The following is a 72,089-nucleotide window of genomic DNA, read 5'->3' on the forward strand; positions in this document are numbered from 1 at the left end:
GCCAGTAGGCTATTTACAATTTTCTGTAAAGTAAAGTTTGTAACGTTATCAAAATCAACTTAATGCAGAACTATGCACGCGCGCACCTTTTGATTGAGCAGAAGAGATACACAGGCATGCTACAGAAGTTGTAGGCTAGCTTGTTGTTTTCTATTACTATCTATGCTGGTTATCAGCACACAATGGTATAAGCTAATTCATTAACTCAAAACTCATCATGGATATAACACGTTTTTTAAACAACGAAAACAGAAAGGATGGAGACAGCAAAGCGAGAGGAGTTATTTCAAATGGGCAAGCCGCAAGCACAAGATAGGCAAGATTATTGCTTGTCAAAACGTTAGGCTAGCATTACCACTGTTTAAAGCCATATGTGAACGTAGCCTTCGCTAGAACAAAACTAGGTAACTTTAGCCTTTATAGTGCTATACAAAGTTGTCCAAATAAATAGGTCGTTGTTAGGCGTTGTTATAAAGATATTGCATGTGGATGTTATTAGCGTACTACCTAACTGACCAATGCAGGAACCTAACCGGGACAAATATTATCAAAGCGTTGAAAGTTAGGTGGGTGTGTGCGTACCATTGCATTCATTCCTGCAGGCGCCCTGTCCACTTTTTTCAAAACGAGAAACAAAATAGTGATAAGTCCACGTCTAGGCATACTACCCCTGTCCCTGACAACGTTACCGTTATCGGCTGCGACACCCCCCTTGTTTGTATTTGATGTGGTTGGGCTGTGTGTGTGCGCTAGACTGCGCGTTTCAATGTATTTGACGTCGTGGCTGGCTAGGGCTGCGTGTTACAGTGTGTTACAGACAGCGTGTTACAATGCATCATGATGTGGCTGTGTGCGTGCGCGCCAAACTCTAGGCTACAATGTTTCATGAGTTCGGGAGTTGCACATTTTAGTCTGACCTGGGTACCACTGGCAGTTTTCAAGCCTTAGTTGAAGTAATTGATGGTAATAATGTAATATTTCATGGTTGATTTTTATTTGTGTGCATTGCCCCATGTTTGTAGGCTACTTGTTTTTTGTATGTTGGTACAATTGTATGTTGGTCATACGGTTCCACAAATTAAATTTTTACATTATGTCTGTCATAATTGAATTGCCTCTCTCTCTCTCTGTCTTATGTATATTGATAATAATAATAATAGTAATATATATTAAAAAATGGGGGGGGGGGGGGGGGGGGGGGCTCGGGGAGGCCTCTGCCCCGGGCCCCATATGACCTTAACCTGCCCCTGGATGCAGCCTATACTTCTCTGCGTTCACCTGCGCACCCATCACTCTCGTTTAAATCACTCGCGAACCCGTGATCGCATAGATATGGCAAGCATATCAGATGAAAGAGGAGACACAGGGCTATTCATTGGTATCATGTATATCGATCCTTCTGGCTTATAAAAACAGACGAAATGACTGCAAAATAATAACGTCATGTACACAAACCAACGCTGCACTCCCATTACTCTCGTTTGAATTACTCGCGGACCCATGATTGGATAGATATGCCACACATGTCAGATGAAAGAGGAGACACAGAGCTATCATTTGATACCAAGTACATCCTTCTGGGTTATAAAACAGACGAAGTGACAGCAAAATAATAACTTCATATAGCTGGACTTACCCCACATTTTTGTGGCAAAGCATGTTTATAATCCAACCCTATCGTGTGTTTCTCAATGGCAAAGCATGTTCATAATCCGGTTTTGAGATCCTAGCAAATTCCTGCATGGCATCCAATTCAAGGCTCACATTGCATTCCAATTTGTTCAACAAAGAAACACCTTTTTTGCCTTTACTTTGTTTATGGCAATGCAGTATAAAGTTGAGAATCATTATGAGTGCATATACACACAGGCTAACACGCAAACTCGGGTCAAGTCAGGTCAGATCAGTTCGTGTCACAGATATGGAGCGCAGAAAGGTCATTTTTCATCACTAAATAAAAAATGGCATTTATTTACATAAATCACACACCACATATTTCTGTAAATTACTCAGCCCCAGAGTATCCCTCCAACATGATTCAGGACAGTCTGCCCTACACACAAATGAAATGCATGTAGAGCTATGAGCTTGCTGTGGTGAGATACATGACAAAATATAAGAATTTTTAAAATACGCTTTTTTGTATTTTAATTCTTTAAAAATCTAAATAAAATCAATGCCAGTACTAATACATCAACTGATGATCTGGATAGCCTAGACTCTGCTGAAAAAAGCAATATATAATATGTGTGTGTGGCACTTACAATGACCAGAATAAATCCTTATGAATGAAGGTAGTGAAAATGCCCTTAGGGTTCTTCACAGACATCTTTAACACAAATAATTCAGTGGTTTCTTTCAGTAGCAGCAACTGGAATCCATGCATTTCCACTGAATTATTTTTGGAATCTGATCCCTTATCATACCTGTTCATTCTTACTCGTTGCTCGACTTATCGTGACTAAATTCAAGATGGCTGCAAACGCTAAACTTCGTGAAGATACTGACTGTATAAATCGTCTTGTAAGTAAACTACCAGTGTGGAGATACATTGAGCCTCGTAAATGGGTGTAAAACAGTGATTTATTTGCATGGCTAGCCCGATGCCGAACACCACTATTGAAAAAGCTGTTGGTAGCATCGGCTAACTAGCGCCAGATTTTGGAGTGCAGGGGACAAGCCGAGATGGGCTATGAGACATACGTTCACACTCGGTATCATGTTTCAATACACTTTAGGTCAATATCACACCGAAATTCTCCTTTAAGTGCACTTTTTGTGTGAAACCGAAAGATCTCTATACCTCGCGAAATAGCACAATTATTTTAATGACACATCTAGAGCAGTGCCATGCTAATCTTTTTGATTCTTGATAAAGCATAAATGCTCTTCATGTCAGCTTCGTGCTGTGAACTTGAATTAAAGAGAATGAAGGGATAGAAATGTAAAAAAGATGGGGACTTGGACTTAGGTCGCAAAAACAGTGACTTCAGACTTGACTTGCGACTCCACTCAAAAGACTTAAGACTTGACTCGGACTCGAGCTTCGAGGCTCCTGAACAAGCTGTATTTCATGCAATTATTGCTTTTTTAATCTAAATTTATTCATGTATTTCTATTTTATTTTACTGCTACATATACGAGCAACATGGCCCCTTTGCCATAATGTGCAATGTAACGCATGCGCTATGTGCGCACACTCACAGATATAAATGCATTGACCATGGCGACAAGAAGTCCTCCCGGAGTTGTGCCTTTTATCATTACTTTCGGTTACAAAAACTGCACAGAGGAAATAAGCGAACAGCTACATGCAAGGTGTGTGGCACCAGGATAAATTATGCCTATTCAACAACGTCTGATTTCATCAGGCATCTCAAAACGCACCCAGATAGGTCAGTCACTTAGGCCTAGCATATCGTCACAGATGTATTTCAAAATAAAATACCTAATACTCTCATTTTTAATGTATCAAAATAAACTACAAAATACAGTAACCATATTATGTATCAAAATAAAATACTGTATTTTTGTATTTAGAAAATACTCAAAATACTTTTTTCAAGGAAGTATGGAAGCACTGCAAAAAAAGCTTTTTAATATCCCAAACATTTAGCCTATTAAAACTATATAGTAAAAACAATACAATTTGGCCCGTCATACCAAATAGTATACCATATGCAAGTTCATGTAGTGTGATCAGAAGAATAATTCAAGAATTTACATTTACATTTAGTCATCTAGCTGATGCTTATCCAAAACGACTGACAGAGCTTTCAATTAACCACATTATAATCAATAGGCCATAATTGTGTATCTGTGCCGAATTTCGTAATTCAAGTCCAGTGCAGAACTGAATAAGAAAATCATAAGGCTATGTATCTTGAAGTTCCAGTATGTGAGAAACTTGATATGCCTTAATATCTCCAACCTCAAGTATACAGCTAATAAGGACATAGAATTGTTATTTAATTAAAGGTGAACTTGTCCCCACTGTAGAATGCAGAAATGGATGCTACAAGGAAGGGAATTTAAACACACTCACAACACCATCTATTGATCAGCAAACACGGCGCTTTTCACGTCAGTTTGGGTGACTTGTGTGAATCGTGCAGATCCAAAGAGTTCTTTTTTAATGCGGGGGGGGGGGTCTGATCATCAATGATGCTTTCCGGCGACTCTAGCTTTTTTCACGTCATCTACAGCAGGCTACAAGAGGAACCAGAGCGTTTCTCATATGGGCCTGCTGGTAAATGTGCTTCTGATAACCTCCACTCATCTTTGATCATGTAGCAAAGGAGCTGTAGTCTATCGTTCTGATAGCAGCTAAGAAAGTATGCTCCGTTAGGAGGCAACTCTCTCAGTTCGCGCTCTTACCTCCGCAGTATAGCTAGGCCACTTCAGGTGGAAGTTTCAACACGCAACACGCTGCCATCTGACTGATCATCCGGAACCGTGCAATAATACAATTATTCCTGTCAGTGACCTAGGCCTAGTATTCAATGTTATGTGGGAATTGCAAGAATACGGGTAAAAACAATCCCTTACTTCAACCACGGGATTGCGTGTGTCATTAATTAAAACGGTAGTAAAACTGAATGAAAGACGGCGCCGTTCATCAACAAAAACAGCACAGAGTCAAAACGTAGGCCTAATTTAAAGGGACAGCGATCACTCAAGACATAAGCCTACACCACGAGTGATGAACGTGAAATGCTTTGAATAGCCTACTACAAAACACTGCATTTATATGAGAACTGCGTATAGAACCATTTTAATCTAGCTAATGGTAAATTAAGTATATAGCATTCACATATAAAGCATTCAATAGCCTGATGAAAACTTGTTCAGTCAGTTAAATTGCTCTCATAAAAGGAACAGCAGGCCTATAGAATATTCCAAATAGGCTAGTGTCCTTTCACTTGGACTGCAACATATGAGTGAAACCATGTTCAATTCTAAAGCATCTGGCAAGTGAAGTGACAGGAGGTTTTTGGGGAGGAAAAGAGAACAAAGTGTGTTAGCTGATTCCACAGTCAGTGTTCAGTATTTGGCCTGTAATTAATAATTAATAATTAAGCCATAATCATATTAATCAGATTTGCCATTTTTGAATCCATGAAAATTAATCAAAATCTATCATTTCCTATGAACAACAGACCCCAGTAACACATGGAATTGCTAAACATTTTGAAGGATCGAAAATAATCAAATCATTGGCTTAAAGAATCAATATTGTATTGAATTGTGATTAAACTTGTGATTTACACCCCTATATGGCATCCTTATAATTAGGGAAGGTTTTTGGGAAGTATTTCTCATGCAAGCACTGTGCAACCATGCTGAGTAATCCAATGAAATCATTGTAATAGTTTGCAATTTTGCATTAGTAAAGCAGTCCACCGATGTGCATGTTTTCACTTACTGCTTTAGTTTCAATTGTGCAACAAGACCATAACAATGATAATGGTTTTATATATCCATAAAGATACATTTCTGGAACTATCTTAAACTGTTTTTTTTTTTTTTTTTTTTTTTTAACGGGGGGGGTTGGTTGGTCATGTTTCTCTCTTTTTTCACCTCACATGTGTTTGCATCACTGCCAAGGAACTGGGACAGTGTATTTTCATATAAAGAACATTTTTGTGTGAATAGGGTGAGCCCTGGATGGCAGAGGTGGTGGCAAAATGTAATTATATGATATTTCCTGCGGGGGCGTGGGCTTCGATAATCTCACTCCTTTTTGACCATACCTCTGTTTGCATCCCTGATTGATGTCACTGTGGTTCATTGAGATATCTGACATTTTTTCTGTTAAAGTTTGGCATGGAGACAATAGGACATGGTTGCCTTTGTCAGTGTCCTTATGTGAACTTGCACAGGTGAACTTGCACAGGTGCCATTTCCTTCAACTCAATAAAATACAAATGACAAAATACTATTTTGTATTTGAAATACAAATACATATTACATGTTTCAGAAATACAGTACTACCCATCCCTGGGAACAGGCAGATTACATTTTTATAGTTGGCATATGATGACATACTTAGGTTAATACTGTATTTCACCAGTTAGGGCACCAAAATGGCCAGCAGCGGCACTGTGTAGCCTATCTTGACAAGTTTTGGGTTACAATATACAGGTAGTGGGCTCTCTGTTGATTTTAATGAGTAGGCCTAAGCTTAAAGTTACAGCATTTCTATCACAATTGACCAGACTTCGACCTTTTGTCTGCTTTTAACAAAATTCTGGCTATGATTGTTCCTTGTATTGCATCATGAGCCATCACTGCGCCTATTGCATTCTACTGTTGTTAGCCTTAAGCCTAGCTCAGTCATTATGTTATACCACATCGCCCTCCATTAGAAGTGCAATGAGCTGCATTGAGCATAATAAACTGCATTTAGAATTCCAAATCCATATTTCTAGATATTTTGGTAAAAGTAACTTAAAAGTAATACAATAGTAGTGTAATGCCTTACAATTCAGAGACAGTAATATTATAATGTAACAAATTACTTTGAAATTACATTAAAGCAACACCAAATAACTTTTCCTCTGTCGCATGCATATTTGTTTATCCAGCACCGGCTTTGCAAATAACAATGTCCACAGACAAGGTAGAATATGTTGCATGATTTTATGATAGTACGATGTATTGCGACATCAGATGCAAGTCAAATTTGTAGTTTCTCATGTCTCATTTCATCGAACTACAGATCCGCTACCCGATCTAGCAAACTTGCATAGTGCGGTTACAGCCGATAGAGGGCCGCGAAGCGAATGCAGAAAGTGCCGTTCACCCTGTTACGAGTTGATGAACCACTGAAACGATTTTGGAAACATTATTTTAAGGTACAAAAAACTATTTGGTGTTGCTTTAATAAGTAAAGTAATACATAATACATTACGATTTTGAAGTAACTTGCCCAACACTGTGACTGTCTATGCACAATTGCACAATTTCAACCAAATTTTGCTGCTCTTATTTCTTCGTTGTATGTCCCTTCTTATTTACTTTTTATTGTTTACTTGAATGTTATGTTTGTCTGTGGACTTAATTGGTAAAATATGTCTTGTCTTCACCGTGGGATAATGAGAAACGTAATTTCGATCTCTTTGTAAGTCTTGGCATGTGAAGAAATTGACAATAAAGCAGACTTTGACTTTGTAAGAGAGAGGGAGAGACAGACAGATATAATGGCTGGTACTGTATTTACCTGTGGTAATGTCTGACTGTTGTTGTATTTAATTGTGTGTGTGTGTGTGTGTGGGATCAAGTGTGATGACCAGCAGTTAAGATCTGATGAAACACAGAAACCTGCCAAGCAGGCAAAACAACTGAAGCATAAACAAACACACACATACACACACTCATATACAAGGTCACACACACACAGACCAGACAGATCTCAGACAGCAGCACCATGAGTGTGTGGAACATTGTGTGTGTAGCCGTGGTCTTACTCCTCAAGAGTCAAGGTATGTGTGTGTGAGTGTGTGTGTGTGTGTGTGTGTGTAGCCGTGGTCTTGCACCTCAAGAGTCAAGGTATGTGTGTGTGTGAGTGTGTGTGTGTGTGTGTGTAGCCGTGGTCTTGCTCCTCAAGAGTCAAGGTATGTGAGCGAGTGTGTGTGTGTAGCCGTGGTCTTGCTCCTCAAGAGTCAAGGTATGTGAGTGTGTGTGTGTGTGTAGCCATGGTCTTACTCCTCAAGAGTCAAGGTATGTGTGTGTGTCTGTCTGTATGTGTGTATATGTGTTTTTGTACGTGTCAGCAAGACGGCATCATTCAGTCATATTTTGTCTAATCAGTCAGGTGTATGAAGGTACCTGCTTGTGTGTGTGTGTGTGTATCTGTCTGTATGTGTGTATATGTGTTTTTGTACGTGTCAGCAAGACGCCATCATTTAGTCATGTTTTGTCTAATCAGTCAGGTGTATGAAGGTACCTGGTTGTGTGTGTGTGTTCTCAAGAGTTGGTCAGTTTTAGAGCCCGACCGATTTATCGGCGGGCCGATATTAGGCATTTTCCAAATTATCGGTATCGGCATTTATAATATTTTAAAAATAAAATAAAAACGGACAAAACACCCTTCAACCATGTCATGAGTGTTGGCGTTGTATAGTTTTTCCACCAGAGGGCTCTACACCGTCCCTGCTGGCAACACTCATGTATAACGCGCCACACATCCTGCAACCTGCCACACATCCTGCAACCTGCTGATCCAGCCAGAGTCCGGTAGAGAGAACCAGTTATCCACGAGTGAGATCATCAGTGAAGTGTGTTCATGGTGATTTGGTCACGAGACATACATTGCTTGAAATAACAATTAAAAGAACATCCCCATCAGTTCTCTTAACTCAAATAAGCATGACAAAATTTGTGAAAACAATGTCCAGTTTTGCTGCTGTTAAATAAGCCGAGAGTGAAGCGGAATTAGCTAGTAAATATAGCTGCAAGCAGCAATGAGGGGGCCAAGCAGAGAGATCAGCAGGCCAGATTTGCCATGTAAGTCAATGCTGTTGCATCAGACATATAGCCTTAAGCAGTCACAGCAAGTTCCATGCCATACAACCCAAGATTGGCTGAGTTACAAGGTCAAGTTTCACATCAAAACATAACTGATTTTGTGGGGCTGAACCAGGGCTGAGTGTCGCCGCCCCCTCCCCCAGCCAGCCCACCGCCGCAACCGCCCCTGCCCATCCCACCCCGTCCCACCCTTGCACGCACACATATGAACTAGATGGAACTTGCTGTCATCAGTTTCACATCAAAAATAAAAGATTGACTGAGATATGATCACAATTGCTGTGATTTAAACATAGAGGTCAAGAATTGACGTCATAGGGTGTGTTGAACTCGGCTTGGCCCAAGGATTCCAATGATACCTCATTTTGCCATTCGGGTCAACAGGTCAAAAGTTACGTCCGTGAACACAAGTCCAACTTTGGCCTGTTGGTGGCGCTAGAGCGCTTGAGGTGCCGGTATGAAACTTGGTGAAATGAATTATTGGACTGTCCCCAATTAGTGTGCAAAATTTTATAACCTTTTACCAGACGGTTCTATGGGCTGCCATTGACTTCCATTGCAAAATAATGCGCATCAGCAACTACTGGCCAAAATGCATTTTTGTCAATTACGGTGCCCCCTAGAGGTCAAATGTCACCAAATTTCTTGAGCGTCCTCCCGATGGGGTCTGAGGTACATGTACTAAATTTGGTTTTGATACATGAAAGCGTTGCTGAGATATGAAATCACTTCCTGTTTGGCGGCTTCGCCACCAATTTCGATTGGCTGTTACGGGCGAACGCTTTTGTCAATCGTTCCAGAAAATTAAACACTGATAAGGCATGGTCTGAAGATGGTCTGAGCCAATTTTGGTTAAAGTCAGATGAAGTTTGTGACCAGTGAAAACTTTTTAGTGTTTTTGATTAAATTCAATATGGCGGCCGAATCAATTATGTTGACATCACAAGTTGTCCTGGGTCAGCCTAAGGATATCCAAAAGTACTACCAGACACCACTAGTATGTTTTAATTCCAAACACATCAACAGCTACAGGCCAAAATCCATTTTCGCTAATTACAGCGCCCCCTAGAGGTCAAAGGTCACCAGATTTTTTGAGTGCTCTACAGATGGGGATATAAGTCCAAGTACTAAGTTTGGTTATGACAGATGAAAGGGTTGCTGAGATATGAGCTCACTTCCTGTTTGGCGGCTTCGCCGCATATTTTGATTGGTTGTTACGGGCGAACGGTTTTAGTTCCGAAGACAAAAATCGATAACTTTTGTGCGGATTGGTCTGAAGATCATATGTATTAAGTTTCGTTAAAATCGGACAAACTATGTGAGGCGTGAAACTTTAGTTTCACTTTCGATAAAATCCAAAATGGCGGAAAATCCATCATGGCGGAAAATGACGTCATAGGGTGCGTTGAACTCGGCTTGGTCCAAGGATTCCAACGGTACCTCATTTTTCAAAATCGGATCAACAGGTCAAAAGTTACGTGCATGAACGCACGTCCAACTTTGGCCTGTTGGTGGCGCTAGAGCGCTGGAGGTGCCGGCATGAAACTTGGTGCAATTAATTATTGGCCTGTCCCCAATCAATGTGCCAAATTTCACAACTTTTTACCAGACGGTTCTATGGGCTGCCATTGACTCCCATGGCGGAAGAAAGTATAAATATAACCGCAAGCGGTGATTTACGGGGTCCGAGCAAAACGAACATGAGGTAGCATAGCTTTTTAGTTTTACATGTGCTTTGATTGTTTGGGCCCAATTGTTCAAAAGAAACGTGATCGGATTTCGGCTATCGGATTGGATCAAATCTTGAAAATGGCTTGTTCAAAGGGAAACAAGGATCCTGAAATTGGATTAGATCACATAATCTATTCTTGGTTTTGATCTGGATAAAACCTTCACTTTGTGTTGTTCAAAACTTTTGAGTTGGATTGGAATAAATTTGATGCATAAAATTAGGATTACCCTGTGCTGTAACGTTATAGTGTGCTAACCTCCACAACCTAATAGTATTCTAACAATACCCTATTCTAGTGTGCTAACCTCCACAACCCAACAGTATTCTAACAGTAGTATTCTAGTGCGCTAATCTCCACAACTCAATAGTATTCTAACAATACTCTATTCTACAGGACTATGCATTTGTCATGGATAAGATGAAGCGTCTGTTAATGGAAGGCAGTGTTTCCCACAGAATTGAATTGTATTTGTGGTGGTAGGTGAAGGGGGGTGGGGGTGGGTTCTGTGTTGGAGTCAATAAGATGAACAACCTATAATTATGCAGTTATACTTGCCTTGCACGACAAGTCCTGTCAAGTAGCTGTAACGTTATAGTGTGCTAACCTCCACAACCCAACAGTATTCTTAACAGTATTCTATTCTAGTATGCTAACCTCCACAACCCAGCTGAAGGAACTGTAGGGGGCGATGTGGGTCGAGGTAGAGTGAGTGTGTGGCGAGCAGGCAGAGCCTCGGTCAGAAGGCTCAATGGTATGAAGTGATGACACGGAGATGGCAGGTTTCGGTGCAACACAAGTGAACTTTATTTGAGTTTCAATTCATCTGTTCTTTTGTTCTTTACTTATGTGTGCTGCATCAAAGAGGAAACAAACAGAAAATGGAGTAATCAGTGAAATGGGGTAAATCAGTACAGATCCCAACTCACAAACAAACCAATTGACATTTGAACAATAAACTGAAATCATATGGCTATATAAGGTACAACTAAACAATACTTCACATCCCAAGTCAACCAACATCACCTAATCATCTCTCACATGGGACTCCAACACACCAAACCAACAAACAAAGACCTTAACTATACACATGATGGCAGAGCTACTCTACAAACTGATAAACATCACAAAAGTCATAGTGAGGGTCATTAAAGTGATGACTTACGTTAACTCAAAGACGCACACAAAGCAGGACACACTGGAGTGCTGGGTTGAGATGAACAAAAGAGTGAACTGAGGGCGAGCAAACAATTTATCCTGGTCTGAGCCCCTGCTCCGGAGCTACAGGGTTTCCCAGCAGGTAAACTGGGTGTGGTTTGGTGACAGAGCCAAACAATCCAGCAATTTCTCCACAGCACCTCCTTACACTGACAGACTTTGGAAAGATTTGCAAAGATTTGGAAAAGATTTTTGAAAGACTACAGTCTCAGACCCTCTCACATCTAAAGACAAGTAGTAGAGTTTTAAGTCACAGACTATGATTTTGCAATGACTAGGGATCTTGCAGGGTCACTATTTACAAGACTGCAACACGATTCCTTTAAATTATTACCCATCGTGCAATAGATAAACAGGAACTGAAAATGATAGCCTACTAAACTCAAAGTCGTATTTTCGTGTTTCTGCAGCATTGTTTCATGCGTGACATCCTTAACCGATACAGAGTTGTTCTGTCAAGTGGAAGAGCCGACTAAATATGTATAAGAAATGACAAATATTATAAGAATAACAAATAATTATAGGCTACAGCTGTGTCGGAGTCAATAAGAAAAACAGCCTATAATTATACAGTTACACTACAAGTCCATATTGACAAGTAGCTGTAATGTAATAGTGTGTTAACCTCCACAACCCAACAGCATTCTATTGTAGTATGTTAACATCCACAACCCAACAGTATTCTAACACTAATGCTTCAAGTGGGATTTGAACTCTCAACCTAAGGATCACCAGTACAAGGCATTATCTCACTGAGCCACTGTCAAGCCTACATGTTGGCCAGTCACATTCACATGGTGAAAATGTGTGTTGGTAAACACACAAGAAAAACTCCAAGCATACATTTGACAATAAAATGAAGGGCTTTCCTAAAAGAGTACACCTGAAATCTTTTTGAAATTCTGGGGCAATTAGACATTTGTAGAGAAGAACACTAATGGATGAAATATAAATATGATAGACTTAATGATGAAGGAAAAATAATGAACAAAGAAGTTGCCCTAAATGTCAGAGTGTCTCGGCGTTCTGACTCTTGGCAACTAATGACTGTGTATGTTGATTGCCTGATGTCATTCAGGTGCTGTTCAATGGTGTGAATCTTCAGTAACCAATAGCATGTGCAGCTTGATCCTGAAGTTCTAATGGGGATTCGAACACTCAACCTAAGAAACACCAGTACAAGGCATTATCTCACTGAGCCACTGTCAAGCCTACATGTTGGCCAGTCACATTCACATGGTGAAAATGTGTGTTGGTAAACACACAAGAAAAACTCCAAGCATACATTTGACAATAAAATGAAGGGCTTTCCTAAAAGAGTACACCTGAAATCTTTTTGAAATTCTGGGGCAATTAGACATTTGTAGAGAAGAACACTAATGGATGAAATATAAATATGATAGACTTAATGATGAAGGAAAAATAATGAACAAAGAAGTTGCCCTAAATGTCAGAGTGTCTCGGCGTTCTGACTCTTGGCAACTAATGACTGTGTATGTTGATTGCCTGATGTCATTCAGGTGCTGTTCAATGGTGTGAATCTTCAGTAACCAATAGCATGTGCAGCTTGATCCTGAAGTTCTAATGGGGATTTGAACACTCAACCTAAGAAACACCAGTACAAGGCATTATCCCACTGAGCCACTAACAATCATACACATTGGGCAGTCACATTCAAATGGTGAAAATGTGTGTTGGTAAACACACAAGAAAAACTCCAAGCATACATTTGACAATAAAATGAAGGGCTTTCCTAAAAGAGTACACCTGAAATCTTTTTGAAATTCTGGGGCAATTAGACATTTGTAGAGAAGAACACTAATGGATGAAATATAAATATGATAGACTTAACGATGAAGGAAAAATAATGAACAAAGAAGTTCCCCTAAATGTCAGAGTGTCTCGGCGTTCTGATTCTTGGCAACTAATGACTGTGTATGTTGATTGCCTGATGTCATTCAGGTGCTGTTCAATGGTGTGAATCTTCAGTAACCAATAGCATGTGCAGCTTGATCCTGAAGTTCTAATGGGGATTCGAACACTCAACCTAAGAAACACCAGTACAAGGCATTATCCCACTGAGCCACTAACAATCATACACATTGGGCAGTCACATTCACATGTGAAAATGTGTGTTGGTAAACACACAAGAAAAACTCCAAGCATACATTTGACAATAAAATGAAGGGCTTTCCTAAAAGAGTACACCTGAAATCTTTTTGAAATTCTGGGGCAATTAGACATTTGTAGAGAAGAACACTAATGGATGAAATATAAATATGATAGACTTAATGATGAAGGAAAAATAATGAACAAAGAAGTTCCCCTAAATGTCAAAATGTCTCTGCGTTCTGATTCTTGGCAACTAATGACTGTGTATGTTGATTGCCTGATGTCATTCAGGTGCTGTTCAATCTTCAGTAACCAATAGCATGTGCAGCTTGATCCTGAAGTTCTAATGGGGATTCGAACACTCAACCTAAGAAACACCAGTACAAGGCATTATCCCACTGAGCCACTAACAATCACACACATTGGGCAGTCACATTCACATGTGAAAATGTGTGTTGGTAAACACAAGAAAAACTCCAAGCATACATTTGACAATAAAATGAAGGGCTTTCCTAAAACAGTACACCTGAAATCTTTTTGAAATTCTGGGCCAATTAGACATTTGTAGAGAAGAACACTAATGGATGAAATATAAATATGATAGACTTAATGATGAAGGAAAAATAGTGAACAAAGAAGTTCCCCTAAATGTCAGAGTGTCTCGGCATTCTGATTCTTGGCAACTAATGACTGTGTATGTTGATTGCCTGATTTCATTCAGGTGCTGTTCAATGGTGTGAATCTTCAATAACCAATAGTATTCGAGCTAGAGCCTAAAGCACTACCAGGGATTCGAACTCTCAACCTAACAAACATCAGCACTAGGCATTATCCCACTGAGCCACTGACAATCCTACATATTTGGCAGTCACATTCACATGGTGAAAAGGTGTGTTGGCAAACACACAACATCAAGAAAATTCCTAGCATACATTTGACAATAGAATTAAGGGCTTTATAAAAAAGAGTACAGATCTGAAAATGTGCACTGTTAATGGTATCCACATAATGATGGTTGTATGGTTGTTCACCAAGGAAAAAAAATTACTCATATAGGAATATAGGTGATATAGGAGAAATGGGCTGAGTGGTCGAACTTTATTGGTCTATATCTCTGAAATGGAAAAACATATCCAAATTATTTTGATAACTTTTGTGAGGCTTTGTCTAAACATTGTCTGTGAGAATTTTGGTGAAGATTTGATAATTTTTGAAGTATGTGAAACTTTTTATGATGTTTGGCTTTTCTCTGAAATTGTGGCAAAAGTAAACATTTTTAGAGCATAAGACCAGGGTGAAAAAGATGCATCTGAATGTAGAGATTAATATCATGAAAGAATTTTGAGTCTAGGTCAATCTGGTAAGGAGAAATAAGCATTTTTGACAAGAGCGCCACCTTTGGGTGCAGTACCCCAAATTTTGGGTTATGGGTAGTGGGGGGTACTGGTAACAATACTTGAAAATGTTTAGTTTCTAGGACTTACGGTTTATAGGAATATAGGTGATCTAGGAAAAATGGCCTAAGTGGTCTAACTTTATTAGCCTATATCTCTGAAATGGAACAAAATATCAAAATTCTGATCCATAACTTTTGTGAGGCTTGGTCTAAACATAGTCTGTGAGAATTTTGGTGAAGATTTGATTATTTTTGAAGAGTGTGAAACTTTTTATAATGTTTGGCTTTTCCATGAAATTGTGTCAAAAATAAACATTTTTAGACCATAAGACCAGGGCCAAAAAGATGCATCTGAGTTTAGAGATTAATATTCTGAAAGAATTTTGAGTCTAGGTCAATCTGGTAAGGAGAAATTAGCATAATTAACTTTTTTTTCCAACAGCGCCACCTTTGGGTGCAGTACCCCACATTTTGGGTTATGGGCAGAGGGGGGTACTGGTAACCATACCTGAAAATTTGAAGAGTTTTGGAGTTACGGCTTAGGCAGCAGTATGACTTTTACAGAATTTTGGCCAAAAATGAACGGTACAGAAACAATAGGGGTCCTGCAGCTACGCTGCTCGGACCCCTAATAATAAGAAATCATAGAATCACAATGGGTGCCTTCGCAGCTTCGCTGCTTGGCCCCCAATTACGTTACGTTGTTACAGTGTAGTTGACTGTCGAAGACCGGTAGAAGACCGCTAACGTTAACATTAATGAGCTTGGAAACCACAACAAACTTATTCTGCCTAAATAAAGTAATGATTTATAACTAGTATATCTGTAGTTACAGTCCCTGCATTGTAAAATGTAAGTTAGACGTGCGAGGAGTGAACATTTAGACATAGAGAAAAAGTATCAAACGTAGCTTGTGCAAAACGTAGCATGTGCATAAAAGTTAGCTTTTCTTTTACACGTGTGTGAAATCCAATGACGCCAAGTGTGCGTTTCAGACTGTCGTTCAGCCGCAGCATTAACGAGTTACATGGATTTAGATCATTAAATAGTAGGTTTTAGAAGGCAGGCAGCAACTGATGATTGAAAATGGTTTAATGTAGCTTGACGGAAATAATTTTAAAAGTGCAGGTAAAGGAATAAGCAAGCTGACATTAATTATAAGGTAGCTTATAAGGCAATAGGGACTAATTATTACACACGCACACTCAAACATTTAAGAGTGACCTTTATCTTGTTTAATGATAATACAAATGATGATGATAGTAATAATGTCATCATTATTTTTTGTAATTATTAAGTCTTAGTTCAAAGTTATATTTATGAAGCAGTCTTTTAATACTGGTAACTTTGATTTGGTTGTTGTTGTTATTATTATGTTTTTGTTCAAAAGACTAAGTTTCATATCTTTATACATTTTATTTATCAGAACTTTAATATATTTCGATGTTCCCTGTGTTCCACTGTGACAATATTATTTAAAAATAAACAAGTTTGTTTTTGAAATGCATTATCATATTATTTTAGTCAATACTCATAAATAACTACAAATAACGGTAACACTTTATAATAACTACACACAATTCATCAATTATTAAGCCTTTGTTACTTATTAGTTAATGGTTTGTTCATCATTAGTAATTTCTTGTTCATACATAATTTATCATCAGTAAAGCATTTGTTCATGCAGTTATAAATAGTTTGTTCATAGGAAATAAGCCTATCCAAAAAATATGTTTGTAAGTACATGAATTATACTTAATAAATAATGAAACAACCATTTATAAATTAAATAACTTCCCCATGATAATCAAGTTGCAAACTATTACTAAATGCTTTGTTCATCATTCGTAAAGCATTGCTCTTATGTTAGTAAATGGTTTGCCCATATAAGTAAGCCCATGTAAAACGTTTATGAGTAATTTTTTAATAATTAATAAAGGATACAATAACCGTTTGTAAATTAAGTCATTTTACCATTACCAACTAGGTACTTAGGAATGTATAAGGTTGGTTAAAACCTGGAAGACTATCTAGGCCTGTATTTGTTCATGCCTTAAATAAAATGTTATAATATAGATATAGGACTAAACTAATAACTGGGGTGTTATTTCATAGGTTACAAATACTTTACAATAATGTAATCCCTGATTAATTAAGTAGTTACTGCTGGTTAGTTATGTATATTGTGTGAGCCCATCTAAAGTGAGCACTTTCTATGCTTTACAAAGGATTTATAAATGAGTTGCAAATGCTAACAGAACCTGGACATACACATGTATTGTTCTATTTGGACATGCCTTCAGAAATATACCTACGGATAGTTAGTGTGTTAATGCACCTTTAATAAGCACTTACCAATTCTTTAATTCATGATTAACTCATGAGTTACTACTGATTAGTTGACTACATGGCGTGAGCCCATCTAAAGTGAGGGCTTGCTATGCCTTACAAAGCATTTATAAATGAGTTGCAAAAGCTAGTAGATACAAAAGAGACACAAATAAAATAAGTATTATTTTAAGAAAAGGGAAAGAAATGTCAAAGTGCTAGAAACATACAAATATTTATTTAAAGCTAAATTAATTATTCTTCTTGTCAACACAAAATGTGCTTTTAAACAGTGACAAAGAACACCCCCCCCCCCCCCACTGGGGTGTCTTTTTGTTCAAAATCTATGAACAATGGGGTATTGAACAAATAATAAAATAAATGCTTCACAGGAAAATAGAAAATGCACATACAATTACCATAATAATTAACGCACCCGTATGCTGTCATAAATGAAACAATATATACATGAAACAACAACAATATATATATATATATATATACGTATATAATAATATTATTTATATGTACAATGTACAAATATTTATTTAAAGCTATATAAATTCTTCTTTTCAACAAAAAACACACAACCCAGGAATAAAATAAAATAAACTATGAACAAAGGTATTGAACAAAAAGTTAAAAAATTACTTTACAGGAAAACATAACATTAAATAAAAAAGAAATATACATAATACAAAATTCAAACATGTGGCTTATCACTTCTTCTTTAATGGGAGCAGCTTTCCATTTGCTTTTAACATGTTTACTGCAGCAGCGATCTCCTCATCTCCTTCAATTGCAGAAGCACACTGTGCAGCAAATTCACTTAACTTCATAGGGTGGGTATACATTTTTGAAACCTCTTTGTACTGCTCTGGTGCAGCAATGTACAGCTCTGCAATTGGGGCATTGACCACCACTGTGTTTCTGTCAACGCCGACTTGTCTAAAAGCACCAGACATGGTTCCAAGCCTCTTGAAGTATTTTAATAATTTTTTGTACCGGGCCAAAACCTGCTCTGGCTTCCGGGCTGGAATTTAGAGAACATACAATTAGTGCTATCTACAGTAGAATTTTCTCATTTATATTACTGTACTCCCATACACTTTTTGACACACACACACACACACACACACACACACGCTACACTACACTATACTATATGTAGTACGGAGCGACCATACACCCCCCCCCCATGTTGTTCGAGTACTATGGTGTTGCCTACCGTATGCATTTACATCACCTACACTTAATAAAATTCAAGAGGCTATGCAAGGGTGGCACTAGAACATTTTGAAAAATAACCCCTTAAATGATGACATCTAATGACTTTTATGGGAAGTTTTGATATAACTAAACAATTTAGTAGGCCTAAAGGTAGGTAGACAGGCTTTGAGGTTAAAACTATGTAAACCAGTAACGTTAGGCTAGCCTGTTACAGCTAACTTCAAGCACAGAAGCTTACAAGCGCAGGAATTGAAATTCAATATCAGCATCACGAGATTGCTATCATTATCGGGAAATCCTGACAGGTCAAACTGGACGTGAACCCGATGCAAATCCAAAACGAGAAAAAAATAACTTCATAAATGATGTCATTTTAAATCAATTTGTTGACCTTTACCGTTTCATGGCTTCTGCTGAGAAACTAGTTCGCCACACACACTGAACTTGAATCAAGCATTCTTCAGAACGCAGCTGATCAACGTGTCTACTTTCACTTTCAATGAAATCCACTAGTGAGCGGACTAGGCTACTTGCGGCTTAATATTCTGAAAGATGTGAAGCACAAAAACAGCAATAGTCTGTTATACAGAAATATAAACTACCTCACAGTAGTACAGTGTTTTTCTCCAACTTCATAATAAACATTGTTTTATGACAATGAGTGTTAAATCACTGGACACAGGCATTCAGTAAAATATGTTTCTTCTATTCAATCACTGTCTCATAAGTAGCGTAACATTAACTATTAGTCTATTAAAGTAACCTTATCTGACAGAAAGAAAAGAAACTAATGGAATTCATTCAATTTACTTTTCGTACGTCAGACTAGCTTATTGTTCAGGTATAATGCAGTGTGAATTACTATAGTTAATTTCAGACTGCATTCAGAGGGTTTAATTCGATTCTGTCTTATACTATCTTTGTAGTTCATTCACGACATTAAATTGGTTTGGACACATGCTGAATTAATTTGTTGATGTCCCATGGTAGTTAGGCTACAGTTAACTTTCGAGTCTTGATTGAACTGGTTAAGCAGTTCAGTACCCCCCTATGTGAGTAGCACAAAAACAGCAATAGTATGTTATACAGAAATATAAACTACCTCTGACCGACAGAACCCCCTGCTGAGGGGATCTGTACGAATTGCGTAGGTCTTATTTTTAGGTCGGAAAAAAAAAACGGAATTCCTGGATTAAATTGGAGGAATCACATTCCTGGAGTCTAGTGGCTTGTCAGCTACACACTCAAATTCAATTTCAATCTACAATATCAGATGCATAGGATAACCACAAGCTATTCATCTAGAATTCACTTTGTGAGTGCTAAAAACAATCACACATGCAATGTCGCATCATATGGAAAGAGCCAGCCTGGAGTACGCAGCTGAGCGAAGCAGGAGTGATCTAGCAACCAGGTCAGTGGAAAGTGGTGAAATTAGAATATCTAACCTCTTTGCAGTGTGTTTGATTCCATTTTAGACTTCTTCTCTCTCCCCCTCTCCTTCTGTCCAGCTCATTTGCTGTAAGTGTAAGAGTAGTAGTGGTGAGGTCAGTGGTCACTCCACAGGGAGCTGCTTTTAAGTAACAAAGGCTTAACAAATGATGAATTGTGTGTAGTTATTATAAAGTGTTACCCAAATAATTAATGTTAAGGAAATCTGTTAATGTTTTGTTGCGTGTTTCTGATAAAATATATATATATCGGCCGATATATCGGATTTTTAAATCAACAAATATTTGTATCGGTATCGGCCTTCAAAATCCTTTATCGGTCGAGCTCTAGTCAGTTTGTGGGGCAGCCGTAGCCTACTGGTTAGCACTTCGGACTTGTAACCGGAGGGAACCCCGACCAGTAGGCACGGCTGAAGTGCCCTTGAGCAAGGCACCTAACCCCTCACTGCTCACCGAGCGTCGCTCTTGATGCAGGCAGCTCACTGCGCCGGGATTAGTGTGTGCTTCACCTCACTGTGTCTACACTGTGTGCTGTGTGTGTTTCACTAATTCACAGATTGGGATAAATGCAGAGACCAAATTTCCCTCACAGGCTCAAAAGAGTATATATACTGAACAGTTGCCTATTTAATGCATTCTAATCCATTGTCAATCACTTCCGGGAACTATTTGAAGTTTACATGAACCATGTGACCTTAACGAATTGTCCTTAACCCATTGTCACAACTCTACCTTTATACCCTATACTTCCTGTTGAGTCAGAACAGAATTTTCAGGTCATGCCAGGTGTGTTATTGATGATGTCATAAAGGCGTTCTTGCGATAGGAAACTAGGAAGCTGTCAATTAACGTTTTTCATGTGACGTATTCTAGGTTCTATAGCTTTGTTTACATCCACCTGGTAGCCAAGGGACAAGTTGAACCCATTGAACATCGTTGTCTGTAGCTGCCTCTCAGTAGGCTACATCTCTGAATTTCAGCAATGTCTACATTTCAGGCATCAATAAAGGTGATGATGAAACGTTATCCCATTGTTCAATATTTGATAGCCTGTCACAGGAACGTTATTTCGCTAAAATCGCCCTGATTTGGTGCATCGATAACGTTATGGTAGAACCTGCATGTAGCCTAATGGTAGCCTAACTTTTTTTCTCTGTTTAAAACTCGGTTTACATGAAGATGATAGACTTTCTTAGAAGCTGTGAAAGAATGTCTTCCCTCTGAAAGTTGACACAAAATCAAACAATATTTGATAATTTAACTTCAACTGAACAGCGACAGGTTTTGGTAGGCCGTAGACTCAGCAGACGTTAAAACGGTAGCCTACAGTTATAGCCAGCGTCAGTCATCATGTAACATTAATGGCATTAAAGTCATGAATCCTGTAACATATTATAACATATAACAGCTATGGCTTATTCAAAGACGATCTGCATGGATATATAACCACCCAGAAAAACTCAGAATGTGAGTGATAAAGTTCATTAATTGTATGAAACTTTTAATTAGTTATCCATTGCAGCATCGGCTATATTAGGCTGTTATGCTAGCTCAGCCTTTAAATGAGACAAATTAGAACAAACTGTTCCGGTAAAAATATTCTTGCCATGTTTAAAATGCTGCACTTTTTCCCCTTCATAGCCTATCTCTGGCAATTCATTTTTGGATGACTGTAGATAGTTTTTATTTTAGCCTACGTCTTAGTAGACAGTAGCCCAGGCTACACCATTAGGCCATCTTGAGAATAAAAGACTTTACAGCTGCTACGATCATCCTCCACAACCATGAGGATAGGTAGGCTAAATGGTCGTTCGTCGCCTTTTTGCTTCTTATTGTAAAACCAACTGTTAGGGCCTACACAAGTGGTCGGCATCCCGGTCAATATGTAAGGGATAATGGACGACACGGTGGTCTGTTCACAGAAGTTAATGCACGGTCAAGGTTGTAAAACGGCCCCACCGTCGAGTCCATTATCCCGCTTATTCCACTGTTGCCACGTTGTGTTCATTTCCTGTTACAATTTAAACATTTTAATCGCTAAAACTGTCTTGTTTGTAGAACTACTTTCTTCCAACACACATCAACTAATTTCTCAACTTGCAGGACAAACTGCCGTTACTAGTTCTAAATGGATGGTTGCTACGGCCAAAGGCCAGTCGTTAGTTCTATCTCTCCCGTTGTCAAGCGGGCGTATCCCAAGATTCTGATGAACTTTAGCTTTGAAACATCGCTATTTTACTGCTGTCATCAATCTAGCTAAAAGCCACCTCCGTCATATGCTACAATGTTGCTATGTTCTGAACGTCTGCATTTTATAGCTCGGATGCAACGTGACAGTTCATTTAAACTTCACAACGAGTTCGACGAATTAATATACAAGTGTGATACGGCCAACAAAAATGGATCTACTTCATAGGTGTGCAAATAAAACATACGGTTAATGGTCGTTCTAAATTACGCAGGACAAAGGGAAATTCAACCAAGCAGTGGAATAATTGATATTAAAATTTCAATTTTGAAGCTATTTGTAACTATGTGTAGCCTATGCAACCTGACTGTTGTAGGCTTGCCTACCACTCTGCAAGTGCCTTGCCTACCATTCTTGCCTACCACTCTAGTTGTAAACAAACGGTGACATAACATTAGAACGGAGGTGCAAAACCTTAATTAATCTGCTCCGATGCAATCTGCTCACACATCTTTTAACACACGCACACAGGCACACACACCCTACACACACACACACAGGCACACACACCCTACACACACACACACACCCTACACACACACGCATATACACACACACACACACACCCTACACACACACGCATACACACACACACACACACACAATTCATAATTCATGTGTTAATCCAATCTGCTCACACAACTTCTCAACACACACACATGTCACACAGGTACACACACAAACACCCTACACACACACACACACCATACATACGCACACAGGTACACACACGCTCACAGGTACAGACATGCACACACCCCACACACGCACATTTGAAATCTCTAATCTCTAACTGTTGTGTAATGCTCTGTTCTCTGTTTCAGATGTGTCGGCCCAATTAGATGGTAAGCTTCACACACACGCACACACACACACACATAAACCCACACAGTTAGACGGTAAGCGTGATTATGAGGACTCGGTTTAGTGTGATTATGAGGACTGGGTTTAGTGTGATTATGAGGACTGACTTTAGTGTGATTATGAGGACTGAGTTTAGTGTGCTTATGAGGACTGGGTTTAGTGTGATTATGAGTTTAGTGTGATTATGAGGCTTGAGTTTAGTGTGCCTATGAGGACTGGGTTTAGTGTGATTATGAGGACTGAGTTTAGTGTGATTATGAGGACTGAGTTTAGTGTGATTATGAGGACTGAGTTAAGTGTGATTATGAGGACTGAGTGTGATTAGGAGGACTGAGTTTAGTGTGATTATGAGGACTAAGTATGACTATGAGGACTGGGTTTAGTGCAGGGGTCTACAACTCCCGGCCCGCGACCTACAGTGGGCATCGCTTTCAAATGACTACTTCATTCGCGCATTACGCGGCGTGAAGCTGCGTGAAGCTTTAGTACCACTTTCAGCCACTGTGCGTCGCTCTACCACTGTACATCGCTCTGCCTGCGGTCCCTTCTGAAAAAGCAGGATCAGGATATAATTGTTGCCGAGAGTAATCCCAGCCTACGAATTCAATAACAAAATAAATCATGCATAATTAAACATTACCTCGATTTAGGCTACTTGGGTATGGCTTAAGGCTTGACTACACGGTGGTAACGAATATCGAAATCGAAATTTGCTGTCTACATTATTGTCAGTGTTGGGGTTAACGCAACTACGCAAATCAGAAATAGTGGTGTGATAATTGAGCCAGTAGAGAAATAACTGTTCAGAATTAATCTGTAGCCTTGGGTAGGCTTCTGCAGAAAACAATGTTGTTGCCGATTTAATACTATCTGGCGACTTTTTTAACAGGCTACGCAATAGAGGCTTAGACAACTATGACCCACGTTTTGGTTTCGTAAATTAATTTGTCCTACTTCTTGACTGCAATGTAGTCAATTGACTGCTTGACATGTCATTTTTATTTTTCTGTACAATAAACAAATACATCTGCTTTATGCCGCAGAATTACATTCATATTTGGAACTTACATAGTCCAATGCATCGTTCCACTACGTTAGTGTTTCCCAAAACCATAGTAGCAACGAACGTTCGCAACCACTATCGTAAAGTTGTGTAGTTACAACTACACCTCTCGACCTGTGGTAGAATGCTAGAAGCATAGTTCCAGGGATCTTCATGTCAAAGACGTCACTGACGCCAGTTATTTGTTTGCAAATTAATAATTATGAATATATTTAGGTTTCTAATTGATATTTACACTTCTAACCACCATACATCCATATTTTAAAATGCCCAAGGCAGAAAATACATAAATTAAAAGTCAATTTGCAGCCATGTGCACGTAAGTAAAAGTCACACACTTGCAGATAATAATAAGGTGGTGCGCACTTTTTGACGAGTCAGCTGAGAATATGTAGCCTTTGATTTTCAAGGAGGGGGGGGGTCCTTGTTAGTTTACGCAAACCAAGCCAAGAAGGCTGATTCTGATTTTGATAATATGATCTGCACAAAAGATAAACTTAGGTAAACAACGATGTCAATATTGTTGTCAACGTCTTAACCCAGATTCGAACTCTTGGACAGGGGACTGGTAACTGCTGTGCAACGGCGGCTGTCATCTGCCGGCCTTAACGCAATGCGCCACAGAAGTATGTGCAGGTGCCCGTTCACGTGCTACTAAACGTCATTAACCACCTTAGTCCAGACTACTGAAGTTTGGAAACTATCATGGTCCAAACTTACAGTACTATGTAAGTACGACAGTTTTGGGAAACAGTCGTAACTTACATGTTGGTTAGTTGAACGATGCATCCTGTTAGTAAAAAGCTAACCTCCGTAGTTGTACGGGAAACGCCCCCCAGATCAGCTTGTAGGCCATTAGCAATCTGTTTATTTTATTTTATGAAGCCTACACAGTATATCACATGCCACATTCTCACTTTCAATAGACAGATGCAATAGGCATTGGTCAAGTATTGAGTATAAAGCAATTAAGATAGTACCCTATACAAAAAGTACTTCATACTATCATAAAAATTCGTTAAAACGAATAGCATTTTGCAACTTGACAAAACACTGGATTAAATATCGTAGGCACAGGAGAAAACTTGTACATCCATTGGCCCGTGGGGAGATCACATGCCAGTTGCCTCTCCCTTCAGTATGACTTGTTCGGCTGTGAGCTTGTTTCGCCAAAAAAAAAAACTATTGCATATATCAATGCGTCTTTGTTCATGGGTTTGGCCTCACAGCAGAGGCTTAGACAACTATGACCCACGTCTTGGTTTCATAATTTGCACTTCTTATTGACTGCAATGTAGTCAATTGACTGCTTGACAGGTTATTTTTATTTTTCGGTACAATACACAAATACATCTGCTTTATGCCGCAGAATTATGCACTTGGATAGCCTATAGAACGGGCACATTTTGGAGAGAACGCACGCAAGAATCTGTAGGCTATTTGTGGCTGGTTACCAGCAAACAATGTTTAATGCATTAACTCAAGACGTCAAACATTTTCTAAACAATACAAACAGAAAGGATGCAGCAGGCAGCAAATGTAGAAGAGTCATTTCCAGTGGAAGAACAAAATGCTGAATGAAGCCCAAATTTATGAAGGCATATCTGGCAAGTTGTTATTTTTTGAAGATGTAAATGGTTGGGCTATAGGCCTAGTTTGCAAGAAGGAGACATAAAGCGTGAGCATGCCACACTATCCACAGCTGTGGTAGCGGGGGTAGGAGGATTACTGTTAGCGCAGGATTTATATAAAATTCTTCAACAGAAGGCCTGCCTCGAATGCAGGCTTGTGGTTTGCGCAGCCTACAGTAAGTAGGTCTAGTGAGTTAGGAGTCCTCTAGACTTCTTTTCAGCTATCTCAGAGGTGGAAAGTTGCGTTCGTTGGGGGCAGGGCCGGGTTAACAATTCATAGACCCTTGGGAACAAATGTCTGATGGCCCCCCCTGCCCCCCAGCCAACGTGAATCGGGCGGTCAGTTAATAGGCCTATCGTGAAGATTTGTATTGCCATTTAAGGCACGAGCGCATCTGTGAGGCCAAGCCTCACCAAGTAGCCCGTTTGTTTACAACTAACATTACATTTAATTAAACTGCTTATAGGCTATGCCGAAATAGTTTCAACATTTTGAATATCAGTGTCAGGTGAATTAGGAAATGCCTTATGGCTGAAAGCTGCTTGGGATCCCCCCTGTCAAGCAATAACCATACAAAAAGTTAAAAACAGATGACATGATGCGCATCACTGACATAATGCGCAAATAATATAGCCTAGATATTCCAATATATTCGAATACATGTGTTTATTTTAGAGGGGATATTCAAACGTCATTTTTGAGCAATTTTGACAGCCCTAGTCCACTGTAGGCTACGCCAATCGTCTATTAACACCTTCCACTAACCCCAGTGAGTGGGGGTCGCTATAATGCGTGTGAAATAGCACCATTGAGTAGCCTATGCGAAATAGCCTTAAAATCGTTCCGGTGTTGTGTGCCTTCTGGTTTCTCCACCTACTGGTTTCCTTGTGCGTGCATGCGCTGCAGCAGTTGTCAGACATTCACAAACAAGTTGTTTTAGGCGGTTTGAAGTCGCTTTTCATACGCCATGAGTGCTCGGCTACATTACAACCACTCGGACAAAAATATATGTTTTGAAAACTAGCATTAAACTGGATTCGATCCCGCAAAAGCAACACACGCGTGACTCTCTCCATCCTGATTCCCTACTCTTTGAGCCAACTAATATGTTACGCGAATCAATTAACTATTGTAGGCTACCATTAATTAATAATGTAGGCAACACCCAGGTAACATGTTGTCCAGGCTATCTGAAACAAGGGGTTGCCTCTCATCTACAACAACTGGTTACGTTGGGCTGCTACAGTCGTCAGTGCACTGTGCACAGTAGGCCTATGCTACTCTTTGTGGTTGATCAACTAAAAATAAAAGATGTATTTGGTGATGACGTTATTGTAGGCCTAGTAGACCTAAATTCTGAGAAATTAAATGGTACGAGAAACGATCTACATAGCGCACCAGACCGCGATGTCTTCAAGGGTTGAATGAAGGGAGTTTGCAAAAATTTGTGTATTTTTCAAGTCAATAAACATTCTTAATTTTCGAATGTCTTTGTCAGGGAACATCTGACTTTTAAAAACCATAGGCCTGGTAGTCGCTCAGACAAGGAGTTATAAGATAAAGGCAATACTATTTGTGTCACCTAATGCAGTTCAGTGAATTAGCAAGATACCATCAGAAGGCAACAATCATAAAGCACAGTGCGCGCGCGCGCGCTCTCTCCCCTGCGCATAAAGCTGTCTGTTATAGACGTTCTATGAGGTACCAGTGTTTAGCTGTGTCACAAAACAATAAGCTTTGTCAGACTACTTTTAAAATGATATTCAGGGCTATATACATTTTAAACATTCGGGGCTGAAGACCCGACAAAGCCTTGCGTTAATTCTTCAGGTGGGAAGTGTCAGGAATTTTCATACGAGAGACGCTCTCATTGGTGGTTAGTATATGAAGTAGGGAATTGACAGCAACATATCCAATCACATTATGAGAGATGCTGAATTTAACATAAACTGCGATGTTTGATTTTAAATGAATGTAAATTTAGCCGGGACTGTAAGCTGTCACACGTGGGTGCTCGATGTTTTCAGTGGGTGCCCGAGAGACGGAGCATCCACGGTATCGGCGCCTATGACAAGCGTATCTCGCGGTTGCATCCATTACAAACAAACATGCAATGTGAACGTCTGGGATTGGGAAGAGCACTAAATGCTCTACTGAATAAGCACAAAGTCAAACCTTTAAATGAAAAACACTCTTTAATAATCAAAAAAATAAACCACTAATGAAGTAAACTTGTGACCATCAAAAATTGTTCATCGCCTGTAACTCCGTGATAACAGGACGTAACAGGAAGGCATTTGGCTGAGCAACGGAGGTTAATATGCTCTATATTTTGTCCAAATGATGTCTGTCTATCATCGTTGCACTCGGAGAAAACCAGAATGTTTAATTTGTCCTGCGTTTCTTCTACGGCTGCAAACGGGATTCACTCGCAGTTAACCAAATATTTCTTTATTAGGGCAGGGCAGGCATATTTCTGGCTATTAAATTATTTCTAAACCAGTCTCCTAAAGTCTGTAGTGAAGTCTGTGTAGGGTTTTCCAGGCTCCATTTCTTTTTACAAGACACCCTGCTCACTTGAGCCATCTACCGGTTGTTTGGGTTGTTGCAGCGTCACACTGGGAAAATTAAAGTCACGTGATACCGCGTGATCCCACGCGCGGACCGCGAGTGAAGCTGGCCAAGTCGAAGCACTGCCCACTGTATGTCAAAATAATAATGTAATTCGGCCCTTGAGGGTATTTTTAATTGCGACAATGTGATTATGAGGACTGAGTTTAGTGTGATTATGAGGACTGAGTTTAGTGTGATTAGTGTGATTATGAGGACTGAGGGTATTTTTAATTGCGACAAACAACGATACTGATTAAAATACTGATTAAAATAGACGATAGATCCAAGTCTTATTTGTACTCTCCTCCACTATTTGCTAGACATCCAGAGCTTGATTCAAACCCAAAATCGCTGCACAAAGTTTTCAGTAAATACTTGTATTACATGCGAGAAACACAAAGACGTGCGTTTGTAATGACGCGGAAGCGATGCAGCCCATAGTTTTGCACAAATTGAAGCAGAAATAGGCACCAAATTGTGAAAAACATTTACGTGTGATGAAGTCTTGGGTAGGCTGGGTTAGTCACCTATTCTGATTCCGAAGGAGAATATCCTTTTGGAGATTATTATCGATCGTCTATTGGCGATAGTCACGGTGATAGTCACGGTGCGTCTGTGAATGGAGGTGCGTCTTTGCATGTATATGACAGTGTCCACTAAGCATACCATGCTTATTTTGACCCTCTGCCCAACATAGCTTTATATGCATAACCCCTCCCTCCATGCCACAGCCAAACTGTGGCCACACTTATACCTTTTCTTAAAATAGTTATATATATAGATATATATACTTTATTCTTGCACTGTTGCACTGTTGGACTGACTCATTTGCACTATCACCATGACACACACTCACACAGAGCACCTTACCTTACTATGCACAGAGAATCACAGGCTCAGTCCCTGCCTCAGTCATTGCAAGCGCCTCTTGATTGATTAATCACCACTATGTGGATACTGTTTTTAGAATTGATTTAGATTAAGTGTTAGTATAATTTGTATTTTAGTATATTTAGTATATTCTTTATCTTCTACTGTCCTTATTGCTTAGTTGTGTTTTTATATTATATACTTTTAATTACTTTTTTCTGCTGTAAGTGAATGTGTGTGTGTTATCTGTATGCTACAGAGTCACCCGTGATAGGAACTGATTTGACCAGAATACTTTATTGTAGGCCTTGTGGTTATAGGCTAGTAATAGGTTACTATTGTTGGTATACATCTTAGGTGTTTTCCTGTTAATTTGTTATGTGGGTAATATGACAAAAAAGAAAGTCAACCTGCTCAAATGTTCATCCAGGATTTACTGAAAGGTGCATAATTTGAGGTGGTTGCCATTCAATGGCAAATTAGATGGGTAAATTTACCCCCTTCATAAACTTTTGTTTATACTCAAAGATTTTTACATTTACAGTAGGACTTTATCTCTGACCACTTTCAAGCCATGGCCTTTTAAAAATTTGATATAAAAATCCAATGGTGTTGCTTTCTTAACCCTGACGCCTAGTTTGCCAGGTTTAAAAAAGGTATGAGAGGAAAATATTTTTATTTGGTGTGCAACACACACATAGCCTACCTGTTTTTATGCTTTTTTGTTTGTTTTTATAATTTGTATTAATATTTATTTCATCATTATTTTATGTATAAGCTAAGGTTTGTGTTTGAAAATACAGTATTTGAAAAAAACATTGCATTTTAGAAAATAGCCGCTCTTTTTTGTATTATTCTTTAACACTGACGTGGCCCTCCAATCAGATGACATTGGCAGAAGTGGCCTCCAGCTCATTTGAGTTTGAGACCCCTGGTTTAGTGTGATTATGAGTACTGGGTTTAGTGTGATTATGAGGACTGGGTTTAGTGTGATTAGATAGATAGATAGATAGATACTTTATTGATCCCCAGGGGAAGTTTAGTGTGATTATGAGGACTGGGTTTGGGTTTAGTGTGATTATGAGGACTGTGATTATGATGACTGGGTTTAGTGTGATTATGAGGACTGGGTTTAGTGTGATTATGAGGACTGTGATTAGTGTGATTATGAGGACTGAGTGATTATGAGGACTGGGTTTAGTGTGATTATGAGGACTGTGTGTGATTATGAGGACTGGGTTTAGTGTGATTATGAGGACTGGGTTTAGTGTGCCCACTGACGCTCCTCCCTCCTTGTGTCCAGTGTGTGGGCAGGCGACTCTCAACACGCGCATCGTGGGCGGGCAAGACGCGCCGGAGGGGGCGTGGCCATGGCAGGCCAGTCTGCACAGCGGATTCCACTTCTGCGGAGGGTCCCTCATCAACAAGGACTGGGTTCTGACCGCCGCCCACTGCTTTCCCAGGTGAGAGTGTGTGTGTGTGTGTGTGTGTGAGAGAGAGAGGGTGTGGGGGTCCCTCATCAACAGGGACTGGGTTCTGACCGCCGCCCACTGCTTTCCCAGGTGAGAGTGTGTGTGTTTATGTCTGTGTGTGTGTGTGTGTATGTGAGTGTGTGTGTACGTCTGTGTGTGAGTGTGTGTGCGTGTGCGTGCGTGTGTGCATGTGTAGTGATTCTACTGTATATGACGCAAACAAGTTATTTACCGGTGGACATATATGATTCTATATGATGCGAGTTGTTTATGTTTATGATGTGAGTTGTTTATGATGTGAGTTGTTTATGATGCGAGTTGTTTATGTTTATGATGTGAGTTGTTGCATTGCATGTAAATGCAGTGGACTATTATCACTGTTCTTATTGCATTGCATGTAAACGCAGTGGACTATTATCACTGTTCTTATTGCATTGCATGTAAACGCAGTGGACTATTATCACTGTTCTTATTGCATTGCATGTAAATGCAGTGGACTATTATCACTGTTCTTATTGCATTGCATGTAAACGCAGTGGACTATTATCACTGTTCTTATTGCATTGCATGTAAACGCAGTGGACTATTATCACTGTTCTTATTGCATTGCATGTAAACGCAGTGGACTATTATCACTGTTCTTATTGCATTGCATGTAAACGCAGTGGACTATTATCACTGTTCTTATTGCATTGCATGTAAATGCAGTGGACTATTATCACTGTTCTTATTGCATTGCATGTAAATGCAGTGGACTATTATCACTGTTCTTCTTATTATCGTCTTTTATTATTCTTCTTCCGACCAAGTTTGACGTTTAATGACACTAAAACCACTGAACCGTTTGACGTCATTCAAACACTCCTACAAAGGTCTTGTAACGGACAATTGTACAATGTATTTTTTACATTTGTGAACTTTATACTTTTTGAGATATTTACGATAAAAGAGCAACAAATTCCCATTGAGTTAACATAGACCGCTGTGGCGGCAACTTTTAGCATTATGACGTGACCTGCAGCTGAACGCAATCAACCTCTACCACTGGAGCTGTGAGTCTTCTGAACGTTCGTCTTATCGCCTGCCGTGATCCCACTTTAGGCTACTTGCTCGTAACTGACTGTCCTTCTCTACTTACAGACAAGGTAAGTGGTCCGATTTTTGGCATTTGACTCATTTATGCCGTCAAACATTATGTTGTATGAAATGATAGGTCACAAATAGCCAAACTAACGTTATAACGTTAGGGGAATAGTTAACGTTAGCACCCACCTTATCAGCGTTAATAGGCCTAGCAGCTACTGTATGTCGTCAACTTTAAAGTGACCGGTTAGCCGTAGGTTTCAAAAACGTTAGCTAATGACAATCAAACCTAACATTGCTCCCAGCTAATCACTGACGTTAACGTTACATTTGCTCACTAACCAGCATTAACGTTAACGTTAACCAGATACAGTAGTCTAGCCTAATCATATTGTACATATACTATCTGGCTCTTGATTAAATACACCTGTGGAAAGGGACCTGATAAAAGCCATAACGTTACTGTTTGGAAACGGACCATGTGACCAAAGTATTGTTAAAACACACTACAGAAGTTGAGGTATAACGTTTGTGTTGTCAACATAGGCTACAGAGTATGTTTACTTGGCCTAGGCTAACGTTACTGATTTCTGCATTATTCTGGCCTAAAATTTAAAGCTTCAAGCTTTATTTAATCAAGCTTCCCAGTTGTAGTACATCCTAGAGTAGGCCTACATCGTAATCTGTAGAAAAAATGTGGATGACAGACCTAGCAAGCTGTATAAACTATTGTAGTTGGTTATCAAGATACATAATATCAGAATGGTCCATCCTTAAGACTCAGTTTATGATTATCAACAGCAACAACACACCCTTTGCCTACAAAGTGTTCTAAGCTGTTTACTGGAAACTGTTTGGCTATCAACTATCCTTAAACTGAAATGAATAAAACACAAAATGTTGCTTTGTTTGCGATACTATAGGCTAGTATATTTAACTACCATTACAAATTTATGGTGCAACAATATCACTTAAATATCTAAGTTGTATTGAACAATTGTACACATTCCTTGTTTTTGGTATAACTCTAACTTGTTTGCTTTTGTCTTTTAGGTTCCAGACCAGGCCAGACCAGTGTGGTGGTGACCGTGTATTACATTTCGTGTGTGCCTGTCTGTGTGCACATCCTGCCAACCATACATCGCTGACATTAACACTTACATTCATTCCTAAAAAGATGTGACCATATCTCAACATATCTGCAGTATACCCTTGAACTATACTGAGACGTAGGTCTGAGATCTACACTGAGACATTGAGTATTATATTGTAACAGGAGGACTATGCCGACAACTATATGAAGCATGCATACATTTGAATCATACAATTTGCTGTGACATCTGTGAAACTTAGCTGTCAAAGTCAAAGTCAAAGTCAAAGTCAGCTTTATTGTCAATTTCTTCACATGTTCCAGACATACAAAGACATCGAAATTACGTTTCTCACTATCCCACGGTGAAGACAAGACATATTTTTCCAATTTAAGTCCACAGACAAAACATAACATTCAAGTAATGAATGTTTTCTGTTTATGAATTTTTATGAAAGCTGTGCTGTTAGACCTCTGTTGTTAGACCTGAGCTGTGCTGTGTGAAAATGAAGATTCTAACCTAAGTTCTGTCTAAAACTGATCATCTGAAGAGCTGCATCTTATTCTTCAGTCTATATCACCATCAAATGTGACCTATTACTATTAACTGAGACCTCTAGCTCTTGCTGCCAGTTCAGAATTACCACTGATAAATAGATCTGTCTTAGGATAATATGATTGGCATTATCAAGTTCTGTAAGAATGCAAATTTAGTAGACATCTGGTTTCTCTCATCATTATTGGGTAACTTTAAAATTGGTTTCAACAACTGATTTTTTTTTACTTCAAGCTTACATTGGTTGATAAGTGTTCATACTGCTGTATTCTGCTGTATTAAAACAAAGAATGTTGACCAATATTGAATTAACAATTTATTTTTACTGTCATATACAGTACTCTAAGCTAACATCTAACCAAGTAAGTGGTTTTCAAGAGTACTTTAAGTCTGTAATCTGAATAATTATACTGTAAGTAATATAATGTTATAAACAGCAGCTTTTTTGCATTTACATGCAATGGTAATTCCCTGGAATTACATTTTCTAGTTTATGTTTATGATGTGAGTTGTTTATGTTTATGATCTGAGTTGTTTACTGGTGGACGCCTCCTCCTCTCCCTCTGCAGCACCAGCACCTCTGGCCTGGTCATCTTCCTCGGACGGCAGACTCAGCAGGGCAGCAACGCCAACGAGGTCTCCAGGACCGTCACTAGGGTCATCAGACATCCCAATTACGACGACTCAACCAACAATAACGACATCGCCCTTCTCAAACTGTCCTCCTCCGTCACCTTCACCAACTACATCCGCCCCGTCTGCCTGGCAGCGGCCAGCAGCACTTTCAACAGGGGCACGGACAGCTGGGTAACCGGCTGGGGCACGATTAGATCAGGAGGTGAGCACACACACACACACACACATACACACACGCGCACACACACACACACACACAGTATAAACACATACACACACTGCAAAAACTGCTTATCTAATAACATGTAACCAAGTCTTATTATGACCGCCGCGCAGTGAAGCGGCGGTCATATAGGTTTAGTCAGATTTTTTTTTTTTTTTCTTTTTCGCATGTCCAAATTTCCGTCAAGGATTCCCGGGACACTGAAAGACCGGGGTACACGAAACTTGGTGGGCATGTAACCCCACATGGATAGCATGGAACCATCATTTTTCGTTTTGATCTGTGGCCCCTCCGCTGGACTGGACCCCCCAAAAGGAGGGTAGGGCAGACACAGTTTTCTGTGAATATCTCGAGAACCATAGGATGCATGCATGCATATGCACAATACGCAGACAAACACACAAGCACGTGTCGCGACCGAACAAGGCCGGTTTGATTTTGGGGGGGGGGGGGATTCTCAGTCTGAACACAACCCAATTTTCTGTTCCCCTAACAGGGACTTCTTAGGACCTCCTGACCACAAGCAACATGGACACACAAGTGCAGATTATCAATATTTATTACAGATAACCTCCCCACAGTCTCTTCCCACCACACGTTCTGCAGCAGTACGCAATTACAACACCAGGAACAATACACAGCATTCAAGTGAGCTACGAAGTATAACAGTTGCATAAATCACACCACAAGGTTAGGCTAAACTACAGTACAAGACAAGCCACTCAAGATAGAGAACACCACAAGGCTAGCTACATCAGCACAGCAAATCCCCATACGGCTTACTGCTGCAGCCCTCAGACCACCTCCTGCGGGGAGGCTAAATCTCACATAAAAAATAGACAGACAGAACAGAAAATTAAATCTTCACATGGGGGAATCCATTGGCCCTGCCACAGCCAACCCATGGAATCCCCCAAAATCAAATAACAGTAAATACCAAACACAACCAAAATCAACTAACAACCCACCACCACAATTATACAGTCATGTCCATATTAAATGTCCATTGCACATCCCTGCACTTAGCTGGCGGCCAGTAGTCCCCCCTATGCGCCGAGTGAACCGCTCACTGGCAGACTCAGTCCGAACGTTTCCACGTCCTCTTCTGCTCGATGATAGGCCGGGGCGTACTCTCGCACGCACCAGGAGGCTCCTCCCACTCGCTGCAGCCTAGAGGAAGAGGAATACACAGGCTCAGCACCGGAGGCCAACAATGCTGCTAAACCCACTCATACAGTCACTGCTAGGCATAATTACGTTCCTTTGGAATCAGATTGAGTACGTTGTCTCCATTTTAAAGTGTGATCTCCTCCGACGCCGCTGATCTCCCTCAACGAACCACCGCCTGAGGAGGATGTAAACAGATCGCTAAGCCAATCGCCAGCTCAGTAGCCGGCCTCAGTCACTCACTCAAAACTCTTACGTCCCTCCTCTATGGATCGTCTTGGCACATCAGCTCCTCAGCTCTCAGCTCCCAGCTCCAGCACAGTCCAGTCCCGTCGGCACCGGCAGCATAAAACAAAGAGGGACAGGGGAAAGAACACAGACAGGACCAAACACCACAGCAATGGGCTACGACTATACGCTAATAGTCCATAAACAAAACTTCTCCCGCAGTGGCGCGTCCCGTAGCCCTGCCCGACCCCCGCACTAGAGTCATACCTGGGATTTTATACCACAGTCAGCCAATGCACACATCCCTCGCCGATCAGCTGGTCGTTCAGTCCTGATTACTTGCGTCTGGCCGCCAGTTAACTCATCGGCAGTATTACGAAGCACAAAACATACAATTGTAGCACTGCCACATAATTTTAGGATTCACTTTTCTTAAGCCTGTGTTATGAAATAATAACCAACATAAAAGTGTTCTCCGTTATATTTTTCCATGTTATGTAAGTCTGTAGCCCTATCGTGAACACCATTTGAATTCTGTTGTACGTCTTAGCTCTGATCAGCTGATGGTAACTGTCAGATGACGCAAGCGACCTGTCAAACGTCAGCTGATATGATTCAAGTTTAAAATGCGGAGGTGCGCGAGGGCCAGGGTTTTTTTTTCTTTCTTTGGACAGTAGGCCTACCCAGGGAGTCTACGTGAGACCTGGACAAACTTTGTGTGGATTTGATATATCCCAACGAAAGGTGGTTCTAGGTCGGAACCACAGACATACCGGAGAGACAGGACTGAGCTTGGAGATCGCCGTTGTCGAGTCGCTGGGATCCGGTAAGAAGGATCCTATTTTTTGTTTAGCATCTATCCGAAAGCCTCGTCGGATTCAACGTTTTCTTTGGGGATTACATGGGTTGCACTGGACGTGGATTATTCAGACTGTTTTCTTCTTTGCGGTGGATTTATGTCGGAGTCTCTTGGAGTCTCTTTGTTAATTTTCGTTTGGATGGACTGTGAGAGCGCATGAAGTGCGTAGGCTGCATGGACACTTTGGTTGCGTTGTTTGCGATATGAACTGTGTGGATTTAAGTGTTTGTTTGTTTTCAAGCGTATTTCTGCTCACATAAAGTCTACCTGTTAACTGTATGTGTGGTGTCTATTCCGATGTCAGTGAAAAGCATTATTATTTATCTAGAGCCAATTCAATTTGTACCCGTGTTTAATGGTAATAGTTAGAATTTAAAAATCTGATCGTTACACAATCACAAAACATACAATCACAAACACAGGTGAGACAGATCAAAACAAACCCGTGTAACATTAACCCGTAGGGACGTGACACACGCACACACACACACACAATTCAAGAATTTCTCCGAATTATGAACAGGCAAGATGTGGATGGGGTTGTATAAAATGAATTTTACATGTGAAATCTATGAACTAATCATGTTTTGGTACTTGTTGTCTAGCAGATACCAGTGAGAATTGAGTGTGGGTAATGCAATTTAGTGAGACAGTTAGAATCATATAGGCCTTTCAGCGTGATTTATTTTTGTGGAAAAAATGTGATGGACTGGGCGGCGGTCATATTTTGTATTGTTTTCAGTATAAAGAGACTTACCTAGCGCTTTCTCGTCAAATCATTTGACTTAATTTTGTTTTCTTTGAAGATGTCTCATCCTGAAAACAAGCAAATTTGTCTGCCAGTTGTTAAGCAAATGTGGGTAACACTTTATAATAACTACACACAATTCATCATTTATTAAGCCGTTGTAACTTATTAGTTAATGGTTTGTCCATTATTAGTAATTTCTTGTTCATACATACAGTGGGCAGTGCTTTGATTTGGCCAGCTTCCCTCGCGGTCCACGCGGTATCACGCGACTTTAATTTGTATTTTTCCAGTGACGCTGCAACAACCCAAACAACCGGCAGATGTCTCAAGTGAGCAGGGTGTCTCGTAAAAAGAAATGGAGCCTGGAAAACCCTACACAGACTTCACTACAGACTTTAGCAGAATGGTTTAGAAATAATTTAATAGCCAGAAATATGCCTGCCCTGCCCTAATAAAGAAATATTTGGTTAACTGCGAGTGAATCCCGTTTGCAGCCGTAGAAGAAACGCAGGACAAATTAAACATTCCGGTTTTCTCAGAGTGCAATGATAGACAGACATCATTTGGACAAAATATAGAGCATATTAACCTCCGTTGCTCAGCCAAATGCCTACCAAGACATATAGCCCAGCAGCAATCTAGGGACTGTTCGTTATTTATTGAAGGGGCCACCGGAGGGATTTTGAGTGCTTCATTTGCAAGTTGCATGACCCTCTTGCCTGCTAGAAATTGTTCAATGACACTCCGACAGAATTGTCAAAAAAGACATGACCCTCCCCTGCCAATTGTCGCTGTCTTCAGCCCGCGCTACTTTGTGCCACAAAGACACACTGTGATAACGTTCTTAAATCAATCTTTCCCGGGAGCTTGCATGCTACCAGTCCTTCCTTTTCAAATGTGTTGCACCTGTTTGCACAATTTCATAAATAATCATATGTGATTAATAATGTGACAAATAATCCCTGTGCATGGGGACCGAAACATTGCATGCCAACTTTTTCCCGTGTTTATCACGTATTTTAACTTTCCCCCCGCTGTCTTGCCGTTTTAATATTTTCCCGTAGAATATCCCATATTTTAATACTCTCATAACATTAGCCCTACCATCGGGCCTGTCTCTGTGTTGCCCTGTTGCTACCCCTTTGCCCTTCCAACGAAACAGATGTCTTCAAATCATCGTTTTCCTTGCTTGAAGGCGAACTTAGAGTGATGTTAACCTATTTAAGTTTAAGGGCCCTATCATGACATTCTTAAGTGCATCGTCACTCGTCAAAAGTCTATTCAAATTTAGTAGGATGTCCAGTTCACATTGGGAGGAGTTTCGTTATCAAACGTGGAGCGCATGGCGCAACAAGGTGTTCCTAGGTTTTTTAATCAGTCATATGGGTGTGTTTGGGGCGCAACATCATTTTAAACCAATGAGAATGAAATCTGTCATTCCCTTTAATGGCGCAACGCGCGATATGTCAAATAAATGCATCAGTATTTTGGCATTCAACGGCGCATTTGAAGGAGGCTGCTTGCGAGACCGTATGGAATAGTCATTCTTAAACCATGCTTTACTAAAACCTAGCATAGGCTTCACGCATTTGCACTCGTCTATTATTTGAACTCATTGGCTGGCATTGGAAGTGAAATTTCACCAAGGAGTCAGTCAACGACAAGACAGTTATATGCAGTTACTTTCACTATTGACTGACAATGGGTAACCACCGAAAACATAGGCTGGAAAAAGCAATACTTACCCTATTGCTCAAATGACTGAATAAAAACAACATTTATCCTGCAGAGGAGTTGCTTATATCTCGTGCGTCTTCAGCTGTGCTCCATACGTGTCTCTCGCCTCTACCCTAATCACTTTTAACCGTCATTACCAATTTGCAAATGATGGTGAATAACTACTCATCATGAGATGTACAGTATTTCGTAATATCTTTATTCTAATTATGTTTCCCATTGTAATCGTGCAATTTGTAATGCTTTGCATGGACGTGCGCTGGTGTGCAGTTCATGACTGATAGAAGGATGGTGCGAGCACCTGCCAATATGACTGTTGACATGCACTCTTAAAATAGCATATGAACAACTCGCCATTGACTTCTGACCAGGTTTAGGTGGTGTATGATAGCGATTTTTAGACAACGCGCCAGGCCCCTCCCTAGGTTGTTAATTGCCACACCCCTGGGCGCAATGTTTAAAAAATAAACGTGCAAAATACCGAATTAAACTTTGCGCGGGTGAAAAGCGAGTTTTACGCCATGCGCTGGTGTCCAAAATACAGCCCTAACGGCGTGATTGTCGTGAGAGCACGCACGATTCATTGGCGCTTGCATGTTCGACCCTATGTCTACGTGCGCACCTTCCTACCATCAGGCTACTCAGCTACTAGAGAAAGAATTTCCCCTGTTTGTATGTTCACTCCAAGTTGGCCTACCATAACTTACCAACTCTGCACTGTAGACCCTAAACTGGCTATTTATATTTTTCTGTGAAATAAGCAAATGTATTTGTTCAACTTTATGAAGCATTTATATAAGCATAGCACTTTATATTATATACTTTAATTACTCTTTCTGCTGTTAAAGAATGTGTTTGTGTTGTATGTATGCTGCTGCTGAGACCTCGAATTTCCCCTGGGGATCAATAAAGTATCTATCTATCTATCTATCTATCTATCTAGCAGAATTACGCACTAGGCTACTTGGAACGTAACATATTTTTGTTTGTGCAGGAGAGAGAATGACAGCGATTAACAAATTGCACTTGTTGCTGTTTACCAATAAATACTATATATTTTTGCAAACAACAAAAACAGAAAGGATGGAGACAGCAAAGCTAGAGATTGGGCAGGAACAAGGTCAATTGGTAGATATGCTTGTCAAAATGTTAGGAGCTGGATGTGGATGAATGAAGCACAAGTATGCTTTACTAATGTTAAGCATGCACACTGTTTAACGTTACACGGTATACTAAAAGTAAGCCAAAGGTAAATGTAGCCTTTTTAGGGCTGTGTAAAGTTGACCAAATTACTGTAATATAGGCTGTTAGACGTGAATAAAGTAGGCTACTTTGTTGCTACAACCCTTCCGACGTTAATGGGGACGATGTTGACATTTTCCCGTATTTTGGGTGAGAAACCCGGGGCATCTCCCTTATTTTCAATGTTCAATGTTGACAGCTATGGAACGAAAGAGAATGTAATATGGCGCCAGAAATCACATTCCCTCTAGAACCTTTGCTAGTGCCTATGCCCCTCAGTCTCCATTGAGTCTCGAAAAGTCTACGAAAGCCGCAGCGCGAGGCCTTTATCTTGCTACTCTGCAAGAAAGAAGGAAATGAGGGGTAAACGTGGTGTGCAGAGAGGGGTGCCCGAAGTGTGAAGACTGAGACTGGAAAAATATGCACCTAGGCCACTTTGAAATGTTGCTGTTTTCATGATTACAAAATTTGGGGGACCCCCCCTACACTAAAAAAAGTTGGATGACCCTCCCCTATTTTCCTCCGGTGGTCCATTCCATGAATACTGAATGGTCCCCTATCTAAAATAACACATACTTGAAGTACCATTCATGATATGTTGTCAAATATTGAAGTCGTGGGAAGTTTACATAATACAATGTCTTTGTCATGGGGAAGTGTTTTTCCCCATGCATTTATTCTAGGTTACTGTCAGTGACTGCCGCGAGAGAAGCGGGTTCTGTGTTGCGTTCATTTCAGTGACTGACGCGAGAGAAGCGGGGTCTGTGGCTGGGGGGCAGGGGGGGGGCATCAGACATTTGTGCCTAGTTAATCCTGCCCTGTCCCCAACAAATCACACCTTCCCACCAGCTGTGACAGCTTAAAAGAAGTCGAGAGGACTCCTAACTCACAGACCTATTCACAAACTGGTTTTTGTGCATGCGGCTACAGGAGCTTCTAATCGTGAGGAAGCAATTTTGCATTGTAGGCATAACTAACATGCAATAACGCCACCAACAACCAAAACTAGGCTACTCATTGTCAACATGTAAATTAAATGTAACATTATTGTGAATCAAATTAAAATGTTCTCTTTTGCAAACGTAGACATAGGCATAGTCTAACAGATTCATTTAATAATGTTACAAAGATACTACATCAATCCGTATGTTTCATTAGGCTACTAGGCTATTTGTTTGGCCTTACTCTTGATCCATTTAGGCTAGGCCTTTTTATTCAATTATTTATCATCTTCCGTCCTTGTGTACGCATGTATTCTCAGACCTGTCACCTGTCACTCATCGTAAGGGAGGTGTTTGGAATCATTCCCGCGTTACAATCATCAGCCAATCAAGGTGGTCACTTCAGTTAAGCTCGTGCATAAGCAATAACGTCATCCATAGCCAGAGGTGGAAAGTAACAAAATACATTTACTCACGTTACTGTATTGAGTAGTTTTTCTGTGTATTTTGTATTTTTTAAGTAGTTTATAAAGTCGGTATTTTAAATTTTACTTGATTACATTTTGAGTGAAGTATTGTACTTCGCTACATAAAAAATCCCACCCATTACTTGAGTAAAAAAAAAAGTTAAGACTAACGAAAACAGAAAGGGAGAGAAAAAAAATCGCGCCCTAAACCACTAGCCTAGTGATAATGATCGGCATGTAGCCTACAACAGGACATGAATCAAGCTGGCGCCATGCAGTCTTTCTGAAAGTGATGGAGATGGAGCTGGATCACGGGATGCATCAGATTAGCCTAACCTATGAAAGTGTATTTTCCGCTATTCCAATGGGTTGTCTCAGTTCGTTTTAGCACCAATGATTGCGGAGATATTCAAGCAAACACCATGGGATTTCGTGTTTTGACGTTTGTGCTCACCTTTCTTTGGAAAGAAGTTTATTAGCATTTGTTTCCCCTCATGTTGATGTCTCTCTTTTTCCTGTTTTGGCCTTTGTTTTTAGTAACCTTACTTGGCTTTCTTGGAGAAAGACATTGCACCAGCAGCACAACAATTAGCGGTCCACTAGCGATGCTCAACTAAATAAACAAAAGATAGACTAGGCTACCTTATGAATCGTGCAGGTGGACTAAACCATTTAGCTCTTTAGCAAGGGAGAGTGAGAGTGACCTTAGACCAGTGTTTCTCAAATTCAGGGATGCAAACTAGAGTGTGGCTACCCGACCCGAGCCCGACGGGACCCGACGGGTCGGGTCGGGTTCGGACAAATATTTAGAAATTGTAGTCGGGTTCGGTTCGGACACATGGGGGCGATATGCATTGGAAGCTTTACATTTAAAATTCCTTATTATGTTGGGTAACCAACAGGTCTGCTTTACATGATGCAAACGTTTGTTTTTTCAGAATAAAGAAAAATGTAAAAAAATACCTAATAGCTTTCTTCCTGTGTGCAAGATTTGTTTATCGTGACAACGCATTTCAGGCATGCCGCCTGAAATGCACACGCGTTGTCACGACTACATAAACAAATGGTTATGCACATTTCGCACATATGCACATAAGCACAGTCTTGGGTGACGTTAAAAAATTGTTAACCTATCAGGAGATTTTAAGATGATTTGCGTTGCATACTGTGGTAAAGACATAGGCTACCGGTAAGCTAGGTTGTCTCGTTCAACTGGATGAGGATTTCCTCGAGTTGCCACAATTAACGGCGATGCTGCATATAGATCATTGACAGAGGCACTGTAGTTTCAAAGACTGTTGCAGTTCATTTCAAGACTTTTCGTCAATGATAAGACAAGAATTCTATTTCAATAGGCTATGCTTGCTTGGGCCTCTTGTGTTAATGTGCGCTGTGTGTGACCTGCGTGCGTGCACGCTCATCTGATTCTGTAGACAATTTGTTGTGTGTTCCGTTTAATGGGCTAAAAAGACAGGCTATCCACAAACGTGAACGTTTAATCACTAGCATGGGAATAGCTAAGGCATCATCTGCGTCGGCTCGGGTCAGGTTCGGACATAAAAATGAAAATGCCTGTCGGGTTCGGACGCAACTCTGTCGGACACGGGCCGGATTCGGACAGAAATTTGCGGCCCGATCCGCACTCTAATGCAAACAGAGGTATGGTCAAAAAGGAGTGAGATTATCGAAGCCCACGCCCCCACAGGAAATATCATATAATTACATTTTGCCTTTCTTCATACACTTCCTATGTTTCATGGACTGTAACGGTAGGCTATGTGTTTATGTAGTCATTTTAATACAGAATTAACTTTGATGAAATTATAATCAGACACTTCAACCCCCCCCCCCCCCCCCCCCCTCCCAAAGAAAAACTCGTCGGATCTGCATGATTCACACAAGTCCCCCAGACAGCCGTGAAAAAGGCGGCATCCGCCAAAAGGCGCGCCGTTTGCATCCCTGGTCAAACTTTTTTTCTGGGGACCCACTTTTTAAAAATGACAGACTATCGCGACCCAACTCGTGACTGTGGTAGTTAACAAACTAGACAGTTTTCACTATGTTTTGTATACAAAATCCAGTCAGTCAAACTTTACATTTCGTCTGACATTCATTTTGACATTTAATTTGTAAGTTAAAATATTCAGGTAAAATAAATATATGGTGGAAATAAGTATTGAACGCTTAATTTGTTTTTCAGTAATTAGCCTAAACTTCCAGTGAGTATATTCGAAATTTTCACCACACATTATATTAACACACATATAAAAAATCCAAACATAAGAGTTATGTGTAATAAAGTGGAATGACACAGGAAAAAAAGTATTGAACGTTCCTACTGAAATTTCTTCAATACTTTGTGGAAGCCTTTGTTTGTAATGACAGCTTCAAGACATTTCCTGTATGACAAAACTGACAAGTAAAGTCGCAGTATCAGGTGTGATTTTGGCCTATTGTTCTAAACAGATTCCAAGGGTCTTGTGAATCCTGATCTTTAGTTACTTCCAGAACTGTTTAATGGAATTGAATTGAATTGGCTGCCTTCAAGTCTTTTTGGAGCCTTCTCCGAGTGGTCCTTGGCTCTTGGAATTGACTATCCTTCTGACTCCCTGGTCAGAAATATTGCGAGGAGATCCTGTGCATGGCCGGTTGATGATGCAGTGATGTTTCTTCCACTTGCAGATAATGGCTCCCATGCTGCTTACTGGAAGATTCTGAAGTTTTGAATGCATCTGTAACCAGTTTCATTGATATGTTTTGCAACAATAAGGCTGCAAAGGTCTTGGGAGAGCTTTTTGCTTTTATCCATCATGAAATGTTTCTTGTGTGACACCTTGGTAATGAAAAATATTTTTATAGCCCATCGATATGTAGGCTACTAACCAAGCTTATATTAATTTGCACAGATAGAAAGGATAACTACTCTCTAACTACTTACAGATTCCAGCTCGTTCCTTCCCTTTCCTTGCCTTAGTGCTTTTTCTTAGCGTGTTCAATACTTTTTCCCTGTGTTATTCCACTTCATTACACATGACTACTTATGGAGTTGTTTGGATTTTTTATGTGTGGATTACCCGAGTTAGTTATTACTAATGCCTGGTGAAAATGTTGTGCACCCTGTATTCCACTTTTCAAGGGCCCTCTCCTCCATTGGGGCCCTATACTTCCCACTTTCCCCCCCAGTACGACACCCTTTAATCTGCTGAACCTTCTGCTCGTTTCCAAATATAAAAAAAAACTCTCTGCAACTCAACATTGGCCTGCCTGCCTCAGCTGCTTGTGAGGGGCTTTTCAGTTGTGCTGGATTACTGTTCACTGCAAAGCGACCCAAGGATGAGTGCAACTAACTTTGAAAATCAACTACTGCTCAAACTTAAAGGAGAACTCCGGTGATTTTTCACATAGATCTCCATTTGTCAACGTCCTTATCAGGCAAGTACCTCCACTCGGCGGCCATATTGCAACACTTTTTGGGCACTTATCGTGCATCTATTTCGGCAGAAATGCGTGTGCGTAAGGCTTCACGACACCAATCTTGCTCCAGCAGCGAGATCACAACAGATGATTGGCACGATGTCTTCACAGCACACCACTTGATTGGCTCAATGTATTTTACAACACACCACATGATTGGCTCAATGTATTCACATGTTGACGTTTTGCCGTGGAAGGGTTGTGATATGTGTAGACAATTGGCGTTACAAACTAACCCCATGCATTACTATGGAGGATTTTTTGAGTGCTGTATCTCCTCATTAACTCCCCCCCCCAAAAAAAAGTAACTAAGTAACTTTTACTTAAAGTACATTTTAAATGAACTACTTTTTACTTTTACTTGTACATTTTCAGATCGGTATTTTAACTTGTACTTGAATAATATAAGGTACTTAGTACAATATTTTCGTACTTTTACCACCTCTGTCCATAGCAACGAAGACTCACTCACTCTTAGTCAAAGATTCTAGAGCGCTCCGCTCCAGAATCTTTGCTCTTAGTTTAGGAGTTGTCATTTTTCCTTACTAAGAGTAGGTCTGAAAGGCTTTGTGAATAACTTAATAAGAGAAACTCCTACCTAAAATATTTGGTAACAATTTACTTCATGGGTGAGTTCATAACACATTCATAGCAGCTGTCATAAACTGCACATAAAGCAATCATGATGGTATGAATGTTGAGTCATGTCTCATGAAACAGTAATGAATGCTTTATGTGCAGTTTATGGCAGCTGCTATTGCTATTTTCCTAAGTCACTGAAAACAGCTGTTGTAAAGCCACTTCTCAAGAAGAATAACCTGGATGCCTCCATGCTAAACAATTACAGGCCCATATCCAATCTACCTTTTCGGGCAAATCACAGCACTGAAACAGCTCTCATTAAAGTTTCCAATGACATACGCCTAAACACAGATTCAGGTAAAACATCAGTCCTAGTGCTACTGGACCTTAGTGCAGCATTTGACACTATTGATCACACTATTTTACTACACAGACTAGAACACTGGGTTGGATTTACAGGCATAGTTATCAGCTGGCTAAAATCATATCTACAAGAAAGGAGCTTCTTTGTTGCCATTGGAAACTGTACCTCAACACCAACGTCCTTGACCTGTGGTGTTCCCCAGGGGTCGATCTTAGGGCCACTATTATTCAACCTCTATATGCTCCCACTTGGACAAATCATCCAAAATAACTTGATTTCATATCATAGCTATGCAGATGACACACAAATTTACTTAGCTCTGTCACCAAACGACTATGGTCCTCTTGAATCTATGTGTCAGTGTATAGAACAAATCAACACCTGGATGTCTCAAAATTTTCTTCAACTGAACAAAGAAAAAACTGTAAAGTAATTATATTTGGTAAAAAGGAGGAAAGACTTAGGGTTGCCAGTCTCCTTGATACAAAAGGGTTGAAGGCAAAGGATAGAGTTAAAAATCTTGGTGTATTAATTGACAGTGATCTAAATTTCAACAGCCACATGAAAGCGACAACTAAATCAGCTTTTTACCACCTCAAAAATATTGCCAGACTCAGAGGGCTGATGTCAAAATATGACTTAGAAAAACTCATTCATGCATTTATCTCCAGCAGGGTTAATTACTGCAATTGACTGTTCACAGGCCTTCCTAAAAAGACTATTAAACAGCTTCAGATGATACAAAATGCAGCAGCTAGGATTCTAACAAAAACTAAAAGAACTGACCACATTACTCCAATTCTTAAGTCCTTGCACTGGCTTCCAGTAAGTCACAGAATTGACTTTAAAGCTCTATTGCTTGTTTATAAATCAGTAAATGGAGCAGGACCTAAATACCTGTCAGACATGCTTCAGCAGTACACACCTTCGCGTCCTCTCAGGTCCCAGGTGAAAAACCTGCTAGTAAAACCTACTGTTAGAACTAAACATGGTGAAGCAGCTTTTAGCTGCTATGTGGCTCAGCTGTGGAATCAACTTTCGGATGACATCAAAAAGGCCCCAACTGTAGCCAGTTTTAAATCTAGACTTAAGACCAAACTGTTCTCAGATGCTTTCTGCTAACTGTGCCGCGTTACAAATTCTGAATCTGCCTTGATAATTATTCTACTTTATCTTTTATTACTTCTTTTTACTACTTTTGCCTTTGTTTTTTTTGCTTACTAATTATCCTTTATTTTTAAATTATTTTACCTTGTGTTTTATGTTTTCTTTTTATTATGATCTTTACCTTTTAACTATTCTTTGACTATATTGCCTTTCTATGCTTTTTATTTGTTATTATTGTTTGGTTTTGTTTATGTAAAGCACATTGAATGACCTCTGTGTATGAAATGCGCTATATAAATAAACTTGACTTGCTATGAATGTGTTATGAACTCACCCGTCAAGTAAAGTGTTACCAAATATTTTATTGCTATTTAGGAGTAGCCTACTCCTAGTGGTAACATAAAAAGCTTTGTGAATATGGCCCCTGGTGTCTAACCCATGCATAGCCCATTTACACAAAATAATGGTCGAATATTACTGATGATCATTATTTAAGAACATGCAGTGCGCGTAGGGCACCAAAAACATCTTGCTCGTAAGAAATCATCATACTGCACATTGTGGCGGGTCTGTTATTTAACCTAGGCTACTTACTGTAGGCTGCGCAAACCACAGGCCTTTATTTTGGGCTTTATTATTTTTCGCGTTCAGTGTGGGGTATAAACAAGCTGAGAATTTAGCAGTGTCACGTCTGCCTGTCACAGACGTGGGGAGCTCTTTGAAGCTTGGGATAATGTGGTACAGTTACTACAGTAACAGTATTTTATTTTACTTCTTATGGAATATTTTTTTTCACTTTTATAAAGGCTTTGTTTGAATGCTGTTGGAACAAATAGTAGTTGATTATAAAGGCAACTTTCTGTTGCAATATTCTGTGTGTTCTGGACTGCAGGTAACTTGTTAAGCCAGTGGTTCTCAAACTTTTTCTTTCATTCCCCACGGTGATTCGTTTAGTGAGGCTTCAGATGCGTCCCTGCCTTGCAATGATGCAGCTGGACAAAGTGAGTTTACTCCATAGTTTAGCTTACACCAAGCACAAATGTTGAATCGTTTGCCCAATGTCACTGGTGGGAATAATGTTTCACGGGTTCGGAGTGTTCATCGGGAAGTTAGCAGGGTGTTAGTGGTGTGGCGAACGAGGCTGGAGGTAGCCTAATGTCCATAGCGCTAGCTTCTGTCTTCTGAACGTGTGCCTCTCCGCAATCGCGGCGACAGTAACGTGGTGGAGCCTTTGTCTAATGCCACTGGGTATGTTAGACGAGGTCGATGTGCTCATAGGACAGTTAGGGGGGAACGTAGAGGCAGTGTGGGGAGTCGCAATGAGAATGACAGTAGGTCTAGTCCGAGCTGCGCAAATTCTCTCCACTCGACGCGAGCGCGAGGCAGATCTGGCCATGCTGCTCGCAACAGGAGCAGAGGTGGTGACACGGGGCAGGAGAGCCATTAGGCCATGCATAGTCTATCACAAGATGATGGGAATGCCGGCCCTGTATGGATAGGATATGGATATGGATAGTCATTATCTCTACAGCAAAAGGCCTGCTACATAAAAAAAAAAATTGTCAGCCATTTATTAGTAATGATTTACACTGTTGATTATCTATTTCCCTGACCATTTAGGACATATATGTGTTCTTTTTTGTGTGTTCATGTCCTTGTGATGTGTGTGTCTTTGTCAGCTAAGAAAAAAAACAACAAAAAAAACACCAACAAAAACAACAAAAAGAAAACAAATACTAACATTGTCTCTTGTCTTGTCTCGTCATCTCACTCCTGATCTGTGCCTTGCCGTGGCAAGTGAGCTTTTGAACTAAACCGGTCTTGTCTACTTGTGTTTGTGTGTCATCTGAATAATATATATGTGCCCCATACATGGAATCAGAGTGCCTACTGTATGTAGTAAATGGAAAATCTCTACAGCAAAAGGCGCCTACCGCTACATGCATTTGGTTTGTTTCTGCCATTTATTAGTAATGATTTACATAGTTTGTTTACTACTTAGTATTTACCTGAGCATTCAGTATTGTGCAATATAGCATACAGAAGGTGAGGGACATTTTGGGGGGAAAGAAGTGGTGCATTTTATCATTCAAACATGCGACTTTTCATGAAAATTCTATAATCCAAGATGGCCGCCATCATATGACGTCATAATATGCAAATTAGATATAAACATTTAAGCCAGTGGTTCTCAAACTTTTTCTTTCATTCCCCACTTTGATCAAGGAGGCATTGACTGATGATAGTGGAGATAACGTGTTATCCCGAGACCTTTGCAAGTCAGCATCTCCGACGGTAGTCTACCCTATTAAAAATATAAGTTTTCGATGTCCCAAAACGGAGAGCCATACTTTATTGTTTTTAACGATCTCTATGCTACTCACCAAAATGTAGGCATGGGAACATGATGAAGTATCCAACTGTCGTGTGTTAAATTACTGTGATTACGAGCCAGTGGTTTTAAAACATTATGCGTGACTCGGACATCTAACGAAATGCAACAGGCTCATATTGTCCTCGCATTCGCAAAATGAGGACATAGGCTACAGACTGCTCAGATAACAGATGTAGCTACCTCCAGTTTTGCACGGTCAAGTTAGTCAAGTTATAGGTCATAGTTGTCTAAGCCTCTATTGTGTAGCCTGTTAAAAACGTCGCTAGATAGTATTAAATCGCCAACAACATTGTTTTCTACAGAAGCCTACCCAAGGCTACAGATTAATTCTAAACAGTTATTTCTCTACTGGCTCATTATCACACAAGACACTGTTTTGATTTGCGTAGTTGCGTTATCCCCAGCACTGACAATAACATAGATGTACAGTGGCAGAGCGACACACAGTGGCTGAAAGTGGTACTAAAGTTTCACGCAGCTTCACGCCGCATAATGCACGAAGTGGCCATTTGAAAGCAACGCCCACTGTAATTTATCATCAGTAAAGCATTTGTTCATGCAGTTATAAATGGTTTGTTCATAGGAAATAAGCCTATCCAAGTATTAACGAAAAGTAAATAATAATGCAATAAATTATGCAATAATATTTTGTTGATGAAGTAATATTTCCATTATTTAACACATGGGCAGTTCCAGCGTTATGGATGTGACAGTTGGACTCATTGGTAAACAAAGTGGGGGCAGAATTAGTATCAGTGAATTCATTTGCATAACCTTTAATGTAACCTCTGTCCTCTGAATACTGAGAAATCCTCAAATTGCATATAATCAATTTCATCCTAAGAATACAAGGCATTTTATCAGCGTTATGGATGTGACATGAAATGGACACACTTTTGTGAGAGATTACAGGTTTTCTACCAACTCTGTGAATTTTGAAGGACACTGCCGAAACTATGATATATGTAGCATGAAGGAGACTTGAATGAACACAAAAAGTGTGTTTTTGAAACTATGCATAATTTCCGTAATGCATTATGTAGGAAAAACTGGCGTTATTGATGTGACGGTTTCACGTAAAGTACATGCACGCGCACGTATAAGTAAGTATACGTGTACGTACTTTATCTTCTACTGTCCTTACTGCTTAGTTGTGTTTTTATATTATATACTTTAATTACTCTTTCTGCTGTTAAAGAATGTGTTTGTGTTGTATGTATGCTGCTGAGACCTTGAATTTCCCCTGGGGATCAATAAAGTATCTATCTATCTAGTAAGTATAAGTATATATACTCTTTTGATCCTGTGAGGGAAATTTGGTCTCTGCATTTATCCCAATCCGTGAATTAGTGAAACACACTCGGCACACAGTGAACACACAGTGAGGTGAAGCACACACTAATGCACACACACGTACATGCGCGCACACACACACACACACACACACGCACGCACAGTCGCACACATACAGACAGGCAAGCACACACATGCACACACATGCACAAACATACACCCACATGAATGAAGACAAATTGACAAGCGTGATTTATTTTTGCGAAGAGAATATGCAGGACTGAGAGGCGGTCATATTTTGTTCCGCAATGCGGTACATCTAGTTTATTGTTTATTGTTATAGCTACAGAGGACCTGACACTTCAAATGCTGGCATATCGCGTCACATTTAAAATTAAACTGTGTTAAGCAGACGTGAGCGGCAGGCTGAACAGATCTGCAACAGAAGGAGGTTACTATGTTAACTCCGTTGCAAAGTCAGCCATCTTCACCAGCTAACACGATAATCCAGTTACTGTACAACAACAGTATGACAGTTACAAGAAGATAATCGCTCAGATTTTCGTTATTAGGCCACTTGAAAATAGGCTATGGCTAGGCTAATCACTGGAGGTATTTTAATATTATGTTTATTTTGCTAATGGTTAGGCAAGGCCTCCCTGTGGTTTTGATCAACCTAATAATCTTTGAAATGTCAATTGTAAACACTAAGGTGAAATGGGTTGAAAATGACATGCCACCAGAACAGACGTTTTATCGGCTTTGAGGTATAATAAAGTCTCCAGTCTTGTAAATTCACATTATGTAACATCCATAACGTCACATCCATAACGCACCATTAAAGGTTTTAAAAGTAAGAAAGGGGCACAATTTGGTCATCACACTTTACATTGATATAAATCAGCTTTGCACAGACACTATGGACATTGTCGCATCAACACTGTATGTGTAGCATAAACATTTCCTATAAAACGTTATGGATGTGACATGGCCATGGAACTTGCTGACTTAAAAACAAAAGCCTTACAAATGTAAGGAGTTGTGCTCTTAAAGGCAAGCTGAGCATAGACATTGCTCTACCATTCCCTTGTCAATCTGGAATTTGTCAAATGACACAATTTGTTTGAACCTTGGGTCCATTTATCCACTTTTTAAATATGTATAATATTACCATGTGAAAAATGTTGTTTCTGTATGGTTGCACACTAGGGGTGTAAAGATTAACCGATACGTATCGGTATCCGTTTTTAACGTGTAAGATACGGCTACATCGATATGTTAAGCCCCGTATTGGAATAAAACTGAAATGAACCGGTCGTTATATCGATTTACTTGTTACTAATCGGTTCACAACCTTTTCTGCTCGCTCAGACTCTAATTTATGTTGCAAGCAGCGCGTTCATCCCACTTCCTGTTTTGAAACTACACGTGGCACGGATTTGTGGGTAATGAAGTTCGTTTTGGGCTACACTCATTGCCCAAAGTTGTCAAAGGACTTCATTACCCATACATCTACTGCAACTTAAGCACGTGACAACTCGCACTCGGTCGTTTCTTTGACAGTTTTTACTCTTTTGTTTTTCAAAATCCAGCGCGAAATTAAACACTTACTATAGCATTCCTAAACGGCAACGATAGTCTGTAGAGTAGCCTTACGTTTGATGAAGGGATTTCCTTAATGTAAAAGAATAATTTGTCCCTTGCTGCTAAAACGATGCACAAATTATTATTATTTTGTTCATATTCACTCAGACTTGGAACAAAATAGGCCCAGTTCATTGATAGGCCTATGTAGGCCTATTTTGTTCTTGTAGGCTATCTGAGAAAAGGCCAAGATTGCACTGTTTTATTTTATTTCGGTATTGTCTTACCTCAACAATAGGCTACAGCTCCTTAAAAAAACAATCAGATATAACTCTATAAAATCTATAAAGTCTATAAAAATGTATTTTTATGTTGTATTTGGCTGCTGTGTTTGACTGAAATGTAGACTATTTTTTTTTTCATTTCAATACAGTAGGCCTATATGATACAAACCTCAGTTTAGATAATCATATTCACAAATTTTTTTGCCTAATTGACATGACCATGATAATTGATAATATAAAATGAATGTGCACCTTAAGCAAATGATAAAAAATCTTTCAGAATGCTTTCCATTCTTCAACTGCCACTTCCTAATACTATAAATCATGATTAACTCAGGAGTTACAAGTGGTTAGTTAATGATATTTTGTGAGCTTACATAAAGTGAGGACTTTCTCTGCCTTGCAACACATTTTCAAAAGAGTTTTCAAAGAGTTGTAAAGATTACATTCACACTCATTCATTTAGCAGACAAGCGACGTACACATGTCAATTAAATTGAAGGCCACTGACACAACAGTTAAAGTCGAACCCCCAACTTTTCAGGCTACTGCATGCTAGTCCAGCTCCTTATCCACTACACTACCTTGGCCAAGATAGAAACACCTACGACTATGCAAGAATTTCTGTTTTCTTCTACTACACACTGTTAAGCATTTATTAAACATCTGTAAACTATTATTAAAAACGGTATTCTTCGATTGTAACGCATTATTCCTACATTAATTTTCATCTGTAAATCATGTTTACACACAGTTAAAAATGGTTGGTTCATAGTAAACATGCATATCTATATTATATTTTTTAAATTGACTGTTGTAATACCACACTGGGCAGAGGTAGTGTAGTGGATAGGGAGCTGGATTAGCGTGCAGTAACCCATAAAATTGGGGGTTTAAGCCTTGGCGTCCACCAATGTGGCCTTGCCCTTTAATTTCATTGACATGTGTAAGTCGCTCTCTGTGAAAGTGTCTGCTAAATGAATAAATGCAAATGTAAACTTTATAACTCATTTGTAAATGTGTTGCAAGGCATAAAACGTCCTCACTTTAGATGAGCTCACAAAATATCATTAACTTACCACTTGTAACTCCTGAGTTAATCATGAATTATAGTATTAGGAAGTGGTTTATAAAATATGTATCCTCACCCTAACTAATCATTAGTGCACGCTAGGTAAGTCTCTTCATACTAAAAACAATCCCAAAACGATTTTTTGATCTTATAAGATTAATAACACTTGGTTAGATTGTATTAGATAAGTGGTTTTTGCAGTGTGTGTGTGTGTGTGTTTGTACTGTGTGTGTGTGTGTGTGATCTTAATATAAGATTAATAACACTTGGTTAGATTGCATTAGATAAGCGGTTTTTGCAGTGTGTGTGTGTGTGTGTGTGTTTGTACTGTGTATGTGTGTGTGTGATCTTAATATAAGATTAATAACACTTGGTTACATGTTATTAGATAAGCATTTTTTGCTGTGTGCGTGTGTGTGTGTTTGTACTGTGTGTGTGTGTGTGTGTGTGTGTGTGTGTGTGATCTTAATATAAGATTAATAACACTTGGTTACATGTTATTAGAAAAGCGGTTTTTGCAGTGTGTGTGTGTGTGTGTTTGTACTGTGTGTGTGTGTCTCAATATAAGATTAATAACACTTGGTTATATTTTCTTAGATAAGCGGTTCTTGCTGTGTGTGTGTGTGTGTGTTTGTACTGTGTGTGTGTGTGTGTCTCAATATAAGATTAATAACACTTGGTTATATTTTATTTTTTGCAGTGCATACAGTAAACACACTAGCACACACTAATCCTAACCCTGCCATGCTGTAACATTATTGTCTGTGTTCGTGTGTGTATATATGTGTGTGTGTGTGTGTGTATGCGTGTGTGTGTGTGTGTGTGTGTGTGTATCTGTGTGTATATGTGTGTGTGTGTGTGTGTGTGTGTGTATCTGTGTGTATGCGTGTGTGTGTGTGTGTGTATCTGTGTGTATATGTGTGTGTGTGTGTGTGTGTATATATATATGTCTGTGTGTATATGTGTGTGTGTGTGTGTGTGTGTATATATATGTCTGTGTGTATGTGTGTGTGTGTCCAGTATCACTGCCCTCTCCCCAGACGCTGCAGGAGGTGGAGGTTCCGGTGGTGAGCAACTCTGAGTGCAGCTCTGCGTACGCCTCCCACAACATCGGCATCACCAGCAACATGATCTGCGCTGGGCTACTGGGGGAGGGAGGCAAGGACTCCTGCCAGGTAACAACACACACACACACACACTCTATAGTGTACACACACACACACACACTCTATACTGTACACACACGACACACACACACACACACACACTCTATACTGTACACACACACACACTCTATACTGTAATTTCAATTTTCAATTTATTGTGCTTATAGAGCGCCAAAACATTACACATGTATCATGGCGCTTTACAGAATGTAGGCAGTCAGAGAAAAAGAAAAGAGGGAGAAAAGAAAAGGAAGAAAGAAGGAAGGAAGGAAGGCCCCTGGGTAACCGGGGTAACAGGGTAACAGGAAAAACTCCCTAGAATTGGAGATGCATATGGGAAGAAACCACGAGCAGATCCACGACTCAAGGGCCTGACCCATCTGCCTAGGGTCAATACGGACAGTAAGGTCTGTAAATAATGACAAATGCATATGACAGTCAGGTGTGGAGAATAGGACATGGTGTTTAAAGCACCTGAGGTGAAAGTTACAGAAGGTGGAATGATTACGTATCCGGTATGATAAAGCATAATCATGATTTAGTGAGAGAAAGTGCAATAGTCCGGCGTCGGAATTGTCCAGGAAAGAAAGTTGTGAGGGGGCCAGTGGTGGGTCAGCAGACAGGCCAGAATCCGGGCAGAGTTGTCATAGGCAGGTGATGGGGCTGTATGGGCCAGGAATCCAGGTAGGGGGACAGTAATACAGCAGTCAAGGATGGGACTTCAGGTGGGATGGGTAAGAGGAGGGCCAGGCACACGGATGGTTGATGACTGGTGATGATAAACCTCACAAGTGAGGTACAGTAAGGGAGAAGAAAGAGAAATGTAGAATGGGTTAGTAGTACTTGAAATCAATGTGGTTAATGTCAAGAAGTGATCAGTGGTGCTATATATTGTTACAGTAAATCATAGTGAGAATGGGCAAGAGAGGGAGAGTTGAGAGAAAGAGGGTAGGGGAGAGAGGAGAGGGGAGAGAGGAGAGGGGAGGGGGTTGTACGGCATGGCACATGAGAAGTCCATGACGGCACTATGCTATAGCAGCATAACTAAGGCATGGTGAGGGGTAGTCGACACCAGCGCAGGTATGGTCAGTGACCACCATCTCACGCGCGACTGGGGTGCCAGTCACACGAGGACTCAGCAGGCTGGTCCATTCCAAAAATCCCTGAGGTGGGTGAAGTTCCACACCGCACCATACCTAACTATGGGAGGCAGTAAAGAGGTGTGTTTTAAGTCTAGACTTAAAAGTAGGGAGGGTGTCTGCTAATCGAATTGAGGAGGGTAGACTGTACACACACGTGCGCGCACACACACACACTCTATACTGTACACACACACACACACACACTCTCTATACTGTACACACACACACACATGCGCGCGCACACACACACTCTATACTGTACACACACACACACACACTCTCTCTATACTGTACACACACACACGCACGCGCGCACACACACACTCTATACTGTACACACACACACGGGCACACACACACACACTCTATACTGTACACACACATACACACACACACTCTATACTGTACACACACACTCTATACTGTACACACACACACACACACACACATACACTCTATAATGTACACAGACACACACACAAACACACACACACTCTATAATGTGCACACACACACACTCTATGCTGTACACACACGGGCACACACACACACTCTATACTGTACACACACACACTCTATACTGTACACACACACACACACTCTATACTGTACACACACACACTCTATACTAAACACACACACACTCTATACTGTACACACACACACACTCTATAATGTACACACACACACACAGGCACACACTCAAACACACACACACTCTATACTGTACACACACACACACACACACTCTCTCTATACTGTACACACACACACGCACATTCTACATCCCTCTCACATTCTATCATAAGCATTCTAAACCACTCTATGCCTTTTCTTTCTGTGTATGTGTGTGTGCACGTGTATGTGTGGATGTGTGTGTGTGTGTAGGGTGACTCTGGAGGTCCGATGGTCAGTAAGCAGGGTTCCGTGTGGGTCCAGGCGGGCGTGGTCAGCTTTGGCATCGGCTGTGCCCTGGCAGAATTCCCGGGGGTGTACACGCGCGTGTCCCAGTATGAGAGCTGGATCAAGACTCAGATCACCAGTGACCAGACGGGATTCGTCACCTTCAACACCACCAGCAGCAGCAGCCGGACCACCACACTCACACCCCTCCTCCTCCTGTTCACACTCCTCCTCTCCTGATACCCCCTCACACACACACACACACGCACACACATACACGCACACACATACACATACACACACACGCACACACACACACCTCCCTCTCACACTCACACTCCTCCTCTCCTGATACCCCCTCACACACACACACACCTCCCTCTCACACACACACCCCTCTCCTCTCCCTCCTCTGCCTATACCCCCATCCTCCCACAAAGTTATATAAAACTTTAACATGCTAACATGCTAAATTATATTAAATCGTTACACGCTAACATGCAAAGTTATATTAAATCGTAACATGCTAATATAATAAGTTATATTAAATCTTAACATACTTTGGTACTTGCAGCTACACTAAAGTAAACTCAAGTGTGTTCATGATTTTCAATGAAATCAAGTGTGCTTAACGTTAGTACACTTAAGTTGAGCTTATATCAAAGCACTATTTAAAATTTACTTGATGTTTATGTGGAACAAGCTAAAGTATACTATATTTAAAGTATATAAAGTGTATACATTTGATTTTATGTTATGGTTATAGATTTGGCAGACGCCTTTGCCCAAAGCGACACACAAATAAAAAAAACCCATAACATTTAAAATTGAACAGGGAACAGATTAGAATGTTGGTCAAATATAATAATATGTAATAATATTATGTAATAACGTAATGTTTGATTGGTGTCATTAAAATATACGTTTAATATGCTTTCAGTAGATTTAAAATCATCAGTGCCATGCAAATACGCAAGAAATATTTAAAGAGTATACTTAAATACTATGGTAGAATGCCATTACACTATACTGTACTAGTTATACTATTGTACGCTACTACACATACTGTTTATACAACTTTACATTTATACATAGCAGCTAGATGATGTAGTGTCAGTCATGCTTGTGTTCTCTGGTGTGCCTGCAGAAATGTTATGATCGATTGACTATTAACTGATTGATGATTAACTGATTGATTGATACACTGATCGTGTATGTTTCACTTGTGTTATAAGTGCACTATTTGCCAAGTGCACTATTTACTGAAGGGTGACTTACTTACGGTGGTTTTTTTTAGTGCATGTGTTTCTGTCCAAGGCAAGCGGCAACATTCTAATCTGAACAATGAAGCAGTCTATGGTCCAAGGCCATTAAAATGAATGAAATGAACAGCTTAGTTTATAAAGAGATGTTATTGATGAGTTCAGTTTTTTGTATTAAACTTGGCATGGTATTAGAATCACTAAACTAAGCTAAACTCTTATACAGAAAACATTAACCACTAACCCTAACCCTCACTAAACACCCCTACCTCCCCAACTGTGTGTGTGTGTGTGTGAGTGTGTATGTATGTGTTTGAGTGTGTGTGTGTGACTGTTTTGGGGTGAAGTGTGTGTGTGTGTGTTTTGAGTGTGTGTGTGTGTGTGGACTGTTTTGGGGTGGACTATGTGTGTGTGTGTGTGTGTTGTCTCAAAGACAAAGGATGAGCAGATTCATTCATTCACCGCATATTCATAAACACACACACACATACACACAACCAGCAGTTAGTGTTGGTGTTGGTAGACACATGGTCATATTAACCAGCAGTTGGTGTTGATGTGTTAGACACATGGTCATATTAACCAGCAGTTAGTCTTGGTGTGTTAGATGATAGATAGATAGATAGATAGATACTTTATTGATCCCCAAGGGGAAATTCAGGGGGTCTCAGTAGCATACAGACATCACACACAACATGCACTTACAGCAGAAATGGTAAACATAAGTATAAGAATAAACATAACCAAACTCCACTGTACAATAGAGACAGTAGGAGATAAGAAAACTAACAAAACTAAATACTAAATATACTATATAAATTAAATGTAAAAAATCCAGTGTGCTTGAGGGTGATCAAGCATGAGACGCTTGTAGTGACAGGGCCTGTAGTTCTGTGTGCATGGTGAGGTGCTCAAGAGAGTGAGTGTCATGGTGAAGATGCAAAAGTAGTCCAACAGTAGTCCTGTAGTTGTATGTGGTTGCTCTGCAACATTGCTCAAAATGTTATCATCCAATCAAAACCGGTTATGTGGTTGCTCTGCAACATTGCTCAAAATGTTATCATCCAATCAAAACCGGTTATGTGGTTGCTCTGCAACATTGCTCAAAAAGTTGCCTCGTGTGTCACCTAAAGCAACACCATGCAAAATTCATACATGAGCCCCTATATATATACATAAGCCCCTTTCTGTCAATATAACACCATTTAGTGTTACACGCCCTTCATACATAAGCCCCTTTCCGTCAATATAACACCATTTAGTGTTACACGCCCTTCATACATAAGCCCCTTTCCGTCAATATAACACCATTTAGTGTTACACGCCCTTACAGAAATTTCAGGTTTCTGGCGAACAGTTGCAGCAAATTTGCATCAAGGTCATATTTTCACATGCAAATTAAGTTTTGTCACCAGAAGTTTACTGGAAGTTTTCCATTATTGGCTAAGTGTGGTGGCAAATCACTGGCGAACACATTTGCCACTAGTGGAAAACTTTTCATTGTTGCCAGGACTTTGCTGGATATCTGGCAATATTTTCCAGTGAACTCATGTGTTTCCCACAAATCACCCACACCCACAAATCTGCCACAAACATTATTTTATAAGGGCGGTACCCAGTTAGTTAAAAACCAACTAAAAGGGTCATCTTACCTAATTAGCAGTATTACACAGTGCAATATCAAGCGTTCTGGGCATGCACTGACAACGTCAATTATGCTAGTGTACCATGAGTTTGAAGTCATTATTTTAAGATGATATAGATTCGGTGGTTAGTTTGTACCACTTGACAAGTTCAGTTGTTTCTTTTTTTAGGTGACTTAGTTTAAGGAGTGTTTTTTTTTTATTCTATCCTATGGATATGGACAAGTTATTACAATGCTCTGGCAGCAGCAAACTTGTTTATACAAGGAATCAGCTACTCGCACTACAAAGGAATCAGCTGCTCGCACTACAAAGGAATCAGCTGCTCGCACTACGAGTGGTGTTCACGTTAACATCCCTGAGGAATTCTGGTGCTTTCGGGGCTGTAGAGACTTAAAGTGAGGACGAGGCAACGGGGGATGAAGTGGAGATACAGTACAAGCCCTCAATTCCATCAGTATTGATGGAAAACATGAACTCACTGGCTAACAAGACTGACGAACTGACTCTGCTGGTAAGAAATCAGAAGTTGTACAGGGAATGTAGCCTGATATGGCTAACAGGGAATGTAGCCTGATATGGCTAAGTTTCTGGCAAAAAGAAGGGAGGTGGACTGATGATGTACTTAAACAACAGATGGTGCAATCCCGGACATGTTACAGTGAAGGAGACTGTAAGGATGTGGAGTTACTAGTTACACAGCTGTAAGGATGTGGAGTTACTAGCGGTCAGTCTCCGACCGTATTACATGCCGAGGGAGTTCTCGCACGCCATTGTTGTCTGTGTTTACGTTCCGCCACGAGCCCTCCAGCGTGTGACATCATTCATTCTACAATTGCAAGGCTCCAAACTCAACACACATGTTTTTTTTGCGATCTCTGGCAACTCAACCACATAACACTGGATTCCACCCTCACTAATGTTTACCAGTTTGTCGATTGCCCAACTAGGAAAAACAGGACAATAGACCTCATGTATATGTAAACGTGAGGGATGCATACAGCGCTATCCCCACTGGGAAAGTCAGACTTCATTCAAAGGCTACCGGTTGCCACACCAAGGCTCTCAAGTGTCATGCATTGAGCGTCTTTAGTCACGCTCTCCCGCCACACATTGTATTTCTCACGCAGAAAAACTTTATAATATATTTAATATTCTGCAGCGCCGCTCTTACTATGGAACCGGCAGGAATCTAGTGCGTCTCCCCTGGAGTTGAGGCTGCCACTTATCAGCCAATCAAAAATAACGAAAGGGGCTACACAATAGCCAATCAGAAAATAGCACTATCAGTATCTGGGTAAGATTTAATGCAACAACCAATGAAAAAAAAGCATATCCTGGAATTGTTCACGTGAATCTGTTAGCCTACTTCTTCCAAAAGTTTGTTCATCTTCAGAGGAAACCACTGGAGGTTCGAGCATCAGCTTTAGCACAGAGTACATGTAAGTCATGTTTTAACGTTACAACAAATCCACAACTTGTTTGACACAAACAATGACAACGTGACTGCTGCTAGAGAATGTTTCCCAGATAATTAGCATCAGTTGTTCATTAGTGTTTGTCAAGGGCGTAGGTTTGGTCTCAGCTTTGGTAGGGACACATCCACAACTCCTGTTGTCATGATACCAACATTATTGTTTCACTACCAATAGCAAGTGAAGAATCTCGATTTCGATACTATTGCGATTTTTTAAAATTTGATTTGGTTTGTGTGATTTGTGAGATCATTCACATCAGTGGTAATCATAGAATTTGATTGACCCTCCACACACACACACACACACATAGAAAGTGATGGTTGTCATAGGTTTCTTTTTCATATTTTGGAATTCATATAAACTATAAATTTATATTGATAATTATTTATAGTATTTTATGATCTACATGATTACTAATAGCTAAACATATTTAGTAGTTTGATTACATCATATTGATATTTAAATTATTAGGCTACACTTGTCTATATCATCACATTTGGTGTGTAAATCTAATTGAGTGCCTGTCACTTTAAGAGGAACGTGAATGCTGAAAAATAGTTTCGCAAGTGCAAGGATATGTGGATTCAATTCAGCATGTTTGCTATGTCATTAGATAAAATAAATGTTAAAAAAACTAACAAGTCAAAGAAAATCTTTCTGGGATGAGATCATAGAAGAGATAAGTGTCTCGCAATGTTCATTTATGAGTATGGAAATGCACCAGTTTATCTTTTATTTCTTTGCATTGTGCAGGCTACATATAACAACTAGAAAATGCAATTCCAGGGAATTACCATTGCATGTAAATGTAAAAAAGCTGCTGTGTATAACATTAAATTACTTACAGTATGATTATTCAGATTACATAGACGTGTCCAGTATTCTTGAAAACCACTTACTTGGTTAGATGTTAGCTTAGAGTATATGACAGTCAGTAAAAATAAATTGTTAATTCAATATTGATCAACATTCTTTTTTTTAATACAGCAGAATGATACTCAGAATACACTAATGAACACTTAACAACCAATGTAAGCTTGAAGTAAAAAAAAATCACAGTTGTGTGTGTGTATATATATGCAGAACTTGATAATGCCAATCATATTATCCTAAGACAGATCTATTTATCAGTGGTAATTCTGAAATGGCAGCAAGAGCTAGAGGTCTCAGTTAATTGTAATAAATAGGTCACTTTTCATGGTGATATAGACTGAAGAACAAGATTCAGCACTTCAGATGATCAGTTTTAGACAGAACTTAGGTTAGAATCTTAATTTTCACACAGCACAGCTCAGGTCTAAAATCAGAGGTCTAACAGCATAGCTAAGTTTTACAGATGTGAACAGCACATGATTCAAATGTATGCATGCTTCATATAGTTGTCGGCATAGTCCTCCTGCAACAATATAATACTCAGAATGTCTCAGTGTAGATCTCAAATCTACGTCTATAGTTCAAAGGTATGTGCAGATATGTTGAGATATTGATTGGGTCACATGTTTTTAGGAATGAATGTAAGTGTTAATGTCAGCGATGTATGGTTGGCAGGATGTGCACACAGACAGGCACACACGAAATGTAATACACGGTCACCACCACACTGGTCTGGCCTGGTCTGGAAATTAAAAGACAAAAGCAAACAAGTTAGTTATACCAAAAACAAGGAATGTGTACAATTGTTCAATACAACTTAGATATTTAAGTGAGATTGTTGCACCATAAATTTGTAATGGTAGTTAAATATACTAGCCTATAGTATTGCAAACAAAGCAACATTTTGTGTTTTATTCATTTCAGTTTAAGGATCGTTGATAGCCAAACAGTTTCAAGTAAACAGCTTAGAACACTTTGTAGGCAAAGGGTGTGTTGTTGCTGTTGATAATCATCAACTGAGTCTTAAGGATGGACCATTCTGATATTATGTATACCAACTACAATAGTTTATACAGCTTTCTAGGTCTGTCATCCACATTTTTTCTACAGATTACGATGTAGACCTACTGGTAACACTTTACTTGATGGGTGAGTTCATAACACATTCATAGCAGCTGTCATAAACTGCACATAAAGCATTCATGACTGTTTCATGAGACATGACTCAACATTCATACCAAACCTTTCATGAATGTGGAAGACGGAACGACGACAACTTGTCAAAATAAAAGTCCAACAATCGCAAAGCAGCATTGCCATTTTTGTTACAACCCTCTTACCTGATCACGTCACATCTGAGTCAATGGGCTACTCCGGTGCCAAAAAGACAGAACATGGTCAAGCAAATAATTTTTGTTTCATAAAAATGTATTTGTTTTATGATGTAACCTTTGCAGATGATTTCTCATCTTTTGCTACTGGGAATGTCCAACCTTTCCAGGTTACACAAATACGGGTCAGCTGAATGTAGGCTAGTTTACCTCCCAGTGTTAAACTCAGTGATTACGAATACTTCACAACTTGTATAGTAAAGTGACATTCCATGAAGACTTCATAAGATATATTTATGAAATATTTACAAAGGCTGGAGAGAAAAATGACAATGCGCCTTTGCGATTGTTGGACTTTTATTTTGACAAGTTGTTGTCATTCTGTCTTCCACATTCATGAAAGGTTTGGTATGAATGTTGAGTCATGTCTCATGAAAGTCATAAATGCTTTATGTGCAGTTTATGACAGCTGCTATGAATGTGTTATGAACTCACCCGTCAAGTAAAGTGTTACCGACCTACACTAGGATGTTCTACAACTTGGAAGCTTGATTCGTGTGCCAGGATACACTTTAAATTTTAGGCCAGAATAATGCAGAAATTAGTAACGTTAGCCTAGGCCAAGTAAACATACTCTGTAGCCTATGTTGACGACACAAACGTTATAGGGAGGGAAAGTAATCTCATCGCCATCTAGTGGTTGCGTTCCTAGAGTTTAGCGGAGTGGATGGGATTTTTTTTTAAGAAAAAATATATCTCGGTGCACATTGGGATCTTAATTTAATGCCTTCCATATGTTAGGCACTGGGGTCACCTCTATTGCTTCAAGTGGTCATACCTTATTTTTAGGATCAGTTGAATTGTTTTGAGTTTTTGTCGTAACACGGTGATAAGGAACTACAGCTGCATGTGACGTCACATGTTTGGGCGCTTAATCTCTAACTGATCAATACGCAATTTGCTTAACTGGCTTAACATATTTTTGTAATAACGGAACGTGATGTAAACCGCGTGGTGATAACCTTTATGTCAGGATAACTGGTGTTGTGCTTCTACTCACATGAAGAGCTAGCTGTAAGTGTTAAGTGTCAATGCTAACCAGGCTAATAAACAAACCATGCTACCGTGAGTAACGTTGAAGGGTAAAGTCACGTGACTTCTTTTGTAGTTCGTTTATGAAACAAAAGGAGCAATTTTGATTTTCTTAAATAAGGCAAAATAGGGTCTGACATTTTCACATTTAGAATATTATTACTGTATAGACACTGAAAAATATTTTTGGTGGATAACATCGCTGATTTGGCTTCACAATATTTATTTTAAAATAGGTCTATGGGACTTAACATTGGAGCTGCTCTTCGATAGGAACGCAACCACTTGGGGCGCTGGTTTTCACTTTCCCTCCCTATACCTCAACTTCTGTACGTGTGTTTTAACAATACTTTGGTCATATGGTCCGTTTCCAAACAGTATGGCTTTTATCAGGTCCCTTTCCACAGGTGTATTTAATCAAGAGCCAGATAGTATCTGTACAATATGATTAGGCTAGACTACTGTATCTGGTTAACGTTAACGTTGGTTAGTGAGCAAATGTAACGTTAACGTCGGTGATTAGCTGGGAGCAATGTTAGGTTTGATTGTCATTAGCTAACGTTATCGAAACCTACGGCTAACCGGTCACTTTAAAGTTGACGACACACAGTAGCTGCTAGGCCTATTAACGCTGATAAGGTGGGTGCTAACGTTAACTATTCCCCTAACGTTATAACGTTAGTTTGGCTATTTGTCACCTATCATTTCATACAACATAATGTTTGACGACATAAATGAGTCAAATGCCAAAAATCGGACCACTTACCGTGTCTGTAATTAGAGAAGGACAGTCAGTTACGAGCAAGTAGCCTAAAGTGGGATCACGGCAGGCGATAAGACGAACGTTCAGAAGACTCACAGCTCCAGTGGTAGAGGTTGATTGCGTTCAGCTGTAGGTCACGTCATAATGCTAAAAGTTGCCGCCAAAGCGGTCAATGTTAACTTAATGGGAATTTGTTGCTCTTTTATCGTAAATATCTCAAAAAGTATAAAGTTCACAAATGTAAAAAATACATTGTACAATTGTCCGTCACAAGACCTTTGTAGGAGTGTTTGAATGACGTCAAACGGTTCAGTGGTTTTAGTGTCATTAAACGTCAAACTTGGTCGGAAGAAGAAGAATAAAAGACGATAATAAGAAGAACAGTGATAATAGTCCACTGCATTTACATGCAATGCAAATACATTAGCATACATAAACAGAATATAGGAACAGGAAAATGTCTCGGATGTTTATTGCGACTGCAAGATTGGTAGTCAGTGATGTGACTTATAGCTTATGTGACTGTCCGTGCGGCACACCCTTATTCAATATGACTCCTAACTTTGGTTGAAGAGATCTCTTATATGTTTGAGTGTAGTCTCATTTACAACTCGTTTCTCCTTAGGAGAAATAATAGAGCAAATGAGGAGACATTGCAATGAGAAACTGTTGAGAAGTAGGAGTTACAATTGAGATATCAGTTTGAGGGTCAAAAAATAGGGCACTCCATAGCATTTCAAACTTTTATTTTATAAAACAAAGCAAAACAGTTGTACTTTAAAAATGGACTTTAAGCAATGGGAGCTTGCACAGTTGCACTTTAAAATGGACTTCAAGCAATGGAAGCATGTTAATGCCTTGATATGTTCTTTTCAAAAATACAAAGTAAGACATTTGTTTGACCGTCTGCTTTCATAACTGTGGGAATTTTGATACAGCACAAAGATCAGACACACCTTATTGATCCCTTAAACACAGAATGGGGGATGTGATAGCTACCACTCACATTTGCTATATGTTGCCCAATTGAAAAACAGATTGTATTGATATATTTGTTAAGCTTAAACAAGTTTGTTGAATTCCCTCACCTCATCTAGTGAGTAAACTGTATTGTCAGGCTAGGATTAGGGGTGGGCGATATATATCGTCTGCGATAATATCGTGATTGTTGTTTTAACGATGTGCAAATTTACATTATCGAGTATTTAAATTACTTATGGGGGAAAAACACTCGAAATCACGCATTGAAACTCCATACATTCATTAAATCCAGGAGGTGTATGCAAGAGAACCCCCGTTGCAGCAGAGCAAGTGTCACATGATCCCTAGTGGGTCCACGTTGTCACACCAGAGCCCGTCTATGGACTTATTAGACATTTTCTGGTCACACGCAGGTCTAATGTTTATTTTGTGTAGCGAGATCAAGACGTAGCCTACAAGGGATTTTGTGCAGCTACTTCTGTTCACGTAGCATTGATGAGACAGTCCTTTTTTCTTACATGGTATTATATGGAGAGAAAACATTTGCCTTTGAGTATTTTAGTAGTCAGTTGTAAACAAAGAACTCTTCTCATGTAACCCTTTTGTAAATGGACTAAAGTTCGCTCTAAATGTCTACGTGTATCGATTATGCTAACCGTTAGCATCTCTATGGGATTTCTCATATACATTAGCCATAAGCTAACGCATTAGTTTCTATTCTGTAACTTGGAATGCTAGCCTACATGATTTCTCTTAAACAAAACATCGAAGGGAATAACTGAGATGTACTCTGTTGGTCTGCTTAGTTTTTTACTGTGAATCCTAAGTAAAAGTTTTTGAAAGGAACTTCAGCTTCAGACTTTCTCTTGAGAAACTGTTTGGCCTAGTCATCTTCTCTAATGTAGCTGGCTAGACCATGTCATTGCCACACACACAAGTGGGGGCAAAATTGGAAATGTGTCATAGAGTGACAATTAGTTGATTTGGTTAAAAAGGTCACAGGTTAGGTTATTGGTTATTATTGTATTGATGCTATTCATAAATAATGAGATGTAAAGTAACTCGGACTTTTACAAATTTTTTTAAAGGATATTGACTAATTATCGTTATCGTCAAAATCACAAAAAATATCGAGATATTATTTTTTGTCCATATCGCCCACCCCACCCCTAGCTAGGATTAACCCCTATCCAGCTTACCACTAGGCAAAACCTTGTTTTGGTTGGTCTTCTGCCCTCAGCTATGTGGCTCTACCAGGGGCGCAGGAGATATTTTGAAAGTGAGGGGGACCAAATTGTGAACACAAACCCATAGTGAAATCAGATTTCCAGATATCGGATCGCCACCTCTGGCCCACTTTCGACCATCATATTTTAAACTTGCCAGAATATTAAGATAATACCATTGATTGTTTTCAAAATATTGTTTGATTAAAATTGTCAAAACTGTGAGATGAGCACAATGCCAGGTCTGCCCTCAGACCAGCTTCTTGCTATGTGCAATTCTACTAATTTTTTTAGATTTATTTTACACTACTTGGGCCAATGGTAGAATACTCTAAAAGCAACATGATGTTGATATTTTATGAAGCCATGAATGAATCATCATGCCTATGATCCAAACATAGACTACATGATCAAATAGCCTAGTTAGGCCTACAGTACCTAAATTGTCTGGTATAAACCAAATCAACTCTCCACTATGTGTCTGCAGTTAATATTTATGCAATGTTAGAACATGTTGGCTTAACAAGTTACCAGTCTGGAACACACAGAAAATTGCAACAGAAAGTTGCCTTTATAATCAACTATTTGTTCCAACAGCATTTAAACAAAGCATTTATAAAATTGAAAAAAAAAATATATTACATAAGAAGTAAAATAAAATACTGTTACTGTAGTAACTGTACCACATTATCCCAAGCTTCAAAGAGCTCCCCATGTCTGTGACAGCCAGACGTGACACTGCTAAATTCTCAGCTTGTTTATACCCCACACTGAACGCGTAAGAAAGGCCCATCACTCTGGGGTGTGGTCGCCTACTCTCTGGGATTTATGCACCAAGGTAACTGAAGTATCCAATTTGTGTCTTGAAATTATGTTTGAAATAAATGTCTTAGAACAAAAACTTTGGGTAGGCCTATATACTTGTATTTTATAGTTAGGCTAGTGAAAATGAGTTGATCAGTAGGCTAGTTGAGTTTGTTATCAATAAACATTACAGCTAATCTCATGTTGAGCAGGAGAAAGGCTACCATAAATCCTCAAATTATGCCCGGGATTGATTCTATTTATAGCCGGACACAGGGCTCGAATGATCTTTTTGTCTTTAAGGGGGTCTCTCTATCTCATAAAAAGTTGACACACCCCGCGCATAGCCTAACAAGGCGATACAATGAAATAGCCTAGGCGCAAGTGGCGCTTTTGCGCAGTACAATATATGCGCACGGTAGGCCTAGGCTTTACCTTGACACAAGCATACAACAGACATAGATTTTTCATAGAAAATGATTACTTTTAATTCATTTCAACATATTATTGATTATAATAGTCCATATCTCAATTCAATTTCACAATACAAAGAAATAGACTAAACGATTTAGTCTGTGCCATTCTCAATTTCACAACGTAACTCATTTAAACCAGACCACCGTCTCAGATAGGCTATCCTCAGTGTCAAACACAATAATGCATGTAGTATAACTTATACACAGGGGGAAAAAGCACTAACTGGCAGAAATGAATAAAGCCAGCCAAACTATGTTCTAGTAGGCTAATGTGTTGAACCGTGGAAAATTAATAGACGAACAATTTTGGAGTTTGCACTGAGATATTGTCGGGTAGCCATTGAATATTCCGACATCAGAGATTGCTAACAGGTGTTTCAAAATAGCTGGGAACTTTCCGGAGCTCTGAATGGCAGAGGATAGCTAGATCATCAGACAACACAATCATTGTAGGCTGCATTATGGGCCATAATGTATGGCTTTGTCAATCAACATAGAATAGGTAAAGCGCAAGTTCAACAGCAAACAGGACTTTTCAGCACGTAGGCTAGCCCAATGAACGCCTATGCAAATAGACAAAACACTCACATCAAAGCAGGGTGACTTCTTCAGATTTGCGAGTGCTGTCAAATCTATACGATTTAAGTCAATGAAATAACACCTCTTCTTAATATTTTATTATATTGTTGGTTGGATTAATAAAGTCGTTTTCCTACCATGGGTCTCCAACACACGTTCTCAAGCTCATTGTCTTGCCGCCCCTTTCGAGTTAATTGCCCGAGGCTGAAGCCTACTACATTTAATTGTTGCGTGACTCAAGGCATTCCAGCCTACGAATTTAATAAAAAGTAGCCTACTAAATCATGCATAATTAAACAATAACTCAATTTAGGCTACTTGGCTACGCAAAAAGGTTTCTATTACAGTACAACCCCTATTCAATGAATGGCTACCTTGTCTCGCAATAAACAGCGGTGGAAATCCTGACACTTTTTCAACTGCATGAAACATAACAGTGAACCATCAAATATCTCCCAGAGTTCAGTGCCCATCAGTCCCAACATTTAGCAATATAATCAAACAGTCCAAAAGTAAATTAGATCCCAAACCAAACCGAAAATGTTATGCTTTTGATGGCCTACCAGTATGCCGCTCCAAACGAAAAGCATCTCTAATGATGGTTGTTAGTAGACAAACTGGCTTCAGATATCCAACAGAGTGAATATGAGATTGTGCAGTCTTACAGTACTGTAGATGGCTGTGGTTAGTGATGTGATGCTGTTAATGGGGAGTTTTACATAGTTAGCGCGAACCCTATTTATTATTTATTTAGCGTATATAAGGCTTTTTTTCCTTATCAAAAGTGAGGGGGACGACGGCTGTCTCTTCAGCACTGCGTGGGACACATCCCCCACGTCCCCCGTGCCTCCTGCGCCCCTGGGCTCTACACAGCCTAGACGAGCGAGCTAAACAAGGGTCCAGTAAGTGCTCAAGACACTGATGCCGTTTGAGAGTGTTTACTTGGAAACCACAATTTGTAAAACTGAAAATACAAAAATAAAGGAGATTTCAATTAATAAAGCTATCATTTTGTGCATACATGTAAATGACAAACACATTATTCCGCTACGGGTAAAACAGCGTTAGCTATTTCTGAACAGTACCAAGTTAGCTATAAACTAGCCTAGGACGCTAGTCAAGGTTTTTTACTATCATATAGCAATACAAACGCAAAATACATATGCAAAGTAAGGCTAAACACATAGCTTAAATAAATTATATCATCCAAACTTACAGATTGTCCCGTGTCGAGGGCGTAATATAAACAAAGACATGCACACAAATTCCACCGTCTTTCCACTTCAAATGCACTTACAACAATGACTAACATTGGTTTACGTGTGCTTAATCTCACTCAGAAACGGAAACCACCGCTAGGTGGCAGCATCTACTTAGAAACAGGAAGTATTCACTACAAAACCCAGGGACAGAACACTCCCCGTCTGACATCTTAAGGATGTCACCCAAACAAACCTATGCAAACAGTTCCAAAAGGATATCAAGACAATCCAGTCTCTTAAACAGTGTCCTTAGACACCAACAGGACGATCTCATTGATGGGGCGCAGGTAAAGTCTTTGCTCGCCGTCACGAATAACCTTCACCTCAATCTTCCTCACTCTGCCGTCCTCACTGGGAAAGGCTTTAGTGATGAGCCCGACTGGCCAATCGTTCCTCTTCTCCTGGCCCTCTTTAAGCAGGACCACATCTCCTTCTTGTAGATTCGGTCTCGCTGTCCGCCATATGCGCCGATCTTGGAGCCCGCTGATGTATTCTTTCCTCCATCGACCCCAGAAGACATTGGCCAAGTGCTGCACACGTCGCCACTGTGCCCTGAAGAGGTCGCGTCCAAGTGCTGCACACGTCGCCACTGTGCCCTGAAGAGGTCGCGGCCAAGTGCTGCACACGTCGCCACTGTGCCCTGAAGAGGTCGCGGCCAAGTGCTGCACACGTCGCCACTGTGCCCTGAAGAGGTCGCGGCCAAGTGCTGCACACGTCGCCACTGTGCCCTGAAGAGGTCGCGTCCTTCAAACTGCCCTGGTGGTACCGGCGGTGTGCCAGACTTCTGTGTGAGCAGCGTGGCAGGGGTAAGAATCGCAGGATGCTCTGGATCTGTGGAAACTGTTATGATAGGCCGTGCATTTACTATTGCAGTTACCTCAGCCATGAATGTTACCAACACTTCATGAGTGAGATTAGCATATCCATGTTGCAGTAGCATTGCGTCCAAGATCCGACGGGAAACCCCTATCATGCGCTCCCAGGATCCGCCCATGTGTGAAGCATGAGGAGGATTGAACTGCCACTGGCAACCGTGGTTTTTGAGGTAAGTATCAATTTCGCTGTTGTGGCAACCCTTCTTGTCAATTTGCAGCTCCTTGCAGGCACTCACAAAGTTGGTCCCACAATCCGATCTGAGCAGTTTTGCAGCACCTCTGATGGCAAAAAAACGACAGCCCATCTCTTGGCCTCTGCTTGACCTCCCCTTGTCTTCCTGA

The 72,089-nt window shown here is 39.9% G+C and overlaps 1 protein-coding gene and 1 long non-coding RNA gene across 3 annotated transcripts; one reads left to right on the plus strand and one right to left on the minus strand.

The window, feature by feature from the left end:
• Positions 1–7,391: 7,391 nt before the first annotated feature.
• Positions 7,392–58,415, plus strand: LOC121699815 (trypsin I-P1-like). 2 transcript variants are annotated; one of them, XM_042082267.1, is made up of 7 exons: positions 7,392–7,484; positions 23,067–23,087; positions 30,588–30,747; positions 34,055–34,323; positions 54,912–55,066; positions 57,088–57,298; positions 57,422–57,701. In XM_042082267.1, exons 1-7 carry the CDS (start codon positions 7,430–7,432, stop codon positions 57,556–57,558), a joined length of 1,008 nt encoding a protein of 335 aa, XP_041938201.1. In that variant the 5' UTR covers positions 7,392–7,429; the 3' UTR covers positions 57,559–57,701. The 2 variants fall into 2 exon arrangements, with proteins under 2 accessions (XP_041938201.1, XP_041938202.1); XM_042082268.1 differs by lacking the exon at positions 57,422–57,701 and adding an exon at positions 58,001–58,415 and having other exon boundaries at positions 7,393–7,484; positions 57,088–57,340.
• LOC121699825 lies at positions 20,610–35,139 on the minus strand. The gene is made up of 3 exons (XR_006027046.1): positions 35,128–35,139; positions 30,566–30,569; positions 20,610–20,735 (listed from the first exon to the last, which is right to left on the minus strand). It is a non-coding gene; the product is annotated as an uncharacterized LOC121699825 (long non-coding RNA).
• Positions 58,416–72,089: the final 13,674 nt, after the last annotated feature.

This window comes from Alosa sapidissima, chromosome 24 (genome assembly GCF_018492685.1).
Source record: "Alosa sapidissima isolate fAloSap1 chromosome 24, fAloSap1.pri, whole genome shotgun sequence".
Taxonomy (NCBI): Eukaryota; Metazoa; Chordata; class Actinopteri; order Clupeiformes; family Clupeidae; genus Alosa; species Alosa sapidissima.

Excerpts from the sequence above, each read along its gene's own strand:
- LOC121699815 (XM_042082267.1), top strand. The coding sequence starts at position 7,430 with ATGAGTGTGTGGAACATTGTGTGTGTAGCCGTGGTCTTACTCCTCAAG. Across the intron at positions 23,088-30,587 it reads TGTGTCGGCCCAATTAGATG|TGTGTGGGCAGGCGACTCTC; the intron begins GTAAGCTTCACA and ends CCTTGTGTCCAG. Across the intron at positions 55,067-57,087 it reads GAGGCAAGGACTCCTGCCAG|GGTGACTCTGGAGGTCCGAT; the intron begins GTAACAACACAC and ends GTGTGTGTGTAG.